Source organism: Quercus lobata, chromosome 5, assembly GCF_001633185.2.
Source record: "Quercus lobata isolate SW786 chromosome 5, ValleyOak3.0 Primary Assembly, whole genome shotgun sequence".
Taxonomy (NCBI): Eukaryota; Viridiplantae; Streptophyta; class Magnoliopsida; order Fagales; family Fagaceae; genus Quercus; species Quercus lobata.
In genome coordinates, this window is record NC_044908.1 from 79,966,156 (window position 1) to 80,038,244 (window position 72,089).

The 72,089-nt window shown below is 35.8% G+C and overlaps 1 protein-coding gene and 3 pseudogenes across 1 annotated transcript; all 4 read right to left on the bottom strand.

The window, feature by feature from the left end:
• Nucleotides 1-1,537: 1,537 nt before the first annotated feature.
• Nucleotides 1,538-5,747, bottom strand: LOC115989640 (G-type lectin S-receptor-like serine/threonine-protein kinase At1g11300). The gene is made up of 7 exons (XM_031113439.1): nt 4,440-5,747; nt 3,299-3,406; nt 3,006-3,214; nt 2,727-2,937; nt 2,244-2,481; nt 2,001-2,151; nt 1,538-1,890 (listed from the first exon to the last, which is right to left on the bottom strand). The coding sequence occupies exons 1-7, from the start codon at nt 5,722-5,724 to the stop codon at nt 1,594-1,596; spliced, it is 2,499 nt and encodes an 832-aa protein (XP_030969299.1). The 5' UTR covers nt 5,725-5,747; the 3' UTR covers nt 1,538-1,593.
• Nucleotides 5,748-35,135: 29,388 nt separating this feature from the next.
• Nucleotides 35,136-40,011, bottom strand: LOC115989641 (annotated as a pseudogene).
• A 1,462-nt stretch (nt 40,012-41,473) lies between these two features.
• Nucleotides 41,474-45,951, bottom strand: LOC115989639 (annotated as a pseudogene).
• Nucleotides 45,952-53,981: 8,030 nt separating this feature from the next.
• Nucleotides 53,982-56,154, bottom strand: LOC115989644 (annotated as a pseudogene).
• Between the last annotated feature and the right edge of the window lie 15,935 nt (nt 56,155-72,089).

A 72,089-nucleotide genomic window follows, 5' to 3' on the forward strand; every position in this document is an offset into this window, starting at 1 on the left:
CTCTTTTGTCCACACCCTCTCCTTTTTCCTACACCTCCACCTTCCAGAAGGCTCTCCATTCTCTCATTCTTTCCTTTTTCCTTTTTCCTTTTCTGTTTGTTTCCAGAAGGCTCTCTCAATTCCAAAGCTCTCCGGCTCTCTCAATTTCTTCTCTCTCTCTTTTTTTTTTTTTTTTTTCCACTTGATTTCCAAAAGATCTCCACTTCCGCTTCTTGACTTATGTGAAGCAAATTGCTCGCGGACCTGAACTGAAAATTGAGAAGCCTCACAACCTTAACTGAACACTGTGGGTTCGTCTTTCTTTGTCTTCATCTTCTTCTTCCTCTTCTTCTTCTTTCTTTCTGTCTTTCTATGTGTTTATGGTTGTTTGGCCGTGGGTTTGTGCTATTTGATTTCTGTATTTTTGGATTATGGTTTGTGTTTTGGGTAATGATTTTAATCTTCGTCTTCATCTTCTTCTTCTTTCTTTCTGTCTTTCTATGTGTATTTTTGGTATGTGTTTTTGGATTATGGCCGTGGGTTTGTGCTATTTGATGGGTATTTCCGTAATTTTATTTTTGCAACGGTAACCTACTGAAAACGCGCATTGCGCGTTTTCATTTATGGACCCCTGAGGGTCCATAAAAATTTCCGCGTTTCTCCTTATTTTTGGTCTATGCCCAAAACGCAACTTTTATAAAAAAGTTGCGTTTTGGGCTTCACCAAACGCATATTTTGGTTTGGCTTTTTTCAAAAAGCGCTTTTTGGGTTCAAAACGTGGAAACAAACGGGCACTAACCACCTAATCCAGAATAGAGTAGATGGGTTACGCACTTACACTTCCCAATTGTGGGCTAGACCATTAAATGAGCGCTCGAATGGACCAGTCTGAACACGAGATGGGCCTGATATCAACATCAATTACGACTTTGGTATCACCTTCACTGCAAGTATGGCAGCCTCAGCTTCGGCTTGAAGTAAGGAAGATGTGAAAATGTTTACATTGACTCTTTTATTATTAGACGTGTTGAATGTGGATGGCTAATTGGACTCAAAAATATTTGGAAAGAAGACCTTTTTCCATTGCTTTGAACCAGAGAGGATGAGGTCTACTAATTGGCTGATTTCTGGGATTGGTATTTGACCCTTGTTAAGCAATGGAATTGAATTCCCTTCCAGATTGCAGCAGTTGATTTCTTCAATCTTGGTGATATTTGGATTTCAGGAGATTATTATCTGCATTAGAGATCGAGGCTTTATTTAGATCATTGGTTCTTCTAAGGACAAGACCTTCAACTGATTTTGGTTTAAAAAGTGAATACCATGCTCTCAGTTATGCTGTCTATTTCGTAATATGAAAGTTCATTTGTTATTGGTATGTGCCATATTATTTAGCAATTTTTGGAATGGATACTAACCCCTAATACATCGAAATTTTTTTGTTAAAAGGGGTAAATCATCCTTAAGTGTACCAAGAAGACTTCTTAAATTGAGCTAATCGTGGACATTAAAGAGGGAATATAGGAATCATTATTCACACTTTATTAAAACTCTTCAGAAATGTTCAAAATGCATATGTAACCACCACATGATTATGTAAATAAAATTTGCTAGCTATCGACCTTGAACCATTGTAACAGTTACATTGTTAACAGAGCAGCTTTGAGAGGAGTCTGTATCTAAGGCAATCTTCCTTTCAGTAAATGCAGGCTGCTTTGGACAAGGAAGATCAACAATCTCACTTTTAAGCATGGAGATAACAACAGATACATTCGGCCTATCTTCGGCAAAATCTTGCACACACAACAAGCCAACATGTATACATCTCAAAATCTCCATTTCAAAACATGGTTCAGATATCATTGGGTCGATTAAGGCCATAATGTTGTTTGCATTCCACAATTTCCATGCCTGGAAACAAGAAAACAAGATTGAAATTTGCATCATCAATACTAAAACGTTTAAGAAACAAGCATTGGAGGTTTTCTAAAATAAGGCAATGATAGATAACTATGACTTACAAATCCTAAAAGGCTCATGGGCTGCTCATCCTTATTAAAGCTATAGTTTCTTCTTCCACTTAATATCTCTAGTAACAAAACCCCAAAACTGAAAACATCTGATTTCTCTGAAAATCGCCCTTCCATTGCATATTCAGGAGACATATAGCCACTAAATTTCAAAAACATAAAACAACCAAATCTTCTCATCTCACATATCAATATTAGTATCTAATTGAATTAACCAAACCAAAAGGTACTTACTAGGTTCCGACGACCCTATTAGTATTGGCTTGGTCTTCATTACCTCCAAAAATCCGAGCCATACCAAAATCTGATATTTTTGGATTTAGCTCTTTGTCCAACAAGATGTTACTTGCCTTTAGATCTCTATGAATAATCCTTAATCTCGAATCCCTATGAAGGTAGAGTAGACCTCGACCAATTCCTTCAATAATGTTGAAGCGTCTTCTCCAATCTAGCAGTTTTTCTTTGTGTGGATCTAATGAATTTAAATAAAAGTAAAGAAACAAGAGAAAAAGTTAGTATCAAATTTACAAGGTGAGTGAACACAAAGTTTTCAGATGAAGTTCATTTGGTGGAAGTCAACAAAAAACTGTTTCAAGTGAAGTACCACAAGAAAGAATGTTGATCCATTGTCTACAATACACTATTTCTGTCAACAAAATAAACCTTTTATAAAAGTACAGCATTTTGTAATAAAAAATGGTATCAAAATTAACTAACCAAAGAGGAATGCATCTAAACTTTTGTTTGGCATGTATTCATATATCAACATCCTCTCTTCTCCTTCGACACAGCAGCCAAGAAGCCTAACAAGATTCCGATGTTGGAGTTTAGAAATTACTACCATCTCATTCATAAATTCTTCTAACCCTTGTCCTGAAGTTTTGGAGAGTCTTTTTACTGCAATCTCTGGTCCATCTGACAATTTTCCCTATAAATAAACATCAAATCATTAACTAGATATTCAAATTATTAAACAAAAATCCTCTAGAATGTTACCCTGTATACGGGACCAAAACCACCCTGCCCAAGCTTGTTAGATTGATGGAAGTTGTTTGTTGCAATCGTCAGCTTCTCAAAATTGAATAACGGTAGCTCCTGGAACTGAACTTGGTTCAGGTTGTCTCCAAGCATGTTTTCACTGGGGAATTTTTTGTGTGCTTCCTCTCTGTTGAACAACAAGATTCCCTTTGCTTTCTTCTTCATTGCTGATTTCCACAACAATTGTCAGAAATCTCTAATATGTAGCAAAACTTCCTAGTCTATTGTGTAAATTTTTGTCAGAATATTACCTTTGTGTTTAGCTATCCGCCTCCACAATATGAAAGTGCAGATTGAAATGGAAACTGTTCCTATTACCACTGTGATTGCGATAATTTTTTTCACATCTCCCTCTTTATCTGTTAACAGCAAAAAGTATTACAATAATTTTTGGGCCTTTTAAATCAGAAAAAAAAAAAAGTATTACTATATGGGCTTATTAGCTTACTTTTTGGCCCAAGTTCTCAAGGCTTTATAAACAAAGTTGCTGGACTGTTGTAACTAAGAAAATACACAATGGTGAGAGACAAGGGTTTGGGCGCAAATTTCTTCCATGGCCATTGTAACCTATTGAAGCATGCCTATTATTTGGGGTTCTTTCAAAAAGTTGTTTAGAAGATTTAATTGCGATGAAGGTGAGTTTTGTTAAACTCCTAGAGATAATCTTATACTTTTTGAAGTTTGTTGTATATGCTGAAATTCCGTGATAAAACGACTAGTGTTAATTATAGCTCTCCACCATTATTTATAAATGTTGAGTCTTGTATTGGTCCTAGCTTAATTCCTTGCCAAATTTGTATGTAATTCAATTCAATGCATTGTATTTTGTGGGGTTACTGTAATGGGATAGAGGTTCATGTGCTTAAAATGCTGCTGCTGATAAGAGCTTTTAGCTCTAGCGAAATTAAGATTTGCTCCCGCGAGATAGACGCATGGCGACCAGTTTGAAAATCAGTTGGGACCAGCTCCCGATACCTTTACGGGACTCCTACTCCAATTAATTTATGATGTCCTCACAGATTAATGGATAGCTATTTACCATAAACTATAAGAGTATTGGTGATGTACATGCTAAACAACTACAAATTCTAAGATTAACACTGATTAAAGATTAATTTTATCACAATAATATGCTTGAACACTAACTCGAAGCTCGACCCTTGGAAAACTCCCACTTGATTAACAATATTGGTTGAGATTTTGCTCCCACCATGAGGTGGGATTTTTGGTTTTTGGTTTTATTTTTTTATCCCCAACATAATTCACACAAAATAGATTACTAAATATGTTTTCTTTTCTCTTTTTGTAAAACAAATTGTCTTTTACCAAATGGACAAGCAGTACATGTGGTTTGAAGCTTAAGATAAATTTGGACAGAACTAAATAACTCACCAAGTTCTGAATAGGCAACACGAATGTAAAGATCAACTCCGCCGCTGGAGAATTGGAGTGTGTCAATCAAGCTTCTAGTCCATGACATGCACCCTGTGCCAGTATCATATGCATAAGCTATACAAGAACAATTCTGTAAACACTGCTGCCTGCAATCGTCTTCATGAGCAGCTGACCAATCTGCAAAGTCTGGCACCTTCATCATCTTCTGTTTCAAAAACCCATCCATTTTGCTGGCTTCACCACCAGTACTGTTCACCCTCCCACACTGCAAGGGCGTCCTCCTCACACATCCGCTAGCCCAATTTCCTCTACTCCATTCTATTGTGTTATTTGGCTCAAACCCCCGTAAACAGCTGCAAATTGGTGAATTCCGTGAATCACAGCTTCCGAATGCACCACACTTACCATAAACATGGCACTCAGTCTTCAAAGCTATCCACCGGACCTCCCAATCGTCCTTCTCATTATCCCAATATATTAGCTCTAAATCTCCTTGCGTAGTCAGGACAAAATGTGACAAAGACAGGTTCACATAAAAGAAACTTAAAGATAATGTTCCATCTGGATCCTCTACGAGACTAAATCCATGATGATATACAGAATACATTTCTGGTATTCCAATAAAGTTCCGAGTGTTCCACGGGCCACTGCGCCAAAATGGGCTACCGTCTTTCCAAATAAATGCTTGAGGAAGACTTCGAGGCTTCATACCACACGAGAAGCTTCCGATGGATGGATCAGAAGGGCTTTTCCATGGTGTCAACTCATCTTTCTTACCTGTTCTTGCATTAGAACTAATTTTCATATTGGGCAACATTGTATTAGTAGGAAACTGGAAACTCCCCCATATGATTGACCCATTAGTGTCTTGCAAGACAAGGTTCCCAGAATCTAAAAGCTTGGCATTTGAATTGACAACAGTGTTTGTGGCTTTCGATGACCAAATTATCCGTTTTTGTCCATCTAAAACTACAAGATTTCCATCCTCAGATATAGTAACAACCCCAGAAGCGTCCTTCAGGGGGTTTTGTCTGTTGGCTACCCATACCCATTGGGCAGGGAAACCTGAATTTTTATTATACCATATTCCGAGGTACCGATTGGTAGAATTTACAGGGCTGAAGAATCCCAACTTGAAAGTACTTCCATTGGAGATTATGTAGTCAGAGTCTTTGATGGGTTGAAAAGAAGTAATGGTGTCTGTGGCAGAGCCAGATTCTAAAGAAAAGCGACATAGCAAGATTAGAAGAACTGACATTCTTGTGTTTTGAACAAGTCCCATTGTAACTTGTTCAATGCTTCTGGTTTGTGTGGTTTTGTGGGGATGATACCCAAATCTATTCAAACCATTGTTTATAGACCAACCATGGTGGGTGGCGGGTCCTTCACGAAAACAGAGCTCGACAGACAAACAGATTTTCAAATCAAATCAAATGTACAATGATTCTGGTTTGTGATAACAATGACTTTTGACGCTAGTAGCAGTCACTGTTATTCTTTTCCCACATATATTGTACAAAAATTCTGGTTTGTGAAAATCATGATTTTGGATGAAGGGAGCATTTATTGCTTAAAATTTTATTCTTTTCCCATATCTTTCTTTTTGAAGGTTAACACTTGTTGCACACATATCTGTACACACAGCCATCATGTTTCAGTTTTAACTGACGTGTCGCACACACTCCGCATTTGCCGGTATGTAATAATCATGGTTCTTTCTTTGAAATCTCTCGCAAGAGCCAAAAACTTGACTTCCTTTGCTTAAGGACCCCGCCCAACTCTCTCTCTCTCACACACAACAAAAAATAAAAAAATAAAATAAAAAAATAAAAAACCATATTGACTAAAAACGTGAAACATTTAGATCCCGTATTGACGAAAACGGGATACAGTTAGCTTTGTGAGCTGTAAAAATTTTAGGGGATAACATATTGAGTTTCGGTTGCAGAATTGCATCGGATTAAAATCTGGGATAACATATATTCTGTATCGAAGTCATAATAGTGTGTGAATGATCACTTAAAAGTTCTATATATTATCTCATCTTTATATATTATGGAAAAAGGTCACCTCCGAATAAAATTCTTCTTCGTGATTCCCCAATATTGTAAAATAGAATATGATAGGATGAGATAGAATGTAATAGACAATTAATAAAATAACTCACTCATATTTTTAATCACATGATCTATTTAATAAATTATGTAACTTATTTAAATAATATAGGTGGACCATTTTATAAATCACTACATAAATTAACCATGATGGTTAAAAAATACCCGAAGAACACACATGGTTTAAAGTGAAAATCGAGTTGGTGTCTGTTATGTTTTAGGAAAAGAAAACATTCACATCCAAAAGCACGTGCACGTGAGTCTGAGTAATCGCAATGTAGGGTAAAAAGTTTTTCAGAAGGAGAATAGTCCAGCCCTTTAGTTGGTAGACGATATATTAGATAAATAACACAATTGAAATATTATGTCTAAGAACTAGTTTCCATTCCAACCTGTGTATGCCTTCTTGAATTACTTGTCTTTCCTATTCTGGGGGATTGTTGGATCTGTACTCCAAACAGTCTTTCACTTTTGTTTCATTTGCTGTCTTATCTCAGTTAACGTCCCTAGTTGTTGAGCATAAAATAAGAGGAAAAAGTGGGAGACAAGCTCATCCCAAGTGACCCTGACAAAAGAGAGAAAAAAGAAAGAGACCCACTCTCACCCTTTAAGTCAATGTCTCTTTTTTGTGCGTGTAGCACGAGCTGAAAAAAATAAAAGAAAGAAAAAGGCTGAAGATAGGAAGCAGGAAAAAGGGCCTTTCGGCCATCTACTTCTCTTCTTTTCTCTCTCTTTTAGCCGTAGGTCCCTCACTCTCAGTCAAGAGAAAAATATCACCATATCAAAGATAGTTTTCAAGGGTTGAAAAGATTTGCTCCTTGCTTTCTCCCTTTCTTCTTTAGTCCTATTCTTCATCCACAGTTTCTTTTGCGGGTTTTGCTTTTGGGTTTTGGAGAAGGATAAAGTTTGGCTACAACTTTGGCTACAAATTTGGTTATAGTCTAAGAATACAACTTCCGTTAAAAAATTAATATGACTATATATTTTGAAAATCTAATTATTGAATTACATGTTTCTTATGCTTTTAACTCATAAGTCAAATTTTGTGCCAATCAAAAGTTATGTATTATATGATGGCCAAAATTGGGCTTTATTCCTTTCAGCCAAACTTTCCACCAAAATGTCCACTGTCTGAAACTATTTAAAGATATGTCCCTATTTTGAAACTTAATTTTTAGAAAATCAAGTTTCAATGTAAAACTCGATTTTTGGACAATAGAGTTATAGCGAACTAAACTTAAAAAATAAAATAAAAAATTTGTGGAACTCGAGTTCCACAAGTGTTTTTTTTTTTTTTTTTTTTTTTTTTTTTTTTTTTTTTTAATTCCGCTATAACTCGATTTTCCAAAAATCGAGTTTCAAAACAAGGGCATATCCCTAAATAGTTTCTGACATGGGGCATTTTGCTGAAAAGTTTGGTTGAAAGGGGTATTTTGCCATTTTGGCCACTATATGATCCATAAACTTAGTTTTTATGTATAATTTTATACTACAAAAACTTGCAATTTAAACAATTAATTGATGATATAACTATTAATCTATAATTTTTTGAAAAATTTTCAAGCATGGAGGATATAAGAAGAAAATGTAATTCAATGGTGGTTTGTCAAAATTCACATCTGATAAAAAAAATATATTGAATGAAGTTGTAGCCTTAGATTACAACCAAGTTTGTAGCCAAACTTTGTCCTTTGGGGAATCATTTTATGATTAAGGAAATGCTTATTTTAAGGTTGTTCTTGAGCCTTCCTCTTTGGGTGTAAGTCCATTGAGAAGGTTATTGCTATAGTCTAATCCTAAGGGGTTTATTCCACCAAAAGAACCAATCACACAAAGTTTTACTCCAAGTGGTACAAATAAACTTTTAAAGACAACACTTTCACATGATTCTATAGCTCCTACTAAACTTACTCTTTTGATTTATTGTCAATATTTTTTTAGGGTTTTTATATTTCTAAATCAAAACTTATTTATATAGCTATATTTTCCAACAAAAATACCCTAAGAACACACACAATTTAAAGTGAAAATCAAGTTGGCATTTCTTATAGGGTTTTAAGAAAGGAAAGCATTAACATCCAAAAACACAAAAGTTTGAGTAATCACAAGTTTTTCTAATTTCGCAGAAGTTACAAGAAAGCAAACAGGTTGCTTTCTAAATAGAAAATAAACTAAATACATTAGCTTCTGAATGAAAACCATGAATCCATGAAAGGTTCTTTGAATCTACAAGGTGATATAGGGTTCATCCATCAAAGAGAAATAATAGATGAAGTCTGAAATTTTATTAATCTGAAAAACTAAATTTCCTTGGAGGCCACTATGCATTTAAATAGTAGAAAAGAAAATCTAGGGCGGCAAGGAAAACGCCTAGAAAACTTTAATTTGCATTAATCACGTAATTAGGTGGCAAAATAGTAGTTTTTACCAAAAATTGCAAAATTGAGATAATTGCGGAAATTGAAACTATTGTCTCTAAGAGACGTCCTAAAATAGAGATGACCTTATCCTGACTTTTAAATTAAAAGTTATCAAGAAAAACCTATATTACTTAAAATAGCAAAATAATTGTTTTCGGGACCTTAATGGAAGAATTCACCTAAATTAGAATGTTGTTTCCCTTCAACCCTCCAAATTTAAGCAATTCCGACATCGTCACTTTGATGACTTCTACTAATACCTCCCCTTGATATTGCACCACGATTTTCGGCGCCTTCGCTATTCCAAAAACGCTGCTCTAGAAAGGTTTTTGATGTTTGTTCTTGAAAGCTGGAATATGTGTGAAAACACAAGAGCTGTTTAGACCCCCAAATTAAAAATTACGGCTTGGTTGATTTTACTCTGACTTAAACTAAGTGCGGAATAGAGTAAATGCGAGCGAATAAACAATAAAACTACTTTAAGCCATATTCATCAAATATCAACTATAAAATGAAAGCTAAAAGAGTAGGGAAGAAGGATGCAAACACAAGATAACTCCGAAACGTGTTATCAAAGAGGAAACCGAAAAATTCGCCAAAAAACCTCTCCACCACCTTCCAAGTGGTAAATCGATCCACTAGAGAATAAGTTGGAGTACGCAAATAACAAAATGTTAGGTTCTAAGACTTTAGGAACTAATGTATTAGAACTTCAATTTGTATTTTCTTGGCAAACCATGATCAAAACATAGGGTCTAGGTTTAGGCTTGCTCAAAGTATGTTTATTTGTAAAATTGGAATCGAGTGATTGCAGAATTTATTGGACTAAATCTGCAAGGCTCGATCGATCAAACCACGTGCAAATTTATTTTTCTGTAGAGTTCCAATTCAGCCTAAACTCTATTTAAACGTATTAGGTTTCAAGTAAAACACTCCTATATATAAAGGAAACCCTAAAATGTTTTCATAAGTTTTTTAGAGAGAGATTAGAGTGCATCTTGTGCTTTTTTTGTAGATTTAGGTTTTTGTACCCAAAAGCTCTCTAAAGGTTGCTCTTTATGCTGTGTGTGTGAATCTTCTGTGAGATCTAGGGTGTTTGCCTTCACATACACTTAGGGTTTCCAATCTCAAGATTAATGTCAAGAGTTTGGTGATCAATTCAGTTGATGATTCAAGAGCTTAAAGATACACAAGCGGGAGTGCTTGTACTTGCTGGGAATCCAAGAAAGAAGTAGTTTGTGGACTCAGAGTTATCATGTGATCGTGGTAGTAAGTTTCCTACTCGAGGTAGCAATAGGATGTTAATAGTCTAAGTCACTATTGTGTAAACTTCAATTCTTTCATAGTAGATTCGTTTTACCTTAAGGATAGCTAGATTAAATCCTCCCCAGGTTTTTTACCGGTTTGGTTTTCCTGGGTTATCATATTGTTGTGTTCTTTATTTTTTGCACTTTACAATGATATGATATTTGTGTGTTAACCTAGATTTGATAATTTGATTAAGTAATCACTTGACTAATTAACTAGGCTAATCTGGTTGTGTTTTAAGGGGTCTAAAAACAAACACAAACGACCCTCCCAACCTAGTCTACCCCATGTACTTGAGCTCTCCAAGCTCTTGCTACTAACTGAATTGACGAAGCCTTGTCTTCTCTAACTCTCCGGATCACACAATTTAGCCCGATTGCATCCACCAAACAAATGGCTTCTTCCAATGCTTCCCAGCAGCACCAAAACCTCACTTTACATTCAAAATGGTTGTAGTAAGTGTTTGGGCTATCAACCTCTCAAGGATATGGATATGGAAAGGTAGGAGTTGAGGAAAGCCATAAAGGATTGTGTAAAGGATTGTAGATATAACAATCTCTAACTCTCAAGGGTTTTATCTAGGATTTTCTCTCATAAAAGCACTCCTTACAATATGTAGGTAATAAGGGTATATATAGTGTGGGTGAAGACATGGTGTAGCAGATGCCAAAATAACAAAACAGAATGTTTCGCGGGTATGTTGCAGGAAGGCCTTACCCGTGAAATACTCATGAAAACCAGCTGTCATAACTCTTTGCATTACAGTCATGTGCTCTGCACGTGGCTCACTTTGAGGGAAGGCTTCTTGCGAAACTTCTCATGAAATCCACTTTGTCTTCAATAATGTCTTGAGTCTTCACACTCTCTCTCACACACAACCCTTACAATAAAATCCCACATAAAATACAGGGTACATATGATTGAACAAAATTACAAACAAATTTGGTACAGAATTAAAGCCAACACAGAATAGTTGTAAATTATAATTTTACAGTTCTACATCATTTTCACAAGGGGAAACATAGTCAAACCCTCCTTTAGTTGGTAAATGATATATTAGATAAATAGCACTATTGTAGTATTATACCCAAAATCTAGTTTCCATTCTAACCTGTGCTAGAAGAGTGAGGCTAGTATCAACAACGTGTCTATGTTTTCTTTCGGAAAAACCACCTTGTTTTGGTGTGTGAAGGCATGACATGCGATGAACAATTGAAAGGAAATTTTAAAAGGCGATGTCAATATACTCTCCACCTTAATTGAGTTGAAATTTTTTTATTTTTGTTGAAATTTTTTATTTTTGATGAAAATTTTTTTCAACGAGGGACTTGAAAATTTTGAAATAATGGAATACTTCACTCTTAAAAGGATATATCTACGAATATCTAGAGTAATCATCAACAAATCTATAAATAAAATATTTAACAGCTAAAGTGTAAAATTAATGTTTGTTGACATCCCATTTTGCAACCTGTATTTAATCTCACATAGAGGGTAAAAGGGTAATTTCACCTTGGAAATATGCATCTTGATTCTAGTCATTAGATCCTTAATCTCATTTCACCAAAATGATCTTAATGTTGTAATGATCAAATCGACTTGTCATAAGCCCTAATCAGACCATTAGATTGAAAGTTATCACCAAGCCAAGTTTTAATGGCCGAGATGCACTATCACAAATTGAGCCTAACTATATGTGATTATGAACAATTGATTTCAATTGGTTATAATTATAATCAATTTGAGATTAATGATGTGTCATAATTTGATTGGCTAGGACTACATTTTATGGTAAGGTTGCACATAATTAATTAGATAGTCAAACATTAATTATTCAACGAGTGATTTGTGCAATTAACAATTTCATTGATATCTCTTAGAATATTTTGTATCTATGAATGTGGTTAATTTTTCCAGAAACTAGACATCCGAGGTTTCAATTTGAGCACAAGAATGAGACAATTCTGATCAGAATTGAGTAAAATATGATTTTTTGAATTGGACTCTACAAGCTGTTACAGTAGCTACGGGAAACTGAATTTTGCTTGCTTCTCACTCCCACCAATCTCTACATTTCATGCACCCAATTTCCCCAAAGGCTAAAATAAGGTCTAGGTTCATGATTCTTTGTCAATCCCCATTAAATGACCTTCCATTCATACTTTCTCCATCACTACCATATAAACCCCCCTCTCCTCCATTCCAACATGAAAAACCCCCCTCTCTTCTCCTCTCTTAAGTTCTTGTGAAGTAGAGTAGTCTTGTCATATCTTGGTCTTCCTAAAACTCAAGGTATTGAGTGAGACTCACTCTCCCTCTCCTAGCTCTTCTTTTCCTCCACCCTTAAGACCTCCACCAAGAGTCTCCTCATCCACCGTATGGGTCTTGCATGAAGGTATAATCATTTTCCCTAACTTGTTTTTTATGTTGTCATGATGAGAATTTAAGATTAAAGCATGACAGTATTTATTTAAATTCCCTTGAATATGTTTGAATATTCTTATGTGCTTTTATGTGTTCTTCACATGTTCTTAGTTTTTCAACACATGTTCATGCATAACACTAGCTTTGATCTTAAGTCCACATCAAAAATATGAAAAAGATATTTGTTTCATAATTCTTTCAAATTCTTGAATCTAGGATATCATCATCCACACACATTCACTAGAATTTATTTTTCAATCCAAATGCAATGCTTAATAAATTGAATTGGGGTTTATCACATGCACACACATTAAATTCAACATGCAAATTGATTGATAACATATTGAATGATGTGATATGAATGTTGGCTACCAGAGTCTAGAAGACCGGTTTCACCAGGTAAGGTGGGTGTCTAACACCTTCCCACCTTGTAACATAACCTCTGAGCTTAGATCAAGGGTTGATAGATCAATGTTTATCCTTGTAATTTCAATTTCTAGATTGTAACTAGGAAACAAAGCCATGTACTTTATCTTAGATTGTATTTAAGACCAAAGCCATGTAATTTTCCTATAATCAATGTATATTCAATTTCAAATTAATAAAATGAGAAATTTTTCAATTTTGGTTTTCTTATTTATTCCAATAATTAAATAAGTGGCGACTCCATTGTAAAACCCTTAATCAGTCGAATCTCCATTTTGATAGGCAATAACACGACTCTACCCATTTACGTAGGTTTGGCCCAACATCCCAAAAAATGGGGCCGGGGGCGCGGTCTCTCAGAATGTTGCCAATCTCCTGTTGAGTCACATTAGTATGCATTTTGATCTATTAGGTCCACTTTAGCCCATTCAATTCATTTCAGTCCATCTGGTCCATTTTGGTCCATTATGTCCACTCTAATGATGCTTTAAAAGGAGAGGTTTGCGTAGAAAGAGAAGTTGCTTTATTGACAATTTTGTCACATTCTCAGTATAATGTTGGTAAGTTCTTAATAAAATTACACGTTTCTTATATGTTATTAAAGTTATATATATATATATATATATATATATATATATATTCTCTAATAGGTGATAGATTTACTTATATCTGCTTTCCCTTTATATATATATATATTCTCTAATAGGTGATAGATTTACTTATATCTGCTTTCCCTTTAGATTATTTAAGACATATAGAGGATGAATCATTTGTGAGGAGCACTAGAAAAAAATTTCATCCACATACATTAGATTATACCTTATATTATAATTAAATGTAAATGCATTATGTTTCCTTGAAAATAAAAACCTTATAAAATTTAAAACATTTTTAAATAACAACTATGGATAACTTAATTTAGAAAATTTAATATATTGTAAAATGATAAGTAGTTAGAAAATAATCACATTATTTGAAAAATGATATGGGACTAACACTTATAAGTCTTATTTATCATTTTCATTTAACAAAAACAAATTGTCAACTTTTTCTGCATTACACGTCTACAACTAGTAAAAGATAATACTTGCAACCTTATAAGGGCACATGGTGAAGTCCATACATCGGAAGAAAATGCATCTTAGATGAAGACAATTAAAGTAGCAACTTTATGACCCTTTCCTAAAGGACATGTATTTCAAAAAGGCATGGTCTTTTGCGTTCCTTTTTCATTGATAGACTTATTTGAATTAATACAACTAACTCAAAGTTGATATAAAAAAAGGTTACATTAATGCCAAATGGATGGTGTAAGTTTGAGCGATAATCCACACGAAAGCAAAAACATAAAAAATAAAAATTGCAAACTGCGCCAATATGGGCTACCATTTTTCGAAATGAATGCTTAAGGAAGACTAAGAGTAAGAGGGTTGAATGCCAGCAGATAAGCTTCCAACGGATGGATCCAAAGGGCTTGTCCACGATGTCAATAGGACTTTTGAAAGCTCGTATTTGTGTTAAGACACAAGAGCTTGTTTAGACCTCCAAATAAAAATTACGGCTAGATTGCATTTACTCTAACTTAGACTAAGTACAGAACAAGAGTAAATAAGTGCAATGAATCAATAACACTACCCTAAGCCATATTCATCCATCATCAACAATAAAATGAAAGCTTAAAGAATAGGGAAGAGAGATGCAAACACAAGATAACATTGAGACGTGTTATTGAAGAGGAAACCGAAGAACTTGGCGAAAAACCTCTCCACGACCCTCCAAGTCGAAATTGATCCACTAGAGAATAAAGTTGGAGGACACGAATAACAAAAGACCCTCTAAGCCTAGTCTACCCTATGTACTTGAGCCCTCCAAACTCCTACTACCAATTAACTTCTCGGAGTCTTGTTTTCTCTAACTTTCCAAATCCCGCAATTCAGCCCGATTGCTTCTGCCAATGAATGGGTCCTTCCAATACTTCCCAACAGCACCAAAATCTTACTTTACACTCAGAATAGGTGTTTCTGAGTATGATAAGTGTTTGGGCTAGCAACCTCTCAAAGATCTAGAGATGGAGAGGTAGGAGTTAAGGAAAACCACACGGAAATATGTAGATGATTGTGGGTATAACAATCTCTAACTCTCAAGTGTATTTTCTAGAGTTTTCTCTCAGAAAAGCACTCCTTACAATTTGTTCGTAATGAGTGATAGGCCAATAATGTATTGACTCCTTGTGATAAATTAACCGATTAATTTAGCCAAGTGAATTAATTAAGTTAATTAACATGCAAAGCATGTGGTAGCACAAACAAATCACCAATTAACTAAAGTGCAGTGGAAATTAAATTGATACGGTGATTTTTTTATGAATGGGGAAAACCTACATGGCAAAAACCCCACCCGATGATTTTAAGGTCACCACTCTCGAGAATCTGCTATTATAAAAATAAGTGGTTACAAGTAAAGGAATCTCAGTACCTTATGTCGGACCGTGTGCTTTACCGATCCATCCAACGACCAATTGGTGAAGGATGAGGGGGCACAAATCTTTTATAACATTTGATTGCAGACCAAGCCCATTGGTATTAGAGCAAATTGTGAAATCCCTCACACCTTATATCAACCTACAGTTGAACCCTTACCCCAATACCCAATTGGATTTGTTCTGTAGTGACAATCCCTCCTTTCAATGCACGGCTCTCAGTACGTGACTAACCAATAGATGCGCAGATCCCAGTATGTAACTTAATCACTAACTTGAGAAGGATGTTGGTTACAAATTTCTTCAGTTCATCACACGATGAAGATCAATAAGCTCCTTGGTCACAAAACCCTATAGTGTACAAACACAGTAGCTTCTTCAAGAAGAAGATGAACTAGGGCAAATTCTGTCTCCGACCACAATTTGCATGAACAAAACTTTGCTTCACACTTGCACAACTTGTGTAACCTTTGACGGCCGTCAAAATAATTCTTATATATGTTTAGGGTTGTGAGAAAAGAAAGCCTAAACACATACTCACGGATTTGATGAAAAACAGCTCTAAAAAACTGAGTTTTATAAACCTCGATAGATAGCCATCTATCGAGATAGCTGTTGAGCCACGGGTTGAAACAGCTTTTAAACCTCGATAGATGCTAGCGGTCGAGTTTTAAAATCTAGCACTTTTCACTTGATTCTTGGATAGACTTGCATGGTTTTAACACTTGAATTTGAAACCTTGTTCTTTGAAGTATTAAACACATCCTAGATCTACCCAATTACAAGTAAAGTGCGTTTTGTCAAAGGATTAGCCAATTACATAAAATATTTGACATATGTTCCTATCATTGAATCACATATGTCCTAACAATGAGGGTATATATAGTGTGGGTAAAAACTTGGTAAAGCAAACACAACTTTTTGCCAAACAGAAACTTTTGCGAGTCCTTCGTGGATTGGCCCTTCTCATGAGATAGTTGCAAAAATGATAGCCTGGTACGACTCTTCGTCTTCCAGTCATGTGCTAGACACGTGGCCTTTTCGCGGTTTGCTTCTCACGAGCTACTCATGAGCCAGTTGCGAAATCTACTAATTCAGCTCTTGAAGTTTGATTCTTCATTGATCTCTCACACTCATCCCTTACAAATAAACCCACATACATATAGGGAAAATGATTGAAGAAATTACAATCAAATTTGGCACGAAATTAAAACCAACACAATATAGTTGGAAATCACAACTTTACAACTTTCTTACTTGTGTTTACCTTAGTACTAATTTTCATTGTTGGCAAGAATGTATTAGAAGATGTTGAAAACAAAATCTCCAATATAATGTCCCTGCAATGTCCATCTAGTACTACAAGATTATCATCCTCAGATACAGTAAGAAGCCTAGAAGAATCCTTGAAGGGTTTTTGTCTTTAGCTATCCATACGAATGTGGATATTGAAATGTTATTAAACCATATTCCAAGGTAGTGATTGGTAGAATTTACGAGGCTAAAGAATCCAAGTTTGAAATCACTCCTATTGGAGATTATTTAGTCAGATTCTTTGATGGATTGTAAAGACATAGTGGTGTCTATGGCAAAGCCAAAATCTAAGCAAAAGCAACATAGCAAGACTAGAAGAACTAGTACTCTGGTATTTCAAACAAGTCGCATCCATGGTCAGTGAGGGTGTCCCGCAACTGGAGGATAAGGGGCACGTTAAAGGTTTGACTCCAAGATAGCAACAAAGCTGTGTTTAGACAATGATTCTGGTTTGTGAGAATGATGATTTTGGATGCCAGGAGTAGTCATTGCTTCTTTCACATAATTTGGACAGCACCCATTTTGACTACAACATGAAGGGGATTCTAGCCTTTTACCCCTATTTTTAAAAATATTTGGCAATATGCCCATGTTTTGAAAATATATAGGTTCGTGCCCCTGTTTCGAAACTCAATTTTACTAAAATCGAGTTTCAATGAAAAACTCGATTGGTTTAAAATTGAGTTATGCCCGATCAAACTTAATAAAATAAAATAAAAATTGCATGGAACTCGAGTTCCTGGAGCTCGAGTTCCATTTAAAATGCTACTATAGGGCTTTAAAATGCCACTATAGGGCTCCTTGAACCTAGTATGGGGCTTATAAAAAAAATTGCATGAAAAACGCCACTATAGAGTTTTAAAACGCCACTATAGGTCTTTAAAACGCCGCTATAGGGCTCTCTGAACTTGGTGTAGCATTTAATATTGCTATGCTCTCGTTGAGCCATATCAACAACCATGTCATTACCCTTTTTTTTCCTAAAATTCTTCCATAATTTAAAAATATTTTTTTTCTAAACTTTTCCCATAATTTTAAAATACTATTAAAAAAGGTGATTTCCAACCCTATCTACATTATAAAGCCCAATCTTACGGTAATGATGTTAATGTTGTCCATCATAAAGCCCAAACCCAAGCCAAATAGTATTTAATGCTAACCTCTCTGTGTCTCCCCTCCTTCTCCTTTTGCTCTTCCTATCTTTCACGCTTTCAAAACTTCAGAATTTCACCTTTCTGACTCCAAACTCCCTCTCTTCCCTCCTTGGTCTCTTCTGCTCCTCATTTAACAGAATCACTTCTTCGTACTTGTTCAATTGCCACTATGCTAAAAAAATCAAAATTCTTATTAGGTATGCATTAGCTCTTCCTTTTGTAATTAACATTTTGCTATTCTTTCAAGTAATTGAGCATTAATTCAGCCCTTCTTCAAATCTGTGTCTCTTGATTAATGGTGATTCTTTCTATTCCCAATCAAGAGGTTTATCATACGTTCAATTGTTGCCTATTGGAAATAGAACACCCACTACTTTCTTTTCTTTTTTTTTTTTTCCTATATATATCTGCAATTTCTCTTCCTCCATAGATAAAGAGCCTATTAGCCTAAACTATGCCAATGTAAAATCCAATCCTTCCCACCAAGAAGCCCCCACGAAATTATCAGATTTGAAGCCATGGATATTTGTCGTGGGGTTCTTAGCAAACAAATAGACCAAAAACAAAACAAAACAAAACAAAAATAAAATCTTTTACAATCAAAGACCTTCAACCTCCAAACCAAATCAAAAACCTCCCGAGTTTGATAACTATGGACGGTTCTCACAAGTTCAGATCACAGATATATATATATATATATATATATATATATATTTTGGGTACTTGCAACCATTGTTGAAGCTTCAACCACCATGAGATGCTGTCAAACCATGAGATTGCATTGCTATTTCTTCTATTCTTCTTCTGTGTCTCTCTCACTCTCGCTACGTTTTCGCCAATTTTGCAGGTCTTTGCTTGACTGTCACAATGAAGGTTTGGCTGTTGCAGACGGACTGGTTGTGCTTGACCTACTAAATGCTTAGGCAAGCTTAGTTGTGAACCACTTTATAGTGTACCAAATGTTTGCAAGCCATCAACCACTTTTTTCTTTTCTAAATTGCCTTGGGCTTGTGTTTGTACTTGATCAATTTTTTAATGGGCAGACAAACCAATGTCCGGCCCTCTTCCAGTTTTTGTAATTTTTTTTTTTTATTTTAAATTTTATAAATGATAAATGGGGTTGGACATAATAAAAAGAAGGGAAATGTTAATGGATGCCCTAGAAACAATGATTAATAATCCATTTAAAGAAAGTTTTTATGGGAAAAGAAAAAAATAGCAATTAATGTTTTGACAGCTTTTTACATTCCCATAAAAGTGGTGTCAAAACATTCCTTAAATGAATTGTTAACCATTACCCTAAGGGCACTTATTAACATGAGCCTAAAATGAATATTGGGTAATCAAATGGGCTAGACATGATTTTTTTTTTTTTTTAAAGATGATGTAGATAAAGACTTGAATAAAAATAGTTGCATATTAAACTCTAACAAAAAGTTTAAGTATATTAATTTCATATATATATATATATATATATATATATTCATTGTTTGAAATATAGACATTTATATTTATTTGAATTATTTTAGTCAATTTTTATATTTTTACTAATTTAATATATTTATTTATTTTTAAAATTATTATTAAATTAATTATGACGCTATCACGGTTTGACTTCAATTCAACCTCAGTCCACTCTAAAAAACCTTGAACCTCTCCCTTTTACTTTTTTTTTTTAACAATTCGGGTTTCAAAACCATCATTTGTATAACAAATCGGAGAGAAAATTAAGGAGAGAAATCATAACTTTTCTTTTCTTTGTTTCTCATGAAAAAAGTATATGGGAAAATGGTTTTTTTCCCCCAAATTCTGTACGCTGTGGTTGGTCATGATTATTGAGAGTTGGAGTTGTTTGGTTGTTGACGATAAATGGGTCATGAATGTTTTTAGGGTTTGAGAAGATAGTTGTCAATTGGAGCTTGTGTGTGTGTGTGTGTGTTTTATTTATTTCACTCTTTGTATTGGAATAGTTGTTACATTGTAGATATTGCATATATTCACCAATTGTAAGAGATAAGGTCCCAAAATTTGCAGATTTAATTTTTAACTTGTCCCAAAGAAAAATTATGTATTTCTTTTAATAATTAAACTATTGTTGATATCATATTTTGTCCAACCTCGATTTGCGTGCCAAACCTTGGAAATCCAAAAATATTATTTTCTCTCCATGGGACCGCGAGAACATCCTGAATGACATGGCACAACCCATTCGGACACCGGTGCACCCAAAGTGCCTTTTTTTAGCAAAATGACCAAAATGCCCTTGGTCAACCCTAGGTTGGCTGAAAGTCAAATAAGGTCAAAATCCACTTGAAATATCACTTTTCATAGCTTTACATCAAACCCATGCTTCTCGGAGATTTTTGGCAACTTTGACGAAGTTTGACCCGAAGTTGACTCCCAATGGACCCCGGAAACCCTAATTTTAATCTGGTCATTAAAATAGGTTTAGAAGAATGCCATTGTGAAGATAATCAAATTCTCTTTCCAACGACTATTCATGGGTTGAAATTGGAGTTAAAACGGGTGAGATATTGAAAAAATCGTGAAAAGCGCGTTAGCACGCTTCCTAAGGTCATAACTTTTGATCCAATTGTTTGAATATTAATTTCTTTAGTTTTCTGAAAACTAGACATCCAGAGCTTTCTAGGGACATCAAGATCGTGTCAATCTATGTCCGGGAAGACCTCCAAATGCATGTTCAAGGGAAAAACTGAAAAAGTGCAGAGGACCCGGCACACCTTGCAGGTGCGCTGGCCCCGAAAAGTGTGCCAGGACCTATAAAAGGCTCTTGGCAGCTCAAAATTGAAAAATTATGCTTTTGGGAGCTGTTTGGGAGTTGTTTTGGCGTTTTTTGGGCATTTTTCCTCTCTTCCCAACACATTTCTCCACCAAAAGTGCAAAAAATAAAAAAATAAAAATACATCAAAGCCTCTTAATTCTCCTTTCTTCACCAAAAATACAAGGTATTATTCTTATATCCAATCTTGTTTTCCTTGGTTCTATACGTTGGATTTGGGGTTTAGGGGTGTGGATGTAGCTTTTTAGCTACTTTCCACACCCCTAACCTTCTAAATCTTTTCCTAGTATTTATCTTGCTCTTTTTGCCTTAATAACATAATTTGTTGATCTCCTTAGTATGTTTCTTGCTTTATCTTGCTCCTAGCATGTTCTTAGTTTAGATCCATGTTCTTCCATGCTTGATTATGTGTTATTTGTCTTGATCTACATGCTTTATGCTTTATGCCATGCTTTCTATGCTTAGATCTTTTCTTTCCTATGTTTTTGATGTTTAGATCCACATACTTCCATGTCTCATACCATGTGTTTGTGCCTAGATCTATCCTTCCCATGTGTTGTTTGGCTAGATCCACATGATTCTATGCTTGCTTACATGTCTATTTGTCTTTCCTATATACTTTATGCTTTATGCCATGTTTTCCAATACTTTGTTATGCTTTTTGCTCTATGTCGACGTTAGGGTTACTTGCTCACGTGCTTGTATGATGTTGTTGGCTATGCCTTACTTGGATCTATGTGTTTATGTGCATATTTCCGTGCTATATGGTTAGATCTTTGTCTTCACATGCTTATATGCTTGGATTCATGTTCTTCCATGTTTATGTGCTAGGCTTGTACATGTTGATGTGTATGTTTCTATGCCTATGTCTAGATCTATGTTTTCACATGCCTATGTGCTTGGATCTATGTTCTCTACAAGCTTTATACTATCTTCTATGTGCTTGTGTGCTCCATGCAATGTTTGTGTGCCTAGACCTAGGCTATGTTTGTCATGCCATGTGATATTGTAGCCTTTTTGTCGCTTTTGTCTATCTTTCTTATGTTTTGGCCATTCGGTAGGATTTAGATCTTGACCCCTTCATGGTCTTGATCGTCATCTGTACTCCTTGGCCCATATCAAAGGGTTTGATCACCCCTATTTGCATGTCTATGCTTGCTTACTTCTCTTTATGCTTGTGTTAGCCTCTCTAGTTCTAAGCTTTGCCACGCTTGATGCCCTTAGTGGGTTCGTGGTTGTGTGGTTGCATCCGATACCCATGAGGCTTTGTTCGGATGTAACCACTTGGGATGCATCTTCATGATGCCAGTTGCTTCATGCATACCTTTTCCCTTTTTCGCTCCGTGCGATAATTATGCTTGCTATGCTTTTTTGCCACCCGTTGGCTTTCTATGCATCTTTACATGCTTGCTTACACGTCCATGCATGAGTCTTGCTTGCTAGTGTGTCATCCATGCTTCAACACAATGAAGTTATGGACATTTGATCCAAACCTACATTTGTCCCTCGCGAACACCACCTGTTGTTTGCTTTCTTGCTTGTATGCTTGCTTTCTTGTTTCTTTGCTTGCTTCGCTTGTATGCTTGTCTACTTTATACCCATTGCACATTATTTACACATCTCTATCTTTCCATTGCTTGTCTGCTGGTTTCTTATCTTTGCCTTTACATGTACACACATGGAGCGAGGACGCATGGAGCTAGGGCACGGTCTCCTAGGTGCAAGCAAAAAGCGCGAGCATGTGGATATAAGCCAAGCGGCTGTGTTCAATATGTTTAGGGGTCTAGCCTCTCCCATTTGGTTATGTACTCTTTTAAACCCCCTTCCCTCGCCCTTCCTTTCTCTCTTAGATGGGTTGTATTAGGTATATCATGCCATGTACCATTCGTCCTCATCTCTAGAGTATGGCGACCCCCGTTTACTTTCCTACACCTATATTTTGGGTCATGCTCTAGGGATGTAGGCATTTACTTTCCTGCTCTGTGTGCTTGCATTGTGCATGATGTATGTATATATATATACCTGCTCGCCCTTTTCGGTGTGATTGTCACAATCCATGTCACCTAAGGCAAAGTGATGCCAAATTTCCCGCAAAAGTAAGGTGACTTGTCACCGGATTTTCCTTGTGGAAATCTAGTATTTTGCCTGAATGCCTTAGGAAAGCATAGTTTGGAATCACACCCTTTTAAAAGCCAAACCTCAAAGCCCTCATGCATGCAAAGCCTTGAAAAGCCAATGCCAAAATCATGTTTTTTACTGCCAATTTTCGAAAATTAAGGTTTTATCAAAACAAAGGACCGTCCTTGGACAAGCCTTGTTGGGTGCCTAACACCTTCCCCACACGTAACCAAACTTCCAGACTTAAGAATCAAGATTTTTTTCCATCCACATTAGATTAGGAAAAATGCCTTTTTTCTTAGCTTAGGATTGGTAATAAATCAACTAGAAATAGGTGACCAATCACACCTTAGAAAAACTCAATGACTGGTGGCGACTTCACTTACATTTAGTAATCACTTAAAATTTGGCCAAGATTCCTGTCATACGTCCAAAGGTAGACCTACCTTCCTCCACCGAGAGAGAGAGCACCCGAAGCTCAGCACAATCATTGAGAGGGGCCTCCAATGGGCCCCGCGTGTGCAGATGCGTCACCACAGCTAGTGGTCGAACGAAGGCCCCGATGGTTCTCCATTCTAGGCCGGGCGTTGACAAGTACTATACAATGAACAAATAGAGGGATTATGATATTGCATATATTTAAATTATAGGTGGACAATTTTATCTAAACAAAAAAACATGTCTCATTTATAGCTTTGTGCACAAAAAGTGTAATGTATTCAAAAAGTATAGCAAATATGCTCTTGCAATCCTGCTTTGTTTTTGAGTAGCTATTTGTTTATTTTATTTTGGCCATACAAGGAATGCACATTGCGTTGAAGTGTGCATTGCCATTTGTTGTTGGACTAATACATTTTTCGTATAAGGTTTTGTAGTTCTATTTTAAAGATCAATGAGCACTAGCCTTTTTAGATATTGAATATAGACTTCCAAAGATATTCATGCTATTTCTCTACTTGAAATTTCCAATGTTGTATGAAATTGGTAATTCTCTTTAAGGAGGTGAATGAATAGCTAGCCAAGGAAAGACAAAATGTGGCCTTGAGCAAGAGAATATTGTTGAACCATTCAAAAGGAATTGATAAGGATAAATATCTAATACTCACAAATAAGGATAAATATGATACTAATAAATGCATTTATTTCATTCTATATATATTAGCTCCTTAACATTTGGCACATACATTGTAATTAATAGCATAAAACTTAAAAGTATAATATCGTTTATTTTAAGAATATTATCTTAAAATTTAAGTTTTAATATTACAAGTATTACATTTATATTCATAAAGAAAACAAGAATCTATTACAATTCTAAACTTACCTATAAATACTATATAACTGAAGCCGTGGACTTTATGTTGACTTCATGAGAGCTTGCCAAATCAATTTTGCAAGCCTCACAAAGTTATACCTCAGGTTATTTATTTATTATTTTTAATGTTTATTTTTAGCTCCCGGTTGCTCCGAATTTTCTTTTCCATTCTTTCTCTCTATTACCAACCTATAAAATCGATCACTTCCCCTCCCTTAACTAAGCCAAAACCCACACTAGATTCATCATTCTCTCAAGCCCCAACCAAAAGATGCAAAGAAAGATATGGGTCTAACTCCTTTGTTGAAAATGCACTCTATACTTCGCCTTCTGCTTATTCTAAATCTCGAAGACTCTTCTTCTTCTTCTTCTTCATCAAAAACAAAGGATTTTTTTTAAAGGCTGAGATCAATCAATTGTTGAGTCTAATCATCTTTCTTTGTGAACTTTTAGCAATGCCTCTGATATTGATCATTAATATAGATCTGCTATGTTGCTCAAACCTTGAATTAGTTTTGTGCCTAAAACTTTGGTAAATTAGAAGAAGTTTTTTTTTTTGTTTTTATTTTTTGTTTTTTGGCATATAATGTTTGACATGTTAGTAATTGTGGCCATTCTGGCCTAAATTAAATGAAGCCATCTTTTTTGAAAGAAAAAAAGAGTAGAAGAAATTTGTAGATATGGATTATGGTCGACGAAGCTCCAGTTTGCAAATCTTTTCACAAGATTATATATGAATCACACAGAAAGTTAAATTAATTGAACACTCAAAAATCTAGGATGAGTACAAAGTTAAAAAAAAAAAAAAAAAAAAAAAAAAAAAAAAAAAAAAAACCTTATGTTGGAGGCTTGGAGTTGATCCTGGAAGGAGACTCTCTCTCTCTCTCTCTCTCTCATACACACACACTTGTTAATATTCGGCATCTATACTCCCTATTTAGTTTGGTCTCCTTTCCTTCTTTTTTCTTCTTCTTCTTTTTATCTTTGTCTCCTTCATTTCTGAATCTCTAAGTTCAAGATAATGCTACCTTTACAAGTTACAGTTTATTGGTTTGCTTCTAAGTCCTCTCCTATTGCGTGTATGTTCACAATTCAAGTGTCCAAAAGTGGAAAAAAAAAATTTTTGAACTCTGCTATGACTTTTCTTCTCTCTTTACATATTACATTTTTTTTTTTTTTTTTAAAGATTAGTTTCAAATATTGACCTCATTTTTTCCTTTGGTTTAATGGCCATTAGCCCATCACTCACTGTTTTTTTTTTTTTTTTTTTTTTTTTTTTTTTTTTTAAAAAAATTCACGTTGGCTCATGTCACTACTAGGCTACTCCTTCCTACAAATCAATAACCCACTAAAATACATTTACTATTTTATATGTTCATTTTAGCGTTTCATTAGTTTTGGTGGACAATGGCATTTTACTTGATGTGGTTTAGATTTATTAATTTGCTAACAAAACACTCCTTTTTTTTTAGTAGTTCTATGTCTATAATATTTTTGTAACACTTTTACAACAAATTGTTAGGACATATGTGATTCACTTGTTAGGAACATATGTCACTATTTTATGTAATTGACTAATCCTTTGAGAAAACGCACTTTACTTGTATTTGGGTAGATTTAGGATGTGTTTAATACTTTAAGAAACTGTGTTTTAAGATCAAGTGTTGAAACCATGCAAGTCTGTCCAAGATTCAAGTTGAAAAGTGTCTATCATTAAAACTCGGCAGCTAGCCATCTATCGAGCTTAAGAAGCTGTTCCAGCCCCGTGGCTCGACAGCTGCTCGACAGCATCTCGACAGATAGGCATCTATCAAGGTTTATGAAAACTAGAATTTCAGTTTTGTTTTGACTCTAATCCGTGATTATGTGTTTGGGTTTTCTTTTCTCACAACCCTAAACACATAAAAGGATTATTTAAAGGGTCGTCAAAGTGTACACAACTTGCACAAGTGTTGAGCAAAGTTTGTTCAAGCAATTTTTGACCGGAGACACAGTTTTGCCCTAGTTCATCATTCTTGTGAAGAAGTTGCTATGTTTGTGCACCATAGGGTTTTGTGACCAAGCATCTTCTTGGTCTTCATCGTTGGGATGAACTAAAGAACTTTGTAGCCAACAACCTTCTCTAGTTGGTGTTTGAAGTCGCGTATTGGGATCCGCGCAATTGGTTAGTCACGTACTGGGAGCCATGCATCGAAAGGAGAAATTGTCACTACAGAACAAGTCTAATTGGATATTGGGGTAAGGGTTCAACTGTAGGTTGGTATAAGATACTGAAATTCCTTTACTTGTAACCGCTTGTTGTGATAATAGTGGAATTTCGGGAGTAATGACCTTAAAATCATCCGGTGGGGTTTTTACCGTGTTGGTTTTTCCCATTCGTAAACAAATCACCGTGTCAATTTATTTTCCGTTGCATACTTAGTTTAATTGGTGATTTGTTTGTAAGGTTTCAACTGTAGGTTGGTATAAGATACTGAGATTCCTTTACTTGTAATCGCTTGTTGTGATAATAGTGGAATTTCGGGAGTAGTGACCTTAAAATCACCCGGTGGGGTTTTTACCATGTTGGTTTTTCCCATTCGTAAACAAATCACCGTGTCAATTTATTTTCCGCTGCATACTTAGTTTAATTGGTGATTTGTTTGTGCTACCACGCGTTTGCATGTTAATTTGATTAATTAATAAACTTGGCTAATTAATCAATTAATTCATCACAAGGGGTCAATTCGTTTTTGGTCTATCAAGTGGTATCAAAACAGGTATACTTTGATTAGGTTTTAATCTTTGTTGTGTTGATCCATTGACCCCTATTTGTCATGGATAGAGGAAAGTCTTTAATCACACCTCCTTTATTTGATGGCACTAACTATGGATACTGGAAAGTATACATGAGAGCTTTCTTGCAGTCTCTAGATGAGAAAGTGTGGTAAGTTGTTGAGATAGGCTGGACCAAGCCAAAGGAAGCGCCGGCCGATTGGGATGAAGCCAAGATCAAGGCAGCAAACTTCAACAGCAGGGCATTGAATGCTTTGTTCAGCGCAGTTACCAATGAGGAATCCAAGAAGATATCCTCCACTGAAACTGCTAAGAAAGCATGGAATGCTCCAGACAACCTATGAAGGAACTAAGGCTGTCAAGGATTCGAAACTTCAGAGGCTCACTCCAAGATAATTTTATTTAGGGAGGCAAAAGAGGGACTTGGGGACCCTATCCGTAGGCTTTGACTAGAGCCCAATTCAGAATAGAGTTGATGGGTAACGCACTTACAATTCCCAATTTATACAAAGAGAGGCCTAACGTGCCCAATTGTGGACCGGACCATAATGAGCGTTCAAATGGACCAGTCTGGGCACGAGATGGGCTTGATATCAGAGCGTCAATTACAACTTTGGCATCATCTTCAAAGAGAACGGATTTGCATCCTGATTTGCAGCAATGGAGACCAGTTTTGAATGTGGAAGATGCGGAAATCTTTTCAGTGAATCTTTTACTAGACGTTTTGAATGTAAATGGCTATATTGGTGTCAAATAATATTTGGAAAGAAGACCATTGTTCCATTGCTTTGAAGCAGGGAGGATGAGGTCTACTACTTGGTCGATTTTTAGGATTGGTTGGGAGGATGGAGATAATTGTGGAGTAAAGCTAGGGATTGAAGGAACTTAGGAACCCAAGGATCAGTCCATAATCCATATATTTGTATTTGTGCCAGATCCAAAGAAGTGGCAGTGGCAGATGTTTCCTTGAATTTTTTATTTTTAAAAAAAAAATTTAAAACACTTTCAAAGAATAATTATAAATAACTTAATTTAGAAAATCTAATATATTCTACAACTATACTTCGTTAAAAAATAATCATATCATTTTAAGCATGTTTTGGGACTAACATTTATAAAGTTTTATATACTATTTTCATTTTTTTAGTTAATAAAAAAATAAATCATCAATTTTTTTGGTGCATCCGACAAGTTTAAGTCTAATAAAAGTAATACTTGGAACCCTATAAAGGTACATGGTGAAGTACATACAGCGGAAGAAAATGACAGTTTAGACGAAAACAATTAAAATATACTTCATGACCCTTTCCTAAAGGACATGTATTTCAAAAAAGGCATTATCTTTTGCTTTCCATGCATATTCATTGCGAGACTTATTTAAATTAATACAACTAACTCATAGATGAAAAAAAAAAAAAAAAAAAAAAAAATGAGGTGTTGTAAACATTGATGTCAAATGGAAGGTGAAATGGTTGCTCATCGTTTATCTCATTTTGCTTTAAATGTCTCAGATTATAATGTGTGGATGGAGGGTGTACTACCACAATTTCATTTTTTTGTTTTAGCAGATTCTGATGGTATTCATTGAATAAAAAGCATTATGTTGATTCTCAAAAAAAAAAAAAAAAAAAAAAAAGTGTAAGTTTGAGTGATCCACGTAAAAGTCCACATCAAAAAGTTAAAGTATAAAATTTATTGTTGTTACACTTTTGTTGAGCCATATCAACGGCCACATAATCCATCTATTTCCAACAATTTATCTCTTATTTTTTTACTCTTCCTCTTCTTATTAATTTTGTACCTCACTGTTATACTTCTTCCAACATTTCTCCTCACTTTTACATTTTCATCTCTCTACTACTCTCAACCTTAATGAATCATTGTATTTTTTTATAACACTAATACGATTAGGTGGTGTGCTTTTTGAATTTTCCATCACAATTCTTCTCTTTCCCTCTTATAGCTTTTGTTTGAGTTTTGTTTAACATAATACTTAAGTTATTTTAGAAATGAGAATTTAAATTTATATCAAAATACAATCTTGGCTATATATTTAAATGTACTTATCAACTATTTGAATAATATCAAGTGTACTTTTGAGATAAGTTTCGATTGTCATGGTAATCTCTTTTAAAAAAATGAGAAATTTAAATAATATATTTGAAACTTAAAATGGTAATATCGACCAAACAAATCCAAATAATAAAATGATGATATTTTTTTTGACATAGATAAATAAAAAATAATTTTAGAAAATTGTTTAAATTTTTTAGAGAATAGATTAATTTTCACAAAATTTAGTAAACAAATTATATATTATGCCATAACTACAAAATAATTATTTATTATGCATGAATCTACTACTAGTAAATAAATAAAACATTAAAAAAAATGGCAACAGAAGACTTAGAGAAGGAGACCCAAACAAATAGGACAGACTTCATTTCCACTCTTGCCATGGAAAGTGTATTCCACGTGTTTAGGTCCGCTGTGATGAATGGATTGGCCTATGCCCGCTGTGATGTGCGAAGAGGCCCCATTGTCTGTGTACCATGGTTCATCATTAGAAAAGTCTCCAAAATGCTGCAACCATGGCTGTAAATTTCTTTGTTGGTACTCTCCCCTTGTGTGCATGGTCCATACGCGGTAACCTTATCTCCATGGTATTCAAGCATGTTATAGATCTACAAGAGGTTTGCACCCTCATTTTTGCTTCGTCATTTTATTTAAAATGGTGAATGCTTTTAGAGAATGGTATTTATTGTTGACCTGAGTTGGGAATATGTCTTATTTTGTGCTGTTGTTAGGTTTTAGTTTATTTAGAAAAAAGTTTGTTTAGTTGAAGAAAATGGTCTTTACAAATTAATTTTGTACGTGATTTCCTTTCTTTATTTTTAACTTTTTTTTTTATTTTTTTTTTGACAAATTAGCTACAAATTGTTATGGCTTTGCCACTTGATATTACTAAATGTTTGAGTGATTGTTCAAAGTATTTATGAACTTTTTTTTTTGGTCTTCGTCTTCCTTATTTCATTTGTGTTTTCTTTAAGATTAATGAGAAAATAAATTCATTTGTGTTTTACAAAAATTATTTACTTATCTATTCATTATTCACATGTTTGACTAGATTATGATAGTATTTACAAAAAAAATTCAAAATTTTTTCCCTACCTTTTATTTATTATTTTTTAAAGAAAAAAGAGTTACAATTGTACAACCAACACTTCTGCTTGGAATCGACCATCTATTTCTATTGTGTGGGTTCAAAGACTTATTAAAAATTTTGAACTTAATTATGCATTCTTGCAATTTTGCACGCGACATAAATTATATTTCCTAATTTAGTTTTATCTATTGTTTATAGATGATATATTCTCAATGAGAAAAAGCATAAGGGTTCTGAAATACTAAAATTGTTTCCCTTATTCTTTCTTCTTGTCTCCAATTCCAACTTCAATCTTAATGTCATATAAAAGGTGTTGAAGTAAATCTTTTTGCACTTTGGTTTTATACATTAGTTTTGTTGAGTTTTATTAATTTTTGAGATACATTTTCAATGTTTTGGATTGTATATAATAAGGAAAAAAAAATATCCAAAATACAAATTACACCCTTAAAGTTTGGAGGTGATTGGATTTTACACCCTGAAGTTTCAGAATTTGAATTTTACCCCCTGAAGTTTGGGGTTTTTGGATTTTACATCCTGATGTTTCAGAATTTTGATTTTATTCTCTAAAGTTTAGGGTTGTTTGGATTTTACACTTCCAAATTCTGAAACTTCAGAGTATAAAATCCAAACACTCCAAAAGTTTAGAGAGTAAAATCCAAACACTCCTAAAATATAGGGGGTAAAATCCAAAGTTTGACAACATCAGGGTACAAAATCCAAACATCACCAAACTTCAGGGGGTAAAATCCAAATTCTGAAACTTCAAGGTGTAAAACCCAATCACCCTCAAACTTTAGGGGTGTAATTTGCAATTTACCCTAATTTTTATTAAGAAATTAATATTTTCCCTAACTTATCTTTTGCATTCTTGAGAAATATTGTACTGTCTTTAGTTTTGGTATGACATAATTAGTTTTATCATTTTTATATAAAAATTTCCAATGCATTGCACATATTAGCCACTAGTTACTATTAATAAAAATACATATAAACATAAACAACATAGAAATAAACATCAACATAATGCGGCCAAAATGGCCAAATGGCCATTAAATCCTAACTATTTAGTTAGTAGTTTTGGTTTTCGAACTATATTTTTTACTAGCATTTCGAGTTTAAGAGACTCGATTTAGGGTCTATAAATCGAGTTTTTGGGACTCGATTTTCATGGGTTGTTCACGTCTGATATGGCACTTTTTCCACGTGGCATCTACATGGAAATCGAGTTTTTAAGACTTGATTTACATTTAAAAAGAAAACCAAAAAAAAAAAAACCACAACAACAGCAGGAAAAGAAAACCACAACAATGTGTTCATCAGAGAAGAAAGAAAAGAAAAAAAAAACAGAGAAGAATGTGTTCATCAGAGAAAAAAAAAAAAAAACCCAGAAATAGTCGCGCGGTGACCTGGTCGCGCGTGGCCTAGGTCGCCGGCCTGGATCTGACGCGGCCTGGGTCGGCTTGAGCTGATCTCCATTCCTTCTTCTTCTTCTTCTCTTTTTTTTTTTTTTTTTGATTTTTTTTCTGTCTTTCTGCGTTTTTTTCCGCTGTTTCTGCATTTTGGGTTGCATTTTGGGTCATTAATAATATTATTTTTGGGTTAGAAATCGAGTCTTAGAGACTCGATTTCCATGTAGACGTCACCTGGAAAAAGTGTCACATCAAACATTAACAACCCATGAAAATCGAGTCCCAAAAACTCGATTTATGGACCCTAAATCGAGTCTCTTAGACTCGAAATACTAGTAAAAAATATAATTTGGAAATCAGAACTGTTAACTATATAGTTGAAATTTTATGCCCATTTGGCCATTTTGGCCACATAATGCTAAAACTAATAATGATGGTAATCATGATGATGATAGTACTTTTTTATTGTAATTTTGGTTTTCAAGTAATACTCTTAACCTTCAGCCATTATTATTTTTATTAACAAATAATTAAAGGTTGGTAAGGGTCAGTCGGAATATGTATAATTAATTACTTTTTCATCATGTACTTTCATCTTTAATAATTTGTACTTGAAATGGTAAACCCAACCAATGTTCATGGCAACAGCAAATTGAATGGACTGGTTAATATCAATTTTTAGTTGCATTTGTATTTGAGAAATTGAACACATGTACAATCAAAAGGAGATTTCAATGCATTGATTTCCAAAACAATTTTCTAAATTTGACGGCTGTTGAAAAACATGATGATTTTTAAGGAACTCTCTTTTTGCAAGTGGTGGAAATTATTTAAATTCTAAAAAGGTAAAAAAATATTACAACTCCTATTTTCATTAAGCAGTAACATAAATTTCCTGAGAAGAACAGAAAAAATATTTATTATAACCAATGTGTTTGTTCAGTGTCTACAGACTCAAAAAAACTATAATTAACATTGGCGGATCCTGCACAAATCATGGAGGTCTCTAATGTGGCTGTATTAAATGATTTTGTAGTAATTTTCAATGATAAAATTGAAACAAGAATTGCCTAAATGGTGAACACCTAGGCATCTATCTGCTTCACCTTTTATGGCTTCTTCGATATGAAGGATACCAAGAGGAGGTTAAGGACTCCCGGGAGCCATCCTATTAGAAATATTAACGAAGCCATTGTATCCCTATAAAACCCCATTCTTGCATTTTTTTTGTTTTTTTTACCTTTCTAGGAATTGAATTGAACTCTTTTCTTCTACTTACACTTGGGAGAAGTCTAGTCGACAATAATATCTTTTATTGAGATGAGAATTTCTCTTATGGTTAGGTTTGTTGTTTTCAATGATATATATCACTAATAAGTACGTTTTAGAGGGCATAGTGCTATTAATAACAATACACATAAACATAAACAAAATAACAATAAAAATCAACATAAGATAAAAACTAATGATTACCCTAAACTTCCAGTTGATGGCAAATTTATCTTTGATTGTTGAATAAAAATCTTATTTTGAGGGTTTTTTTTTTTTTTTTTTTGGTTGTTGTTGTTGTTGTAAGATTAAAACTAAGATGATATTGATACTTCATGATTGTGATTGTATTTTCAGAAATAACAATCAGTCTCCATCAAATGGTATTTCAAATAAAAACGAATAATGAAGATTCAATGTGATATTAACCTATCTAGTGAAATGCATCAAAAATGAAATTTAAGGGATAATTCAGAGAAATATATTACCATTCCTTCTACAATTTGGAACAACTATTCCTAAACCAATTAGTATTTTGAATTCCTAAATTAATTTGTTACTCATATTTTGTTTTTTTGGGTTTGGTAAATAAGGATAAATTTTATTCAGAGAGGCAAAAGAGAGACTATGGGACCTGGCCTGTCCGTTGGCATTAATCAGAGCCCAATCCAGAATAGAGTTGATGGGTTACACACTTACACTTCCAAATTATACAATGAAAGGCCTAACATTCCCAATTGTGAGTCAGACCGTTAAATGAGTGTTCGAACGAACCAGCTTGTGAACGGATTTGCATCCTTGATTTGCAACAATGGAGAATGGGAGTTTTGAACGTGGAAGATGTGAAAATCTTTCCAGTAATCTTTTATTAAATGTTTTGAATATGGATTGGACTAACATTTATAAGTTTCACTCACTATTTTCATTTTTCACGTATAAAAAAAAAATAATTAAAAAAAAAAAAACAAAAAACACAAAACAAACAATCAATCAAATTGTTAAATTTCTTCGCCCATCATGCAAATTTGCGCCTAGTAAAAGATAGTACTTGGAACCTTATAGAGGCACATGGTGAAGTCCTTACATCAGAAGAAAATGAAAATTAAGATGTAGACCCTTTCCTAAAGGAGATGCATTTCTGAAAGGCATGGTCTTTTGCATTCCATGTTCATTGATAGACTTATATGAATTAATACACCTAACTCAGAGTTGAAATAAAAAGGTGTCCTAAACACTGACGCCAAATGGAAGGTGTAAGTTTGAGTGATCCACAAAAAAACAAAAACAAAACACAATTAGTGCAACAGAAGCCCTGGAGAAGGAGACCCAAACAAATAGGATAGACTTCAATTCCACTCTTGCCATGGAAAAGTGTATTCCACGTGTTTAGGTCCTTAACGAAAAAATTAGAATCAGTAAAGATAGGCATAATTATAATTAAGAGCAAAACGATTTACTGATAAAATGTCAGTAGAAGAAAAAGATGGATAAATAATATAGTTTGATTCAGATAGAAATGAGTAAATATATGTGTAAAATCGAGGACCATATGTTTGAGATATGCAAATCTAAACAATTTCCAAAAGTAACCTTGTCCCCATGGTATTCATTGTGAATCAATAGAATGGCCTATGCTCGCTGTGATGTTGGAAGAGACCCCATTATCTGTGTACCATGTTTCATCATTAGAAAAATCTCCGAAATGCAGCAACCATGGCTGCAAATTTCTTTGTTGGTACTCTCCCTTTATATGCATTGTCCATGCGCAGTTGATGGCACACAACGTGGCCAGGTCTATGACAAAATTCGTAAGGTGACCTAGGTCTGTAAGGATCACCAATATTACCAATTTGTGGAGTTCTTGGTGTGGAGTCACTTTAAATTCCTCAATCTAAACGTTCGTCAACTGGCTTTCCTGCTAATGCAAAGTTATCAGCAATGGAGTCGATCTGTTTCGCAACAAATTTGGTAATAGAGAGATGTCCTCTATAGGTGGTTTCAAGTTGATGCTTTAGTTGTAGAACTCAAGAATGAGATTGAGAATCTGAGATGCATTGCATTTTTTCCAGCTATAGCCACAGTGTATATCATTTGTATAAAATGACCCTTCACTTAAATTATGTAAGAAATAAAATTCCCCTAAATTCTTTAGCTTCTCTTATCATAAAAATATATGTATATTATTTGTATTGACGGTTTTGAATATTCGTTCAGTTTGAATCAATGGACACATGTTTTAAGATTATTATCAAAGTGTACAAATGAACATAAATATAACCACAATATTATTATCTCAAGAACACATGCTACCTATCGACCTTCAACCGCTGTAACAGTAACATTGTTAATAGAGCATTTACTTTGGCTGCTTTGAGAGGACTCTGCATGCAAAGCAATCTCCCTTTCAGTAAATGCAGGCTGCTTTGGACGAGGAAGATCAACAATCTCACTTTTAAGCATGGAAATAACAAAAGATATAGTCGGCCTCTCTTTGGCAAAATCTTGCACACACAACAATCCAACATGTATGCACCTCAAAATCTCCATTTTAAAGCAAGGCTCAGATATCATTGGGTCTATTAAGGCTACAATGTTGTCTACATTCCACAATTTCCATGCCTGGAAAATAACATAAAAACAAGATTGCAATTCTCAGCTTCAATACAAAAACACTCAAGAAAGAAGCATTAGAGGTTTTCAAAATAAGGGAAATGAGAGAAGGAAGACTTACAAATCCTAAAAGGCTCATGCACTGCTCATCATGATGAAAGCTTGTGTTTCTTCTTCCATTAACTATTTCTAGTAATAACACTCCAAAGCTAAAGACATCTGATTTTTCTGAAAATCGTCCTTCCATTGCATATTCAGGAGACATATAGCCACTAAATTTTCACAACAAAAAACATCAAAATCTTGTCATCTCAAATAGGCATCTAATTGATTGGTGAAAAACAAAAGATACTTACTAAGTTCCAACAACCCTCTTAGTATTGGCTTGGTCTTCATTTCCTCCAAAAATCCGAGCCAAACCAAAATCTGATATTTTTGGATTTAGCTCTTTATCCAACAAGATATTACTTGCCTTTAGATCTCTATGTATAATCCTTAATCTAGAATCCCTATGAAGGTAGAGAAGACCTCGACCAATTCCTTCAATAATGTTGAACCGTTTTCTCCAATCTAGCAATTTTTCTTTGTTTGGGTCTATTGAGTTTGAACAAAAGAGAGAGAAACTCACAAGGTGAATGAACATAAAGTTTGCAAAAGAAATTCATATAGTGAAGTCATAAGAGAACTGGAAAAGTCTGTTCAATTGATATATCAAAACAAAGACTACTATTTCATTATCTCATAATACACTAACAATATTTATATGCAGAAAATGTAAAAATGTAACGTATTTGTATTATAATAGAGGGCATCAAAATGAACTAACCGAAGAGGAATGCATCCAGGCTCTTGTTCGGCATGTATTCATAGATCAACATTTTTTCATCTCCTTCAACACAACAACCAAGGAGTCTAACAAGATTCCGATGTTGGAGTTTAGAAATTACAATCACCTCATTCATAAATTCTTGTAACCCTTGTCCAGAGGTTTTACAAAGTCTTTTTGCTGCGATTTCTTGTCCATCGGACAATTCTCCCTATGAACAAACATCAAAATGATTAATTAGCTATTCAAATTATTAGACAAGAAAACTCTAGTAGAACAACCATTACCCTATATACGGGACCAAATCCACCCTGCCCAAGCTTATTAGATAGATGGAAGTTGTTTGTTGCACTCGCCACCTTCTCAAAATTGAATAGTGGTAGCTCTTGGACTCTGACTTGGTTCAGGTTGTCATTATGATATTTTTGACGTGCTTCCCCTTTGTTGAACAATAAGATCTCATTTGCTTTCGTTTTCCTTGCTAATTTACACTATAGTAGTGAGTAATGTAGTATATAGCAACATTTCTGGGCCAACCGTGATAATTTAAGTTGGAAAATTACCTTTTTGTTTTGTCATCCACCTCCACAGAAAATATGTGCAGATAGAAATGAAAAATGTTCCTATGATCACTGTGATTGTGACAATTATTTTCATATCTCTCACTTTATCTGTAAATCAGGGGAAAAAAAGTGTAACAATTATTCTAACAAAACAGATGGCAAAACAGTGTTAAATCATTAGTCTTTTAACAAGGATTTCCTTATCATGGGGAGCTGGGGGGTAATGGGAGTTGGTTGAAGTTGAAAGACTAAGTTAATCAGTAAGTCCTAGTTTTGTCTGTGGTTTCTCAGGATTGTCCATATTTTACAAGTAATATTTTGTTTTAGTCCAAATATGTTAAATTGGGTTTTGTCACAGAATTGTTAAAAAGGAAGAATGTTAGATTTTAGTTTAGCGAATTCCATGACATTGTAATCTTAGTTGAGTCTATAATGTTTGTCAAATGTTCAAGATTAACTGTTCAAGATGCAACTCAAAGAAGACAGTTATTGAAGATATTGTTAGGTTCTTCAATCACTGCTCAATTGACTGAACTTGAGTTTTTGACAGTCTTTTAATCCCAGGTTGATTGATCGAATGCCAGTTCTTGACAGTGGCTTGATCTGTTGAGCTTTGATGATATACTATGATTCAAGAATAAATATACTATGATTGATTATATAGTAAATTCACAATAATTTTACTTTGAAGGTACAAAATCAAATAATCATCCAAAAAACCATCTTCCTTTTTGTTGTGAAACCTAGTCTTGATGATATATATGACTAAAATGCCCATCTTGTAGTTGTAGTAGAAACAAAAAGAGTACAAATGAGTACAATCTCTCTATAAACAAATTGATAAATTGTTGAGCTTTTAATCTTTATTGACCATTTTAAACCATTCAAAAAGAAATGATGAACAATTTAAAAATAGAAAAATGTATACTTCAGATCTACTACCATCCGATCAAAAATTAAATAAAAGAAAGAAGGGAAATACATGCACATATAAATCAAGAAACTAAGTTAAAATAAAAATAAAAGTGTAATTCTACTACAAGACCCTTAGTCTCTTATTTCTTAGTTTATATATATATATATATATATATAACGGAGACCTGTTGGGCTAGGAGGGTCATAGCCTCCTTAGGCTTAAAGTGGCTCCATCTCTGCGGTGGTGTATGATTTAACAGTGGTGTCCACACATTCTAGTGTGCATATAGTACGCATAAATCACAAATTTTTCTTGTAAATTGTGACTCGTGTATAGAATATTGTAATTTGTGTAATCTAGTGTGTGCACTAGTAATTATCCATGATTTAAAGCATAAGATAAATTTTGAAAGATAACAAAACAACTCACCAAGTTCTGAATAGGCAACACGAATGTAAAGATCAACTCCGCTGCTGGAGAATTTTTGTATGTCAATTAAGTTTCTAGTCCATTGCATACAACCAGTGCCAATATCATATGCATAAGCAATACAAGAACAATTCTCTAAACACTGCTGTCTGCAATAGTCTTCATTAGCAGGTGACGAATCTGCAAAGTCTGGCACCTTCATCATCTTCAGTTTCAAAAATTCATCCATTTTGCTGGCTTCATTGCCTGTAGTGTTCACCCTCTCACACTGCAAGGGTGTCCTCCTCAAACATCCACTAGTCCAATTTCCTCTATTCCATTCTTCTGTATTCTTTGGCTCAAACCCAGGTAAACAGCTGCAAATTGGTGAAGTCCGTGAATTACAGCTTCCAAATGCCCCGCAGGTACCATAAACATCACACTCACTTTTCATAGCATTCCACACGATCCTCCAATCGTCCTTATCATTATCCCAATATCTTTCCACCAAATCTCCTTCAGTAGTCAGTACATAATGAAACAAAGAATTGATGAAATAAGAAAAACTTAAAGAAATTGTTCCATTTTGATCATCTACGACACTAAATCCATTATGAAATACAGAACTCATATCTGGTATTCCAGTAAAGATCCGAGAGTCCCATGGACCACTGCGCCAATGGGGGCTACCATCTTTCCAAATGAATACTTGAACGGCACTTCGAGGTTGAATACCACAGGAGAAGCTTCCAATGGATGGAACAGAATGGCTTTTCCATGATGTCAACTGCAATTTCTCACCTGTTCTTTCATTAGTACTAATTTTCAGCTTTTGCAAGTGTGTCAGAAGGATGTTGGAAACTCTCCCATATGATTGTCCCTGTACTGTTTTCTCGCAAGACTAAGTTCCCCGAATCTAAAAGCTGGGCACTCAAATTGACAACAGAGTTTGTAACATTTGATGACCAAAGAATCTCCTTTTGTCTATTTAGTATTACAAGATTGCCGCCCTCAGAGATGGTAAGAACCCAGAAGAATCCTTGAGGGGTTTATCTCTGTTAGCTACCCATTGGGCAGGTAAATCAGATTTTTTATTATACCATATTCCGAGGTAGCGATTGGTAGAATTTACTGGGCTGAAGAATCCTAGTTTGAAAGCATTCCCATTGGAGATTATGTAGTCAAGAGTCTTTGATGGGTTCAAAAGATGTAATGGTGTCTGTGGCAGAGTCGGATTCTAAACAAAAGCAACATAGCAAGACTAGAAGAACTGGTATGCTTGTATTTCGAACAAGACCCATAACTTGTTCAATGCTTCTGGTTTGAGCGGTTTTGTGGGGATACACTGATACCCCAATATATTCAAACCATTGTTTATAGATGGCTACGGCCCACACATGGTAGGTGGGGGTGTCCTTTATAAATTAATAAATTATCTTTGGCGCATGTTAGAGATTTGATTCCAACAAACGGGTCTGCGCCTAATGATGATTTTGGATGACAGGACTACATGAGTAGTCATTGCTTCTTTTCTCAGTTCCCATAGAGTACAAAGATTCTGGTTTGTGAGAATCACCATTTTGAATGCGATGAGCAGTTATTGCTTTATTTGCTTCTTTTCCCAAACATTTATTTGAAATCTCTAGCAATAGCTGAAAGGATAAGAGCTATTACATACTTCCACACGTTTACACACGCATTAAAAACAAGTAAAACTGGGACTTGAAATCACGATTTTGAAAACTGTCACACTTTAACTTTCCTTTTCGTGTGTGTAATAAATATTTCTCAAGCCGAAAACTCGGACTTTCTATCCAAATGTTCCTAACACTATACATGTGTTTGGATTCCACGTCCATGGTTGCGTTTCACGTTTCACGTTTCACGCATTTTCTCTTTTTTTTTTTTCTTTTTTTTTTTTTTTTTTTTTTTTTCAGCCCGCAATTGTTGACAAGTCAACTGTAAATAGTGCACTCGTGCACTGTTCAAGGGTCTCAGAAATTACACTTTTCAGTAACTTTTTCATTAAAAATAGGTCTTACAGCACTATTTAAACATTTAAAAATTATTTTGCTACAGTGTTTTCAGTTTCAATAAAAATAAGTTGTATCAAAACAAACCCTTTATCCCTAGCTTTTTCTTTTTTTTCCAATTATTGACTTACCTCACTTAGCTGTTGAGGATAAAAGACAAGAAACAAGTGGGGAAGACAAGCTCCCACATGACCTTGACAAAAAGAGAGAAAAGAGAGAAACACATACGAACCCATTTAAAAAAAAAAATGGCCGAATGACAAAAAGAGAGAAAAGGGAGACAAGCTCCTACTTGATACACTCTCTCTCTCTCTGCCGACTGACACACTGTTTTTCAAGAATAAATCACCACAACAAAGAGGGTGAAGTTCTATTTCTATGGGTTGAAATTTGAAAAAGATCTGTTTTTTGCTCTCTCCTTCTCCTTCTCTCTTCCTCTTTTTCTTGAAAGAAGAAGTATTGTGCCTAACGGCTATATTTGAAACGATGACGTTTGTAACAAAGGAAATACAAGATTCTGATAAAAAACTAAACGGTGTTGTTTCGAGTAAGTGACTTTTTTTTTATCACCAGGTCTCTAAACGACATCGTTTTAGCAAAGCTGAAGATATAATAAAAAGACAGAATGACACCGTTTTGGGTATTGCACAATCCCTCGGTCTCGAAGATGGTTACTATATATTCTAATCCTGGAGATTAGTCGGCCAAAAGAGTCGTTGGCAAATAGATGGATGTTGGAAACTCTCCCATATGACTGTTCTTGTAGCCTTTTCTTTCAAGGCAAGGTTTCCTGAATCTAAAAGATCCAAGGCATATTGACAGTGTAATCCTTACCTTGGGATATTTAAAATAACTCATATTGGAGTTCAAAAGAAAGGCACTTGGGATTCTTGTATTTGGGGTTGGGATCAATATCTTTATGCCAGAATTGCATTTCGGTTAGTTAATATTCCATCTCCTTCTAAATTCCAACTCATTCCAATCAATAACTCCAAAACTTCAGTTTTTTTAGGAAAAAAGAAGAGTACATTATTTTTTATTTTTTATTTTTTTTAAGATTCTTTAGAACTTGAAAAATAAATCAATAAATTAACAAGGAAAATCCCCAAAAATCGAGAGAACTTAGTCCAAAATTTAACTAAAAAATAAACGAAAAGATATGTGGAGAAAGGGAATAGAACCTGAGAATGAGACAATGTTACCTGTGAGATTTGATAACAAAAATATTGGCTTTGAAACCAATTCGAACAGAGAAGCTCGGCTTTGGTAAACAGAGGGTGTGGTTAAAATAACCTGATGATAATTCAAATTTTTATTTTTTTTTTAATCTAAACATTGTAAAGATTCCAGCATAAATATATAAAGAATTATGTCAAGAACACATGGTAGCTATCGACCTTGAATCTTTGAAACAGTAACATCGTTAACAGAAAATTTTCTTTGGCCGCTATGAGATGACTTCTTATCTAAGGGAATTTGCCTTTCAGTAAATGCCGGCTGCTTTGGACGAGGAAGATCAAGAATCTCACTTTTAAGCATAGAAATAACAACAGATACAGTTGGCCTATCTTTGGCAAATTCTTGCACACACAACAGGCCAACATCTATGCATCTCAAAATCTCCATTTCAAAGCAGGGTTCATATACCATTGTGTCTATTAAGGCTATAATATTGTTTGCATTCCACAATTTCCATGCCTGGAAAAATTAAAACAGGATTGAAATTCTTAGCATCAGTATTGAAAATTATAACAAAAAGCATTGGAGGTTTTCAAAAATAAGCAATGGGATAAGGATGACTTACAAATCCTAATATGCTCATGGATTGCTCATCATGATAAAAGCTAGAGTTTCTTCTTCCACTTATTATCTCAAGTAACAACACTCCAAAGCTGAAGACATCCGATTTTTCTGAAAATCGCCCTTCCATTGCATATTCAGGAGACATATAGCCACTAAATTATAACAACAAAACCCATCAAAATCTTGTCATCAAATATTTGTACTAGTATCTAATTGAATTGACTAAAGGAAAGGTACTTACTATGTTCCAACGACCCTATTAGTATTAGCCTGGTCTTCATCATTTCCAAAAATCCTAGCCATTCCAAAATCTGATATTTTTGGATTTAGCTCTTTATCCAACAAGATGTTACTTGCCTTTAAATCTCTATGAATAATCCTTAATCTAGAATCCCTATGAAGGTAAAGTAGACCTCGACCAATTCCTTCAATAATGTTGAAACGTTTTCTCCAATCTAGCAGTTTTTCCTTGTGAGGATCTAACAATTTAAACAAAAGCATTAAGAAAAACTCGCAAGATGAAAGAAAATAAAGTTTGAAAAAAGATGTTCTAGTGTTGAAGTTATAGAGAATTGGAAAAGTCTACTTCAATTGAAGTATCACAACAAAGAAGATTTGTTCAAATTTCTCAAAATAGTATAATGGTAATTCCTATGCAGAAAATTATCACTACTCATAAATAAATTGACATTTATATGCAGAAAATTTAATGTTGTAACGCATTTGTATTACAAGAAAGGGCATCAAAATTAACTAACCAAAGAGGAATGCATCCAGACTTTTGTTTGGCATATATTCATAGATCAACATCTTTTCTTCTCCTTCAACACAGCAACCAAGAAGCCTAACAAGATTTCGATGTTGAAGTTTTGAAATTACCACCACCTCATTCATAAATTCTTTTGACCCTTGTCCAGAGGCTTTAGAAAGTCTTTTTACTGCAATCTCTTGTCCATTTGGCAATTTTCCCTATAAACAAACATCAAATGGTTAACTAGACATACAAATTATTAGACAAGAAACCTCTAGTAGAGCAACCATTACCCTATATACGGGACCAAATCCACCCTTCCCAAGCTCATTAGATAGATGGAAGTTGTTCGTTGCACTTGCCAGCTTCTCAAAATTGAATAGCGGTAGCTCTTGGACTTTAACTTGGTCCAAGTTGTCATTATGAAATTTTGGTTGTGCTTCTGCTCTGTTGAACAATAAGATCTCCTTCGCTTTCTTTTTCCTTCCTAATGTTCACTATAGTAGTGAGTGATGTAATATATAGCAACACTTACTAGTCCATTGAGCTAATTTAATTGGGAATATTACCTTTTAGATTTGTCATCCGCCTCCACAATAAATAAGTGCAGATGGAAAGGAAAATTGTTCCTGTGATCACTGTGATTGTGACAATTTTTTTCACATCTCCCACTTTATCTGTAAATGAGGGGAAAAAAAGTATAATACTTGTTCAAAAAAAAAAAAAAAAATATATATATATATATATAGTGCAAAACAGTTTTAAATAAAGAGTCTTTAACACTGATTTCCTTATCATGAGGAGCTAGGGCTGGCCCAAAGACTAGGCAACTTAGGCCTAGGCCCAAGGCCCCACAACCAAAAAAAAAAAATTCCCTAGTAAAAAAAGGCCCCATCTTTCTCCATAAAAAACTCAAAATTTTATAAAAATATAACATTTTTTAAATAATCAGTACTTTTTTTTATGAGTAATGCTAAAGATACAACAAATTTTACTATAGACTTAATTGACATGACACCAATCACATAAAAATTTTATTCAAACACAAATAAATTAAGTTGTTGAAATTCATTAATTACAATCATTATCACGTTATATTGTAAACATTTTATAGTATTTTAATTATTTTTCTTTTTCATTTCTAACAAGGCTTCTAAAATAGGAGACTAATAGAAATTTAACCCAATTGAAACTCTAAAATGTTTCAAAAAAAAAAAAAAATACAAATGTGATAGAACATCAATGATGACTAATCTCCCCTAATAGTTTGAGACTTTAATTTTTGTAAACTAATCTCCTACAAAGCCATACCCAAATAATATCTATCTATCTCTTCCTCTTAAAAAGAAGATATAAAATTGAATTTTAGATTAAAACTTTACTTAACTATGCATAGTCATATATCTAAGTTAAAGTAAGTTTTTTTTTTAAATAATTTTTTTAGTTCTTTTTGTTTAAATTTATGGTTTAACTATGTTATTCAATCCTCTATATGAAATTAACCTTAGTTTAGTTAGTATTATTCATCAATTTATGTATTTACATCAAATTAGTCTTAATTTAATTATTATTATATAATTTTATTTAACTAATGTTTACATATAAAAAGCCCCATATAAAACTAAGGAACCTAATTTGAAGCCTAATTTTCACATAAAAGTATGAAACAAAAACAACTTACCAAGTTCTGAGTAGGCCACACGAATGTAAAGATCAACTCAGAAACTGGAGAATTGTTGTGCATCAATTACTTTATCACTCCAAGACATACAACCAACGCCAGTTTCATATGCATATGCTATGCAAGAACAATTTTCCAAGCATTGCTCTCTGCATTTGTTTTCAGAAGCACTTGACCAAACTACAATGTCTGGCACTTTCATCATCTTCAATTTAAAAAACCCATCTTTTTTGCCTTCTTCACCACCAGTGTTCACCCTCTCACACTGCAACAGTGCCCTCCTAACACATCCACTAGTCCAATTGCCTTGATTCCATTCTTCTAAATTATTTGGCTCGAACCCCTGGAAGCAGCTACAAATTGGTGTATTCTGTGGATCACAGGTTCCGAATGCCCCACACTTGCCATAAACATCACAATCAGTGTGCAAAGCTGACCACACGACATCCTTAAAACCATCAGACATATATTTGAGCACTACATTCCCTTGTGAATCTAAGGCAAAATAGGACAAAGACTTGTCTTCATAAGCATAAGTTAGATAAAAATTTCCATCTTGACCATCTACAAAATTGAAACCATTAAGATATACAGAATCCATATCCGGTATTCCAATGAAGATCCGACTGTTCCATGGACCACTGCGCCAATATGGGCTACCGTCTTTCCAAATGAATACTTGAGGAAGTCTAGGAGGTTGAATACCACACGAGAAGATTCCAATGGATGGATCAGAAGGGCTTTTCCAAGATGTAATCTGCACTTTCTTACCTGTTCTTACATTAGCACTAAGCTTCATCGTTGGCAAGACTGTATCAGAAGGATATTGGAAACTCTCCCATATTGTCCCTGTAGTGTTTTCTTGCAAGACCAGGTTCCCTGAATCCAAAAGCTGGGCTCTTGAATTGGGAACAGAGTTTGCAACATTCGCTGACCAAATTACCTCCTTCTCTCCATTTAGTACCTCAAGAACTCCGTCTTCAGATATGGTAAGAACCCCATTAGAATCGCCAAGAGGTTTCTGTCTGTTAGCTACCCATACAACTGTGCATCCAGAGATGTTATTATACCATATTCCGACGTATCGATTGGTAGATTTTTCTGGGCTGAAGAATCCCAGTTTGAAAGCACTCCCATTGGAGATTATATAGCCAGGGTCTTTGATGGGTTCAGAAGATGTGATGGTGTCTGTGGCAGAACCAGATTCAAAACAAATGCAATATAGCAAGACTAGAAGAACTGACATGCTTGTATTTCGAACACGTCCCATAACTTGTTCAATGCTGAGAATGAAGACTTTAGATGCCAGGAACACCATTAAGTCATTGCCTCTTTTCATACTTTTCTTAAAGAGCTGCATAGTTGAACTTTCTATTACTCGAAGTTAAAGCAGCCCACATTGACTCAAATGTTAAACATTTGGATCTATTTTGGGCCATTCATTCATTTGAAAATTTTGCTCTTGTTTGTTCAAGATATTTTGAAATTAGATACCCAATGGGTAGCGTTCACACACTAGATCACTATCATGGGCTTGTGAAAAATCTCACATACTTTCTTCTCAACAATCTAACATTTCAGCATCAAACAACACAACAGCAACACAATGGCTCCGTGAAAGAAAGTCATGGGAAGTTAGTTGAATTATTTTCTTGTTATTTTTACATTATTTAGCTGAAATGACAATCTAAATCATAAAAGTTATGCTGAATATTCTTTCACACTTCTTCATATCCATTATTTCATACACATCCACAATTAATACAAAAATATACACATTTTAAGCAGAAAAAAAAAATGTCCACTTTTAAAACTAAAAATGTATGTGAAAAAGTCAATATATATATAAAAGCAGAGACATCACGCGAGAGAGCACAAAGTTTTGCCAAGTGGCACTCTCTTTGAATAGATAATTGATTTTTTTTTTTTTGAAATAAAATACATCATTCTTAATTTATTACACTTATTATATGCCACATCAGTTATTTACTAAACTCAATAGATTTTAATTAGTAATAAATAAGACTAATGGATAAGATAGAGGGATGTTAATCATCAAAAACTCTTTGTTTTCCTTATTCCTCCATCCAAAGGTTTTCTTATGTTTATGCCTACTCCTCTTCCCTTAAAACTAAATACTTACTCTTCCTAAACCACTACATGCCTTCTCCTATGCCTATGTTGCTAAATTACCGATTATATGTTTTATAATTTGCACAAACTGAAATAGCATTAAGATTATTTAAGAACACACGAAATCATATAAAAATCACCAAATTAGAGTTTAAAATTATAATTAAAATTTTAAAAGAAATCTAGGCACATTTGCACAAAAATTCCATGTAACTAAGTCACACTTAGGAATATTGGACCATTTTTCTTTTGTATAAATAGAAGGGACTTATGGGATGAGGGGGTTAACAATTTTCTCTCCAAAACATTTATTGTTGGAATATAAAAGTTTTCCATTGTAGACTTTTCACGATTAAAGAACATGACTTACCAACTAATCAAACTGGAGTTTTTAGTACCTACAGCAATTTCACAACATCAAGAACAAACCCCAGTGTATACAATGTCAACTTCCATAGTCTCCTATTACATCAAATGAGTGTTAATTTTTCTCGCAAAGTATTGAATAGTAAAGCTTCTGGGCCATAGTCTTAATTACAACTCTCAATCATGTTGGACTTGGATGACACCTATCAACAATGTATCTTTATGTGATGCAGAAAAAATTTGGAGTGTACACAACATTTGGTGTGGATGGGAAGAAATTTCATCCTATTCCAATTAGTTAGGTTAGTAAGGGACCTATTCCAATTTAATGATCCTGGAATTTTGTATACAAGTAATAATCAAGGAAACTTCCACCTAAAATAAGTCGGACTTTTGGCAAAAGAGAAAATTGATGTCTAGACAAATCAAGATAAGGCCGGCCAATATGGACCATATTCTTAATTTCTTATCTCTATTTGTTCCATGTACAAGACTTATAGTCAATGCTTGGCATGTAAAAGTTGAACATCCTATCTAAAGTCCATCATCTGAAAGCTTGAGAAAAAATTCATTTAAACCAACACAGTATATAAATTATAAAGGAATCAAAGAAAAACTGTCAAAAATAATGAAAATTTAATCTATGCTTAAATTCTTATAAGGATGAACACAATAGCAATATCCTTTTAAAAAAAATAAAGATAAAAAAATCTATACTTATTTTGTACATATGATAAAGTGCTATCACAAAGTTTTTTGAGACTCATGTTGATTAATGATTATAAATTATAAAGGAATAATCATCAATATATATATATAAGCAGAGATCTCATGCGGGAGTGCGTGAGGTCTTGCCAAGTGACGCTCTAATTTTGCATTTTACATTTTTTTACCTCTTTCATTAAGTTTTTTTTACTGTTACCCAAAAGTTTACATTAACTTATTTTACTGTTATCTCATTTGTTTCTGATTAATTGCCTAAGCTTACATCACACATTTCTCTCTTTTTCATGTCTTTTAGCATACCCACCATTTTAATATTTAAAAAAAGAAAAAAAAATTAAGGACTAATAGTAATAACTAACCAGATAAGTCTTGGGAGAGAGATAGAGAGACATAAAAATATTGTGAATTATTAAATAAAATGCATTGTTTCACTATAAAAGACTTGAGACTGACAAAACATTTGGAAGAGAGAGAAAGAGAAATCTAAGGGGACGTCGCCTCCATCATATTGGCCTCCCACCACCATTAAGATGCCGAAACCCCTACGGGTATTTTTTTTTTTTTAAAAAAAATTAGGAGATTAAATATGATTTAGGTTTGGGTAATTTGGTTGGATAGTTTTTGTTTTGGGTATATAAGTAGAGAGAATATTTGGTACGCAATGTAAAGCCATATTCTACCATGGTTTTAAATCATCTATAGGACATGTGCATACACACTTGCCCACACCATGTTTTAATATTTCACTATCAATGAGTGGAAGACAGTGAGAGAGTTGGATATATTTTTATTTCATAGTATTAAATATGTGAACACAACACAAATTATTTGATTTTCACGGTCTAATTACTCTTTTGTATTTATTTTTTGTTTCATGATTTAAAAAAAAAAAATTAATCTTACCTTTTTTTTAGGGTGAAAAATTAATCTTACTTTGAGAAGGCTATAAATATGCAGTGAAGCAACAGTTATAAATTGCACACACATAACCATTATAATTATTCAGTTCAAGGAATTAGTAAAAAAAAAAAATTGGAGGAATATTGTAGAATAAAAGTTGTTACAAAATGTCTCTCTCTCAGAGACCTCATGCGAGAGTGCATGAGGTCTTACCAAGTGGCACTCTAATTTTGCATTTAGCCTTTTTTTGCCACTTTCAATAAGTTTTTTTTAATTTTTTTTTTTATTGTTACCCAAAAGTTCACATTATCTTATTTTACTGTTATCTCATTAATATCTCATTAATTGCCTAAGCTTACAACACACCTTTCACTATTCTTCATGTCTTTTAACATATCCACTGTTTTAGTATTTAAAAAAAAATAAAATAAAAATAAGTAAGGGCTAATAATAATAACTAACTAGATAAGGCTCTAAAGAGAGATAGAGAGACACAAAAATGTTGTGGGTTGTTAAATAAAAGGCACTATTTCACTATATATTACCAAAATAAAAGACCTGAAATTAACAAAACATTTGAAAGAGAGAGAAAGAGGAATCTAAGGGGTCACCACCTCCGTTATACTGACCTTCCACCACCATCAAGACATCGAAACCCCTACGGGTAATCTTTTTTCCTTTTTAAATTAGGGGTTTAAATATGATTTAGGTTAGGTAATTTGGATTGTTTTTGTTTTGAGTATATAAGTAGGGAGAATATTTGGTGCGCAATGTAAAGTCATATTCTACCATGGTTTAATTTTAAATCATCTATAAGACACATGCATACACACTTGCCCATACCATGTCTTAATGTTGCACTATCAATGAGTGGAAGATAGTTAGAGAGTTGTGTATACTTTTATTTCATAGTATGAAATATGTGAATACAACACAAATTATTTTATTTCATGGTCCCATTACTCTTTTGCATTTATTTTTGGTTTCATGATTTAAAAAAAATAATAATCTTACCATAAGAAGGCTACAAATATGCAGTGAAACTACTAAACCAAATTTTAATATCTCAAAATGTATTTGTTTCTTTACTCTAATTTAGTTTACTTTTTCTTTCTAATTAATGTACAACATTATTCAAAACTGTTTTACATAAAATTATCCGTGCATCGCACGGGCAACTTACTAGTAGATATTAAATAGTGGACGCAAGAGAATAAAAGCTGTACAAGTTATGAATCATTAAATGGACAGAATTTGATGTAGTGGGGTGCACTGTGCACATTGCACTGACTCTATTGGTCCAGCACACATGATGAAATAGATATTAAATAGTGGACGCAAGAGAATAAAAGTTGTACAAGTTATGAATCATTAAATGGACAGAATTTGATGTAGTGGGGTGCGCTGTGCACATTGCACTGACTCTATTGGTCCAGCACACATGATGAAGGCCTAATTGTAGTTATTGTAGTTTTATTTATGTGGGCTGTTCATTTTATTTGTATATCCATGCTTATGTTAATTAATCGTTTAATCACTTTAATTTGGACTTGATTGTTAGATTAGCCTAAAATTGACTAAACTGTAATTTAAAATTTGGTGTCTATTTCTTAATCAAATTAGATTTGATTGTTCTCAAAAACTGATTTTTCCATTGTTTGGTTAACAAGAGAAAATAGGGGAAAAATAGTAGGGCCAAGAGTTTTCCACCCAGGCCTACCAAATTGTCCCTTGCCCAAATTGTTTCTGGTGGCATTGTGTTTATAGCATATTTTGTGTACTATGGAACAGTTATGGTAATATTGGTTGGGGTAGTTATTTGGAGTCGGGTTGTGTTTTAGGATAGCTACAAAATCTTCTTTAGTAGCTTTCAGGGATTGGCTCTTTGGGCCTTGTTGCGGTGTTTTATAAGTTGAATGAAATCTTCTTTTAGTACTCAGTTGTTTATTGTAGCCCAATGGATTGGAACTTTAACCATTATATGAAGTCATAATTAATTTAAAAACAAATTAAAATACAAATAAATAGGGCGAAAATAACCAAATATCATGTTTTAACAAAATTTGTGGCAAACTAACACTGTTTCGGAAATATTTAGTAATCTATCACTTTTTTAGTACTCAAGTTCCACAAAATCAAGTTCTAAATAGTACTTGAGTTCAGTGAACTTGAGTTTCTAGTGAGTCATCAGCATGGCATTACTGACCTAGAATTTGTGTAATTAAAAAAATAATGTGGTACTCGATATTACTGAAATCGAGTACTTCTTTATAGTACTCAAGCTTCATAAAGTCAAGTACCTTGTTTTTCTTCTTCTTTTTTTTTTTTCTATTTTTCATACAATCGAGTTCTTTTCTATCTCTTTGTCACACGTAGAGGGACTCTTTCTTCTTTTCTTTTCTTTTTTTCTTTTTTTATTTTTTTTATCTCCCATATGAACTCACTCTTGCAAGTCAAATAAACTTGTCAAGTCAAAGAAAATGGCAAGCATTTATGGCCAAAGAAAAGAAGCATGAATTTGGTTTGCATGTTAGGTATTGGTCCTGGCCATCTTCTTTGGCAATTCATGAAGAACATTTAATGCAAACTCTTACATTTCCTCACACAAGAAACTTCTTGAATATCATGCATCTTCCTGACATGGGCATGCAAGCCATTTAATGGTTAGTTGGCTAATGTCAAGTTACTAAGTTTGACTATTCAAACCATTCCAACGCAAACAAAAAGTAGGAAAAAAAAAAAGGTACTCGACTGCACTAAAGCTCGAATACTATAAAGAGATACTCAATTTTGCGGAACTTGAGTACTAAAAAAGTTGTAGATTGCTAAATATTTTCGAAACAGTGCTAGTTTGTCACAAATTTTGCCAAAACGTGATATTTGGCTATTTTCACCAAATATAAACAGGGTATATATATGTAAGAATTAGACACTGTAATTGAAAGCATCTAAATAAAATTAAACAATTTTCAAGTGCATTTTCTTAAATTAAATAAGAAAACTAAGAAATAACAAAGACTAAATAAAAAATTTATATTAAATTATAATAAATCCTTCAAATTCAAAGCATAATTACATAAATAAAAAAATCATCTCCAAGTTTTGCATTGTAACATTACAAAATAAAGAATCATTCAATAAAAAACACACCATCATAATTTATAAACACAAATTTTAATCTTATCAAGTACATAATAAGCAATAATGAATGAAATAATAATAAAAATTGCAAATAGATTTTAATTTTTGTGGTAAATGATGATAATTTTACTCTAAAGAAACAATAAGGGGACTAGGAGGAACTTCCATGAGTATCAACAAGGGCCCAATTGAAAAATAGAATTGATGAGTTAAAGTTCCCAAGTTATACAACAATTAATAGGTCCAATATAACTCAACTATGGATCAAACCATTAAATGAGCGTTTGAATGGACCAGTATGAGCACAAGATGGGCTTGATATCAGCATCAAATCAATTACAACTTTGGCATCACCTTCAAGGAGAACAAATTTGGAATGAAGACCATTGTTCCATTGGCATGAAGCAGGGAGGATGAGGTCTGCTACTTAATTGATTTCTGGGATTGGTTTGGAGAATGGAGATAGTTGTGGAGTGAAGTTGGGGATTGTATGGACCCATGGATCAGTCCATATATTGGTATTTTGAGCCTGATTCAATGTGGTGGCACAGACCATTGTTAAGCAATGGAATAGAATTGTAAGTTCCTTTCCAGATGGGAAGAGTTGATTTCTTCTATCTTGAACATGTTTAGATTTGAGGAGATGAACCCAAGTCTTATCTGTATTAGAAGCTACTGATGAGCCCAACTTAGAGATCAAGGCTTTATTTAGATCATCAGTTCTTCTGAGGCCAAGATCTTCAACGGAGTATGCTGTCTATTTTGTGGTAGATGTTCTTTCAAAAGCAGTACGAATGTTCATTTGTTATTGGTAGGTGCCATATTAATTAGCAATTTTTGAAATTTACCTTAAACCCCTAATATACAAATAATTTTGTGTTAAAGAGAGGTAAATCATCTTAAGTGTACTAAGAAGAAAATATGGTTCATTTCTTCAAAGATTGTACTAATGGTGGTGGACATTGAAGAGGGACTAGAAGAATCAATATTAACACCATATAAGATTCTTCAGAAAGTCTTCAATATTGATATGTAAATACAACATGATTATGTCAATAACACATGCCAGCTATCGACCTTGAACCATTGTAACAGTAACATTGTTAACAGAGCATTTTCTTTGGCTACTTTGAGAATACTCTGTATCTAACCCAATCTGCCTTTCAGTAAATGCCGGCTGCCTTGGATTAGGAAGATCAATAATCTCACTTTTAAGCGTAGAAATAACAACAGATATAGTCGGCCTATCCTTGGCAAAATCTTGCACACACAACAATCCGACATGTATGCATCTCAAAATCTCCATTTCAAAACAAGGTTCTGATATCATTGGGTCTATTAAGGCTACAATGTTGTCTGCATTCCTCAATTTCCATGTCTAGAAACATAAAAACAAGATTGAAATTCTTAGCATCAATACTAAAACATATAAGAAAGAAGCATTGGAGGTTTTTAGAAATAAGGCAATGAGAGAAGGAAGACTTGCGAAACCTAAAAGGCTCATGGACTGCTCATCATGATAAGAGCTTGTGTTTCTTCTCCCACTGACCATCTCTAGTAACAACACTCCAAAGCTGAAGACATCCAATTTCTCTGAAAATCGTCCTTCCATTGCATATTCAAGAGACATATAGCCACTAAATTTTTACAACAAAACACATCCAAATCTTGTTAACTAAAATAGGTATCAAATTGAATTGGCCAAAACAAAAGGTACTTACTACGTTCCAATAACCCTTTTAGTATTGGCATGGTCCTCATTTCTTCCAAAAATCCTAGCCATACCAAAATCTAATATTTTTGGATTTAGCTCTTCATCCAACAAGATATTACTTGCCTTTAGATCTCGATGGATAATCCTTAATCTAGAATCCCTATGAAGGTAGAGTAGACCTCGACCAATTCCTTCAATAATGTTGAACCGTGTTCTCCAATCTAGCAATTTTTCTTTGTGTGGGTCTATTGAGTTTAAGCAAAAGAAATAAGAGAGAGAAACGCACAAAGTGAATGAACATAAAGTTTGCAAAAGGAGTTCATATGGTGAAGTCATAGGAGAATTGGAAAAATATGTTTCAACTGACGTATCGAAACAAAGAATATGGTCCATTGTCTCATAATACACTAACAATATTTATATGCAGAAAATGTAAAAATGTAACGTTTTTTTTTTTTTTTTTTTTGAGAATAAAAAATGTAACGTATTTGCATTATGAGAAAGGGCATCAAAAATCAAAATGAACTAACCAAAGAGGAATGCATCTAGGCTTTTGTTTGGCATGTATTCATAGATCAGCATCTTTTCGTTTCCTTCAACACAACAACCAAGAAGCCTAACAAGATTCTGATGTTGGAGTTTAGAAATTACTACCACTTCATTCATAAATTCTTGTAACCCTTGTCCTGAGGCTTTAGAAAGTCTTTTTACTGCAATCTCGTCCATCTAACAATTTTCCCTATAAACAAACATCATATGATTAATTAGATATTCAAATTATTAGACAAGAAACCTCTAGTAGAACAACCATTACCCTATATACCGGACCAAATCCACCCTGCACTCGCCAGCTTCTCAAAATTGAATAGTTGTTTGTTGATCTCTAACTCGGTTCAGGTTGTCACTATGAAATTTTTTATTTGCTTCTCCTTTGTTGAACAATAAGATCTCCTTTGCTTTCCTTTTCCTTGCTAATTTACACTATAGTAGTAAGTAATGTAATATATAGCAACACTTTCTGGTTTAAGTGGGAAAATTACCTTTTTGCTTTGCCATCCACCTCCACAGTAAATAAGTGCTGATGGAAATGAAAATTGCTCCTATGACCATTGTGATTGTAACAATTTTTTTCGCATCTCCCACTTTATCTGTAAATCAGAAAAAAGAAAATGATTTCCTTATCATGAGGAGCTGGGGAGGTAATGGGAGTTGGGTTGAAGTTGTAAGACTAAGTAACCTAAGAACTGGACCAGATGTGGTTAATTTGAAGCCTAATTTTTGCAAAACAAAAACAGCTCACCGAGTTCTGAGTAGGCCACACGAACATAAAGGTCAACTCCATCAGTGGAGAATTGCTGTGTGTCAGTTAAGTTTCTAGTCCATGACATACATCCAGTGCCAGGTTCATATGCATATGTAAACAAGAACAATTCTCCAAGCACTTCTCTCTGCACTTGTCTTGATCTCGAGGACTTGACCAATCTGCATTGTCTGACACTTTCATCATTTTCAGCGGCAAAAACCCATCTTTTTTTCCTTCTTCACCACTAGTGGTCACCCTCTCACACTGCGAGGATGTCCTCCTAGCACACCCACTAGTCAAATTTCCTTTATTCCATTCTTCTGTATTCTTTGGCTCAAACCCCGGGATGCAGCTGCAAATTGGTGAATTCTGTGGATTACAGCTTCCAAATGCCCCACACTTGCCATAAACGTCACACTCAGTCTTCAAAGCTGGCCAGCCTAACACCCAATCGTCCTTCTCATAATACCTATATTTTTCTTCTAGATTTCCCTGTAAATTCAAGGCATAATATGACAAGAAAGGCTCGTCTGCATAATTAAAAGTTAGATAAAAGTTTCCTTCTTGATCATCTACAAAACGGAATCCCTCAAGATATACAGAATACATATTCGGCATTCCAATGAAGATCCGACCATTCCGTGGACCACTGCGCCAATACGGGCTACCGTTTTTCCAAATGAATATTTGAGGAAGACTAAGAGGTTGAATACCAAAAGAGAATATTCCAATGGATGGATCAGAAGGGCTATTCCAAGATGTAATCTGCACTTTCTTACCTGTTCTTACATTAGCACTAAGCTTCATCTTTGGCAAGAATGTATTAGAAGGATATTGGAAACTCTCCCATATGACTCTTCCTGTAGTGTTTTCTTTCAAGACAAGGTTTCCTGAATCTAAAAGTTGGGCACTTGAATTAGGAATGGAGTTTGTAACATTTGATTACCAAATTACCTCCTTTTGTCCATTTAGTACCACAAGAACTCCGTCCTCAGATATAGTAAGAACCCCATTAGAATCCCTGAGAGGCTTCTGTCTGTTAGCTACCCATACAACTGTGAATACAGAAATGTTATTATACCATATTCCAACATATCGATTGGTAGAATTTTCTGGGCTGAAGAATCCCAGGTTGAAAAAACTCCCGTTGGAGATTATATAGTCAGGTCTTTGATGGGTTGAGACGATGTGACGATGTCTGTGGCAGAGCCAGAATCTAAACAAAAGCAACATAGCAAGAATAGAAGAACTGACATGCTTGTATTTGAAACAAGACCTATAACTTGTTTAATGCTTCTGATTTGTGAGAATGAAGATTTTAGAAGCAAGGAGCATCATTAAGTAACTGCATCTTTTCCTCACACTTTCCTTGCAATGAAATTTCTTTTTTAAGAGCTACATACTTGGACTTCCTATTAATCAATGCAGATAATATTGACTAAAATGTGAAACATTTTAAATTAGATACCCAAGGATTGCATTCACACACAAGAACAGCATTCAAATGAAGAAACGAAATAAAAAATTGGAATCTACGGAAAAACTAAGCAAAATACGCCCTTTCAAATATTTTGACTTTTGATCAATGGTGAACGTAATAACTCAAAGTCAGCTGAAGGTTAAAGTCAACAGTCAGCAACGGTCGGTGAAAAATCTCACATACTTTATTCTCAACAATCTAACATTTCAGCATCAAACAACACAACAGCAACGCAATGGCTCCATGAAAGAAAGTAATGGGAAGTTAGTTGAATTATTTTCTTGATATTTTTACATTATTTTTATTATTAGATTTTCCATAATAAGTATCATTTAGCTGAAGTGACAATCTAAATCATAAAAGTTAAGGCTAAATATTCTTTCACACTCCTTCATATCCATTATTTCATACACATATCCATAATTAATGTGAAAATATATACATTTCAAAATGTAGAAGAAAAAAAATATCCACATTTAAAAAAAATAGATATATATAAATAAATAAAAAAAGAAAAAAGAAAAAAAAAAGTAGATGCTAGAGAATAAAAGCTGTAAAAGCTATGAGTCATTAAATGGACAGAATTTGATATTATTGGGTGCAATGTGCACATTGCACTGGCACCATTGGTCCAGCCCACATGTTTGGGCGTGTTATTTTTAGCGTAGATTTGGTCTCTTATTTCAAATAGAATTCGGAGAAGGGGATAAAATTAAAATTTTCAAATTAAAAAAAAAAAAAAATTACCGTGAGATATGCACAGATTGATTAAAACTATTAGTTGATTTTCTTAATTTACATAAGATTAGATTGGGACGTAACAAATATCAAGATAGATTAGGTTTCTATCTCAATTTAATTGAGAAAATTTCTTGGGTATTTGCTCAAAATGTGAATAAAATGCATTTTATAGAAAACAAATTAGTGTATTCTTAGAGATTTTAAAGAAAGCAAATTCAATTTTGTGTTTAAAATAATTTATTTACCTATTCATTTTTCACATGTTGGATTAGATGTTAGATTAGATTATGATAGTATTATCACAATACTTTTTTTTTTTCTCTACTTTTTTCCCTTTGGAATTGTAGTCATCTATTGCATTACTTCAAAGCCTTATTAAAAATTTTGAATTTGATTATGCATTGGATATTTGGTATGATCACATCACATTTGATATGTTTTACATATTCAGGAAAGGAGTTTAACTTTAATGTGAGTTTTAATTTTCCCTTTCTTTTTTATTTTGAATTGAAGTTTTTTTTTTTTAGTTTTATGAATTTTTTAGATACATTTCTTGGTGTTTTTGATTGTGCGGTAGAAAAAATTGGTTTGAGAAATTTTGTTTAAATCTAAAAGAATTATTTCCAAATTTTATATACTTTTTAATGATATCCAAAATGTTATAAATAATTTTTATTAAAACATTAATATTTTTGCTGCCTATTGAATTCCTAAGAAAAATTGTATTGTTTTCATTTTGGTACGATAAAAATTATATATATTATTACATTTGTGATTGTTCCTATAATAAATATATATATATATATATTATTATGAAATACATTACTATTTATTAGATTAGTCCAAATTGCAAAAAATAAAATTAAAAAGACCACCCTAAAAATATTATTACGCGCAGGTCCGCGACTAGTGTTTAATAAAAATGACATCTATTTATATGGGTTTAAATAGTTTATGTTAAAATGACAAGTATACACATTTTAACATAGATAATATGAGGTGACTTGATTCATTATCCGTTTTAACACAGATGATGAATCAAGTCATCTCAAATTAATTTCCTAAGTCAACACAAAATTAATCTATATATTAATCTTATAAATCTATTTACACTAAACATTCTTGTGAAAAAAAGTGGTTCTAGCACCACAAATTATTTCACAATTTTTGTTATAACTCTGAAATGAAAGATTGTGAGTGATTATCTATCATTTATATATAAACTTTTAATTTTTCTTAATCATTTACACTCTACCACATCACAATTGTGGGAAAGAAATGGTGAAATAGTACATGCGCCTATTAGTCATTTTAATAGTATTCTTATTTAATACTAGTCGCAGACCTACACAAAGTGTGGGAATAAATAATTATATTTTGGTTATGATATTATTCAATTTTTAGGCCATCCATATTTTTATAAATTATGTTATTGTGAGTTATATTTTCCTAATTTGTTTTTCTTATATAACTAAACTATTTGAGATTCAAATATATTATTCTAAATTTTCATTCTCTTAAAAATAGATAATTATATTTATAATTTTTCTTATCTTAGGAATAGCTTTGAACTGTTGATTGGGTTTCTTTTACTAATATAGATATATGAGATTGAAAAAACATATTTCGTAGACATTTCTAAGAGACTATACCATATTATAAATTTAATATTTAAAATAATATGTAGGAAAGAATTATACTTTATATCTATAATTGAACACTTCACCTATTGAAATGAAAGAAAATAATTTGTATAACAACATAAAAAGAATGTAATTTAACAATTTTTTTTTACTACATACACCTTCATTTATTAAGATTTATTTTTTGACTATGCCCATGTTAAACCTTCTCATCCGCCACATCATTGGCCACATCATTATTATTATTATTATTTATTTATTACTTTTAATTTTTTGACAATATTAAATATATAAATATATTAGCTTTACAAATTGATCTTAGGTAGTTTTACCTTTACATATTCATCTACTTTAATTTTGATGTTATAACTAAATAAATAAATCAATGAAAAATAAAAATAAAAATAATGTCTATACATATTTGTAGTTGCACGATTTTCCTAGTCCAAATCCTACTGATCAGGCCTTGGCCCAAGGCACAACACACAATAAATCTTTGTAGAGGATGGGTCAAAGAACTTAGCCTAAGTGAACTTAATCGGTCTGATGCATGGACAATGTTGTTGCAGAAACAAAAACACAAGAATGGATATCTAACAGAAGATTCTATTTCCTAGGTACAGATAATACAATTTTTTCGTCCCCTTCTTTGAGGGACTCCACTACATTATATAGCTCTCTCATTCTTATCTGAACCTTACACTTGTTGATCATCTAAGCCCCCACTTGAGCACCTGTCCTATCAGACACCCTTATCACTCCCTTGTGAGTTGCAGTGGCCAAGGTAGTACTGTTCAGGGGTCTTTTCCTCATTAATGCGGCCAAGAAGGTGGTTGTAACACATTTAATGTGGTGGTGGCAGCTTTCCATGAGATATTTTGGGTTTTATTCTTTTTTATATGCTTAGAGGATGAACTGTAATGGTTGGGGCGAGCTCTTGGTCCGGACTTCGTAATGTCCGACGGGGAGTCACTCCTCGGACAAGTTTCTTTTACCACAATTGGGCTTGAATAATGTTTTGGGCTATGACTTCTCCTCGGACAGGATGCTTCTCGGACGGGCCCGTAGTTTAACTAGCCTATTATTTTGGGCCGGGCCCCACAATAGCCCCTCAAAACTCCGGTTTTTATCTCCTTCCGAGGAGAAAAGCGGGGTTTTGATGTTAGTGAGAGGATGAAAGTAAGGAGGGCTTGGGGCGTGTGTGCGGGCAGTTACTTTGGACGCGCTACAATTTACGAGGCGCGGCCATTTACTTCTGGAGGCTTTCTGTCCTCTTCATCCAACGGTGAGGCGTGGATCGAACGGCCATCATTTTTTCTCGAAGTTTTAAGCAGGAGCGATCTTTTCTCTCTCCTCCCGGCTATATAAGATGTCAGAGAGGTTCAGTTTTCTTTTTATTGGCATCTCATAAACTCCAGAGGATTCCAAAGAACTCTATCGAACTCCAGAGATCTACGAATACTTGAGTCCGCTAAGCCTCCATAGCCATTTTTCGTGAAGTGTCTCCTTCAAGAGAAATTTCCAGGCATCCCATTGAGCGTTTTATGAAGGTATCAGTAAATTTCATTCATTTCGCCATTTCGATTCCCTCCTCGGACTTTACTTTTCTCCTCGGTCTTTATTTTCATTCCTTCAGTTCAGCTCAGATGGGTAGATTCGAAAAACTAGTAAATACTCCGGCTGCTATGGAGGCCTTTAGGGCAAAATACCACATTCCCCCGGGGGTGGGGCTGCAGTACTGTCCTCTTGAAGGAGTATTGATAGATAGAGGCGAGGGAGAAGTTGTTATCCCCATGATTGCTTTCATAGAGGGAGGGATGACACTTCCCATGTGTAGGATTACAAGGGAATACCTATTCAACTATAGGTTGACGCCGCATCAGTGTGCCCCAAACATGTTCAAGATACTAGGATGTGTAGACGTCCTAGACGAGTGGATGAATCTAGGCCTTACCTGGCACGATGTGGTTTATTTGTACGAGTGTCACCACATCGAGGACGGAGGGTATTATCTTAAATCCCGATCCGAGGTCGTTAGGTTGATCTCTTGTCTCCCAATATCCAATAAGACCGTGAAGAAGGATTTCCTTATTGCTTCGGGGGAGTGGTTCGATGGTATTCATTGTCCAACTCGGGCAGGAATCCCAGGTGCGGCGTCTTTAGGGCCAATCCTTTTCGGGAAAGGGTTCAGTATTGGGGGGTTATTTTTCTTGCTTTCTTTACAATTTGAAAATTTCGTGAACTAATCCCACTTTTCTTGGACGTATGCAGATAAAGTTCATGTCGCTCCTCGGCTAAGCCTCGTGAACGTGCCCGCGTTGAACTACCTTCTAAGGTCGGAAATTTACGTTACTGAGGACGGACAGTTACGTGCGGCTCATCTGGTTCTGGGCTATCAACCTCTAAGCCGCTCTTTCCAAGCTATCGGTTACACCATAAGGGCTGGTAGTCCGAGGTTGGCTAGGATTGATGTGTCTAAGACCGGGTTCCTAGCTCGACGTGATCTTCCACCAGTCGTACTACCCGGCGTTCGAGATCCCTATCTCGCAGAGCAACTACCTCCGCCAGATGACCCTGGCGTTGTTGTTCTGGTTAAAGGGGAAACCGAATCATCTCGTCTTTCCCTTGAGGAAGAGATAAACGAGTTTTATTTTGAGGAGGAGGTTCAGCAAGCCCCCTTGGTTGAGCTTTCTGATCCTGAAGGAGAGCAGGACCAACACTTCGCAGTTGGTGTTCCCTTAATCATAACCTGCTCGGACGACCCCTCGGACGAAGAGATAAAACCCATGGCCGGGAAGGGAAAAACTTTACGGGAGTTGATGGCCTCCCGAGGGAAAGGTCAATCATCAAAAGGTCAGTCATCAAAGGGACCAACTCAGTCACAGGCCCAGACCCTTCCTCCTGTGGTCCCTCAGGATCCCTCGGACCTCAGCCTTAAGGTTAATCCAGACCTGAAGAAGAAAAGGCCGGTTGACGCTCCTGAGGAGGGTGAGGTGGTTACCCAGCCGACTAAGCAGCAAAAAACCACCCGAGCGCCAAGGAGCAGAAGGGGTGACTCCATGGAAAGCCGGGATGAGGAGAACCGTGCTGAGGTGCACACTACCCCGCGTACATGGAGCCCCAAGTTGGAGCTAGATGGGGTTGCCATCCCCTACAATGCATCGATCTGAGAGTATAACCGAGGCCAAGCAGGGTACGTAGCTGATGCCTTGGAGCAACCCCTACTCCTTCCTCGGGATATGGAGGCCTATAGGCGGTTCTCTCAGCCCGAGATTTTCCTATCCCTCAAAAGGGATCTCGCCATGGTAAGTGACCCTTTTACTATTTTATTAATTTATTTAACCCTATTAAATTTTAAACCAATCTTGTTTTGTTCACAGATTACTCAACAAGTATTCGTGGCTGAGGAGTTTTGTCGTGATAATCGCAGTCAGGCTGAGGCTGAGACCTAGTCTCGGACGGAGATGGAAAAAACCTTGGAGTCCCTCAAGCACGATCACCTTGAACTTACGGAGAAGTTCAAGGAGTCGGAGAAACGGCGCAAGAGTGCAGAGGCCGGTTTGAAAAGTGCCGAGACCCAGGCGGAGGATCAGCGTAAAGAGCTGTTTGCGACCCAGATCAACCTTGCCACCGAGAAGTAGGCGGTGCTGGATCTCAAGACTGCCCTTCAAAAAGTCAAGGATGAGCTACAGTGGGTCAAAGAGGAGGCGCAGCTGATCCGAGAGGCTGCAGAGGCTGAAAAGAATGCTTCTCGCCAGCTTGAGACCCAAGAAACGGAGGCCAGGCTATCCGAGGAGATCCCCGAGGTGTGCAGGGACTACTGCAGCATCTCATGGGCTCATGCCCTTGATGCTGCAGGAATTCCTACGGATTCAGCGTTGAGACTACCCGAGAACATCTTCTATCCTCAGGTGATCCGAGAGAATCCTGATGGCGACCAAGCGGCTTCGGAGCAAGATCTGGCAGTGCCTGATGCCGTCCCTGTGCTTGATAAAGCAAAGGATCTTGCCACGGACTCTACCACCGAGGCTCCTCCTCCTCAGCCAGAGCAGAAAAAAGATCCTCCCGCTAAGGCTTAGCTTCTAGGCTTTTAATTTTTGTATTCCCCTTTTTTTTTTTGAACGAGAGTCGTCCTGTTTTTGCGTTCTTTTGTAAGGACCTTTCTTTGTATTGTCCTCAGAATATTAATATAGAATGTTTGCTTTGCTTTCTGTGGATGTATGCTGGTACCACTCTTTTTTCTTTTTTGTTTGCAGTGACATAAATAAATATAAACGGTCGAGATGAAAAGGATGTTGTGCAGTGAATTTGAATGAGGGTTGCAATGATGCTAGACTGCACGCACGCCTTAAAATGATTTCCCTTAAGTAATAATTTCCCAAACTGTCATAAGTAATAATTTTCCCTAAGTCTTTGGTCCGAGGCGCCATGCAGGACTTTAGGTTCTGTTTAAAACTATGAATACTTGCCATAAGTAATAATTTCTCCTAAGTCTGTGGTCCGAGGAGCCATGCAGGACTTAGGTTCTATTTAAAACTTGGATAAATTGTCATAAGTAATAATTTCCCCTAAGTCTGTGGTCCGAGGAGCCATGTAGGACTTAGGTTCTGTTTAAAACTATGATAGTTGCCATAAGTAATAATTTCTCCTAAGTCTGTGGTCCGAGGAGCCATGCAGGACTTAGGTTCTGTTTAAAACTTGGATAAATTGTCATAAGTAATAATTTCCCCTAAGTTTGTAGTCCGAGGAGCCATGCAGGACTTAGGTTCTGTTTAAAACTTAGATAAATTTTCATAAGTAATAATTTCCCCTAAGTCTGTGGTCCGAGGAGCCATGCAGGACTTAGGTTCTGTTTAAAACTATGATAGTTGCCATAAGTAATAATTTCTCCTAAGTCTGTGGTCCGAGGAGCCATGCGGGACTTAGGTTCTGTTTAAAACTTGGATAAATTGTCATAAGTAATAATTTCCCCTAAGTCTGTGGTCCGAGGAGCCATGCAGGACTTAGGTTCTGTTTAAAACTATGATAGTTGTAAATAGACCAGTAGGCACAGGATAATCACGAAACAAAACATGGGCTAAGCCATTTTCATTAATAATAATATCTTCTGAGATTATTTACATTCCATGGTCGAGGTATAGTTATTTCATCCAAATCTTCTAGATAGTAGGCGCCTATCCCAGCCACGGATATGATGCGATATGGTCCTTCCCAATTGGGCCCCAGCTTGCCCCAAGAGGGGTTTTTTGCGCTGCCGAGAATCTTTCTCATTACGAGATCACCCGAACCAAAAGGTCTCAGTTTAACATTAGCATCATACCCTTGTCTTAGCTTTTGGTGATAATAGGCCATATGGATCATCGCTTTTTCCCTTCTTTCCTCGGCTAGGTCTAGACTCCTTCCCAACAACTCATCGTTATTGTTTGGGGTAAACGAGTTAGACCTCAGTGTAGGAAAGTTGTTCTCGATTGGGAGCACGGCATCAGCCCCATAAGTCATCGAAAAGGGGGTCTCACCGGTTGACCGTCGCGGCATTGTCCGATAGGTCCATAAGACGTGTGGGAGCTCCTCTACCCATCTCCCCTTTGCCTCATCCAGTCTTTTCTTCAGTCCGTTCACTATGACCTTGTTCACGGCCTCGACTTGCCCATTTCCTTGGGGGTAGGCGGGAGTGGAATATCGGTTAATGATCCCAAACTCGCGGCAATACTCCCTAAAGCTCTTACTGTCGAATTGAAGACCGTTGTCTGAAATGAGTGTACGTGGAGTTTCGAAGCAGGTGATAATGTTCTTCCAGATGAATTTCTGGGCATCCACATCCCTAATGTTGGCCAAAGGTTCAGCCTCCACCCATTTAGTGAAGTAATCGGTTCCGACTATTATGTATCGCTTGTTCCCCGCAGCTTTGGGGAAAGGTCCGACAATATCAAGACCCCATTGTGCGAACGGCCATGGGCTGGAGAGGGGGTTGAAGACCCCTCCGGGTTGGTGGATATTTGGGGTGAATCTCTGGCACTGATCACACTTTGTAGCGTATTCTTGGGCCTCTCTTTGCATGTTCGGTCACCAGTATCCTTGGGTGAGTGCCCTGTGTGCCAGCGACCTTCCTCCCGTGTGACTTCCACAAATTCCCTCGTGTAACTCTTCAAGCAGAGACTCGGATTCTTCTAGATGTTTGCAGAGTAGGTATGGCCTAGAGTAGGAGCGCCGATATAGTTTGTGGTCCTCTGATAGCCAGAACCGAGGAGCATTCCTACGTATCTTCTCGGCCTCTAATTTTCCCCCTAGTAAGATGTCGTTTCGGAGGAATTTTTTTATGGGGTTCATCCAACTGGGACTCTTTCTGATCTGATGGACCGAGGCCGGGTTTCTTCTAGTGGGACTTGCCTGGATTAGATCTTCGACAAGGATCATTCGCGGTAGATTATGCGCCGAGGACGTGGCGAGAGTGGCCAGCGAGTCTGCACGGGTGTTTACACTCCTGAAAATGTGCGTCAAATTGAAGGACTCAAAGCTCGTCCGTAGGCGTTTGACTTGTCCTAGATACTCTTGCATCCTAGTATCTCTGGCTTCCAGCTCACCCATCACTTGGCCAACGACCAACCTGGAGTCCGAGAATGCTTCTAGTATTCTTCCGCCCAATCTTTGAACCATCGTCATCCCTTAAAGTAAGGCTTTGTATTCGGCTTCATTGTTCGTAGCCGAGAACCCGAGTCTCAGTGACTTTTCAATGGTAGCACCGTCTGGCGATACTAAAACTATTCCAACTCTGGATCCTCTCTGGTTGGCTGCGCCATCCACATAGACCTTCCAATGCAAGGTTCCCCCTGCTAAAATTGTGCCAACTGATTTTCCATCCATGTCTTTTTGCTCGGTTATTGTTTCTACAGAGGGTTCAGCAAACTCCGCTACCAATTCTGCGAGGACCTGACCTTTGATGGAGGATCTGGGCATATATTTAATATCAAAGGCCCCCGAAAGCGCACTCCACATGGTGATCCTTCCTGTGTAGTCAGCGCTTCGAAGCACCGCTCGAAAGGGAAGCTGAGTTAGAACGATGACCGTATGCGCCTGAAAGTAATGAGGGAGCTTCCGAGTGGCATGTACTATTGCCAGAATTGCCTTTTCTAAAGGTAGGTATCGCACCTCAGCCTCATGTAATGACTTGCTCACATAGTAAACCGGTCGCTGCACCCCATTATCATCCCGTATCAGTACCAGGCTTACAGCATGGGGAGCTACGGCGACGTACGCAAACAGCACCTCGTCTGCCTCAGGGCAGGACATGATGGGTGGTCGTGACAGGTATTCCTTCAATTGCTGGAAAGCCCGAACACAATCCTCCGACCATTCAAACCCTTTCCACTTGTTTATCAAGAGGTAAAAAGGTCGACATCGATCCGCTGATCGCAATATGAACCGGTTTAATGCTGCAATCATGCCAGTGAGCTTCTACACTTCTTTTGGATTCCGAGGAGCCTGTAGACTGTTAATTGCTTTGATTTGATCGGGACTTACTTCTATTCCTCTGTGGGTTACCATATATCCTAAGAATTTCCCAGACCCGACCCCGAATGAACATTTGGAAGCATTCAGCCGCAACCGGTGCTCCCTTAAGATAGCGAAGATTATTTCAAGGTCTTTCACGTGCTCGGACACCCTTTTACTCTTCACAACCATATCGTCTATGTAAACCTCAATGATCTTGCCCAGCTGTGGCTCGAACATCCGGGTCATCATCCTTTGGTAGGTTGATCCTGCGTTCTTCAGTCCAAACGGTATCACCTTATAGTGATAATTTCGGATGGGCATCATGAAAGCCGTCTTCTCTTGGTCTTCTAGCGCAAGGGATATCTGATGATAGCCTTGGAAGGCGTCCAGGAAGCTCATTCGAGGGTGACCCACAGTTGCATCCACCAATCGGTCGATTTGGGGTAGAGGGAATGGGTCCTTTGGGCACGCCTTGTTCAGGTCTGTGAAGTCAATGCAAACCCTCCACTTCCCTGTCTTCTTCCTTACCACCACCGTGTTTGCCAACCATTCGGGGTAAAAGACCTCTTTAATAGCCCCTGCTTTCTTCAGTTTTGCCACTTCGTCTCTTACGGCACCAGCATGTTCCTTTGAAGGGCATTAGGGTGGCTGCTTCTTTGGAGTGGAAGAGGGGTTGACGTTCAGGTGGTGACAAATAAGGCTTGGATCAACTCCCGAGGCGTCGTAGGCATCCCATGCAAACACATCGACATTTCCTCTAAGAAATCTGATCAGTTCCTCTTTTTCTTGAGAAGGCAACTTAAAGCCGACTTGAAAAAACTTCTCCGGGTCGTTGTTGACAGCAAACTTATCCAAACTTTCACACCTTATCTCCTCGGCTAGCCCATCACTTTGCCTTGCCGAGGCGGCTGGTTGCTATAAGCTCTCTGGGGCCGAGGACTTGGCACGGGGCCGATGTAAGACGGCGGCCACCATACACTGCCTGGCCACGGCCTGATCTCCTCGGATCTCTTCTACTTGTCATCTAGTTGGGTATTTTACTTTTTGGTGAAGTGTGGAGGATACGACTTCTAGGGCGTGGATCCATGGCCTGGCAACTATTGCGGTGTAGGGTGAGTAAGCGTCGACCACGATAAAATTTACCTCCACCACCTCCGACCCAGTCTGTATGGGTAGTCGGATTTGCCCCTTTGGCGTAACAATCCTTCCTTCGAAGCTGAGAAGGGGGGAGTCATAAGCTGTCAAATCTTCCGGCTTCAGGTTTAGCCCCTTGTATAGATCAGGGTACATTATCTCTACCGCACTTCTCGAGTCTACTAACACCCTTTTCACATCGAAGCCTCCAATTCTTAACGTAACCACCAAGGCATCGTCGTGAGGTTGAATAGTTCCTCTCTTATCCTCGTCCGAGAACCCCAGTATCAAAGAGCTTCCCTTTTTTGACCTCTTGGGTTCCCTTTGCCGGCCCTCGGAGGAGAGCCGATCAACAGCCAGTACCCTGGGGAAGGGTGGCCCGGTTCTTCCTGGTGCGGGGAGGATGACATGTATCATTCCGGTGGGGGGTCTTAAGGACACATCCTTTCGAGACTCTTGTATTGCTTGACCGGGATGGTCGCTCGAGGGGTGCAGAAGGTGACGTAACTTCCCTTCTCGGACCAACTGATCTAGGTGATTCCATAGATTCCTGCAATCCTCAGTGGTATGCCCATGGTCCTGATGATAGTGGCAGTACAGGTGGTTACGTTTGGAAGGGTCTCCAGCCATCTTTCCTGGCCATCTGAAATAGGGCTCGTTCCTTACTTTCTCCAGCACCTGTTGTACTGGCTCCCTGAATACATCATTCACTGTCTGCGGGTTGCTCTGTCCAACCTGTCGCGAAAAATCTCTCCTCGGCTAGCTAGGGTTATACCGTTCCGACCTAAAATCATTTGCTTTGGGGGGATGACCTTCTCCTTTCCCCTTCCTTGCAGCTGATCTTCCTCCACCCTTTTGTACTTGTCGATCCTATCCATCAACTGATGAACGTCGACAACTGGTTTACCAGTAAGGGATTTTCTTAAGCCATGCTTAGTGGGGAGACCACTTTTGAACGTGCTGATAGCAACATCATCATGGTTGTCATCTAAGTCGTTATACACCTCCCAATATCTATCCGAGTATGCTTTCAGGGTTTCTCCTTCGTGCATGGATAAGGACAATAGCGAACTGAGGGGTCGAGGGACTCTGGTGTTTGTGATAAAGCAGGAGCAGAAAGCCTGAGTGAGCTGCTTGTAGGAGCCTATGGAATTTGTCTTCAGGCTGTTGAACCACCTCATCGCCATTGACCCTAAGCTGGATGGGAAGATTTTGCACATTAGGGCTTCATTTTGCGAGTAGATCGCCATTTTTTGGTTAAACTGGCTCACATGCTCTATCGGGTCTGCTCGGCCGTTATAGATGGCGAATGCCGGTTGGTTGAAGCGTCGAGGCAGCTTAGCCCCTTTGATTCTATACGTGAAGGGTGACCTTGAAACCTGGTCCAGCACCTTCCTCATGGCATCGTTTCCCGAACCCTTACTGGATGGGCTCTCATACTTCCGTACAGGGCGTGGTTCCCTTTCGTTGGAAAAGGTTTCACTTGGGGGGGTCCTTGACCTTCTCCAGTAACTCGCATCCTCCGCATTAGAGGACTCGTCTGAGTCAGAGGGAGATCGTTTTCGCTGCACTCGTCGTAACTTCCTTTTCAGGTCATCTATCTCTCGCTGCATGGCCTGATGACTATTTCGCCTCTGGGACACGTGACTACCTATCTGAGTGTGACTCTGGCTCGTCCGGATAGTATGTACACTTCCTTCACGATTCCCTTTGCCGCCTGGGTTGGCAGGGTTATTTTGCCTTTGGGAGTCAGCGGGTTGTGTCTGTTGGGAGTTAGCCTGGTGAGGATTCTCCTGGTGTGGACCTAGTTCTGCCATGCTCGATCGTTGCGCTAGCTGATGCCTTAGTTCTTCCCACAGACGGCACCAATTGTAGTTGCACGATTTTCCTGGTCCAAATCCTACTGATCAAGCCTTGGCCCAAGGTGCAACACACAATAAATCTTTGTAGAGGATGAGTCAAAGAACTTAGCCTCAGTGAACTTAATCAGTCTGATGCATGGACAATGTTGCTGCAGAAACAAAAACAAAAAAATGGATATCTAACAGAAGATTCTATTTCCTAGGTACAGATAATACAATTTTTTCGTCCCCTTCTTTGAGGGACTCCACTACATTATATAGCTCTCTCATTCTTATCTGAACCTTACACTTGTTGATCATCTAAGCCCCCACTTGAGCACCTATCCTATCAGACACCCTTATCACTCCCTTGTGAGTTGCTGTAGCCAAGGTAGTACTGTTCAGGGGTCTTTTCCTCATTAATGCGGCCAAGAGGGTGGTTGTGACACATTTAATGTGGAGGTGGCAGCTTTCCATGAAATATTTTAGGTTTTATTCTTTTTTATATGCTTGGAGGATGAACTGCAATGGTTGGGGCGAGTTCTTGGTCCGGACTTCGTAATGTCCGAGGAGGAGTTACTCCTCGGACAGGTTTCTTTTACCGCAATTGGGTTTGAATAATGTTTTGGGCTATGACTTCTCCTCGGACAGGATGCTTCTCGGACGGGCCCGTAGTTTAACTAGCCCATTATTTTGGGCCGGGCCCCACAATATTCATCTTGGGCGATTTTAATAGTTGATAGACACATTCAAATACATATCCAAGATTGTATTTTGATATAAATTCAAAATCTCACTTCCAAAATAACTAAGCATCGAGAGGGAGAAAGAAGACTTTCGATGGAAAACTTAAAAAGACAAACACACTACCAAATTGTATTAGCCCAAAATAGTATTATAAAAAATACAATGATTCATCAACCCAAAGTAAAGTTGCGAAAAAGAATAAATTATATATATATATATATATATATAGAGAGAGAGAGAGAGAGAGAGAGAGAGAGAGAGAGAATAATTACCTTTTTCCGGAGAGAAATAGAAAATAAATGAGAAGAAGCGTCAAAATAAAAAATATTGTCATAAGTCAACACCAAATTATCCAAGCCATGCTATATAATAGAATAACATTATATTCTTGTAAACTATATTTATATGCAATAGAATAAAATTTAACAATCATAGAAAAGAAAAAAGATAATAACTTAAAAATACAAAACCAAATTGCATCAACCCAAAATAAAATAGAGCACATAAATTCATCAATCTATAGTAGTGATACAAAAAATAAAAAATTCACACAAAAATAAAACGTGAGAGAGAGAGAGAGAGAGAGAGAGAGAGAGAGAGAGAGAGAGAGAGAGAGAGAGAGTAATAACCTTTTTCATGTGAGAAAATATCTATGGAATGGGAGAGAAAATGACATATTTATAGTAAGGCAAGACTTGGGTACAGTACTTAGATAATGTTTCTTAGGTTCTCCTCTTATGATTCTGCCATGTGGATTTTTTCTTATGAAATGGAAGTGTATTTTTTAGTTAAGTAGTCACATGGCTAAATCTTAAAAGAGGAACCTAAGGAACAATACCTAAGGTACTGTACCTAAATTTTGTCATTTATAGTAATAGAATGGGGATAAGAAGAGCAAAAATAAAAGGAAGAGGAAGGGATAGATGAAGAGTGACATTAAGGTTGAGAGTAGTGAAGTGTTGTGATTAAAATAATGCAAACCCAAGTGCAAATTTTTCACAAGTAATAATATCTTAGTGAGTTCGAGGTCAATCCACAGGGAATGATTGACACTAATGTAAAAACCTCTATTATTAAGTAGTAAATAAAAATAGTTATTTGTTTGTTTGTTTGTTTGTTTGTTTTTCCACCCAAATATGGAGCAAGATAATATTGAAACTACAATTGAAAATAGCAAAATAAATCTAAGAGAAATAAATGGAGAGAAAACACTAGGAATTCAAGGATCCACCAAATATTTTATCACATGAATTTGGATTATTTTTAACTCAATTAGGGTAGAGAGCCAAATCGCCTAATCGGAAGATAAAACAACAAAGTACTCAAATAAAGTATAAAGTAGACTGAATATGAGTGATTGAACAAATCATTCAATTGCATGTTACAGGGGAGATTAAGCATTCAATATATTCTCAAATCATAACGAATCAAGGAGTTCAAGCATTCGATATAAATAAAAATCATATTAAATCTTAAAAACTTATCAACATGCAATGATTCCACATAGTAAATAAATCTCAAAATTCAATCATCAATCCATAGAAAGCATGTAGATAATCCCAAGAACACATGATAAAAATATTAGGTTTCACCTCTAATCCTAGCTAGCGATTTAGCCGCACATAGTTATGCAAAAGAAATCCATCAAAAACAATGTTAAACGTCAAAAAATAATAAAACCAAAAAAGATGAAAAAACATTCTTGGGTTTTTCCCCACTATAACCTCAGTCTCTTCCAAAAGGAAAAGAGAAAATCCCTCAAGTTTAGGATGTGAATCCCTTGATTTTCAGAATTTTATCCATTGTTAGCTTCTAGCCCACTTTTGACCTTCAAAATGATTTTTTTGGAATTTGTGTGAACTACAAAGTTGTAAATCTTCAAGTCTTCTTTTCGTGGCTAGAAAACCGTTGGGCTTTCGTTTGACCACCCGTCGTGGCGACACTCCCACATGCGTGGGGCCCGTTGGAGGCCCCTCTCGAAAATTGTGAGGTTCGCGTGGTGTTTCGCATGCTCTCTCTCTCTCTCTCTCTCAGTGGAGGAAGGTTGGTCTGCCTTTGGAGGTATGGCAAGAATCTTGGCCAAATTTTAGGAGATTTCCAAAGGTAAGTGAAGTCGCCACCAATCATTGGGTTTTTCTAAGTTGTGATTGGTCACTTGTTTCTAGTTGATTTTATTATTGATCCTAGGCTAAGAAAAATGTC

Bases quoted from the DNA above. Each gene is read 5' to 3' on its own strand.
- LOC115989640 (XM_031113439.1), bottom strand. From the start codon at position 5,724: ATGGGACTTGTTCAAAACACAAGAATGTCAGTTCTTCTAATCTTGCTA. The intron at 3,215-3,298 runs GTAATATTCTGA...TGTGGAAATCAG, and splicing joins GCGGATAGCTAAACACAAAG to CAATGAAGAAGAAAGCAAAG. The intron at 2,482-2,726 runs GTTAGTTAATTT...TAAATTCATTAG, and splicing joins TTTAGATGCATTCCTCTTTG to ATCCACACAAAGAAAAACTG.